General features: G+C 40.4%; 3 protein-coding genes across 3 annotated transcripts; all 3 read left to right on the top strand.

The window, feature by feature from the left end:
• Nucleotides 1–15,476: 15,476 nt before the first annotated feature.
• LOC126755893 (uncharacterized) lies at nt 15,477–19,491 on the top strand. Its single transcript, XM_050468616.1, has 11 exons — nt 15,477–15,709; nt 16,280–16,393; nt 16,450–16,634; nt 16,818–16,976; nt 17,172–17,281; nt 17,357–17,501; nt 17,576–17,694; nt 17,752–17,828; nt 17,892–18,011; nt 18,091–18,766; nt 18,823–19,491. Exons 1-11 carry the CDS (start codon nt 15,477–15,479, stop codon nt 19,480–19,482), a joined length of 2,598 nt encoding a protein of 865 aa, XP_050324573.1. The 3' UTR covers nt 19,483–19,491.
• Nucleotides 19,492–20,313: 822 nt separating this feature from the next.
• Nucleotides 20,314–24,123, top strand: LOC126755410 (uncharacterized). The gene is made up of 12 exons (XM_050467960.1): nt 20,314–20,583; nt 20,645–20,885; nt 20,948–21,126; nt 21,188–21,352; nt 21,407–21,525; nt 21,685–21,835; nt 21,896–22,035; nt 22,136–22,224; nt 22,437–22,535; nt 22,598–23,333; nt 23,391–23,515; nt 23,576–24,123. The coding sequence occupies exons 1-12, from the start codon at nt 20,442–20,444 to the stop codon at nt 23,931–23,933; spliced, it is 2,544 nt and encodes an 847-aa protein (XP_050323917.1). The 5' UTR covers nt 20,314–20,441; the 3' UTR covers nt 23,934–24,123.
• Nucleotides 24,124–24,370: 247 nt separating this feature from the next.
• LOC126755372 (uncharacterized) lies at nt 24,371–29,044 on the top strand. Its single transcript, XM_050467900.1, has 12 exons — nt 24,371–24,635; nt 24,719–24,839; nt 24,899–25,018; nt 25,094–25,284; nt 25,353–25,517; nt 26,536–26,654; nt 27,113–27,263; nt 27,324–27,546; nt 27,657–27,755; nt 27,816–28,530; nt 28,584–28,714; nt 28,775–29,044. The coding sequence occupies exons 1-12, from the start codon at nt 24,524–24,526 to the stop codon at nt 28,923–28,925; spliced, it is 2,298 nt and encodes a 765-aa protein (XP_050323857.1). The 5' UTR covers nt 24,371–24,523; the 3' UTR covers nt 28,926–29,044.
• The last annotated feature ends 43,045 nt before the right edge of the window (nt 29,045–72,089 follow it).

Raw genomic sequence — 72,089 nt, forward strand, 5'->3', positions numbered from 1 at the left:
TAAACACTTGCAACTCAGTTAACCAACGGAGCACAGCAAATAAATAGACAACTTTTTGTGCCTAACACACTTTGGCAGTAATGCATTCGAAAGTCGGCGCTCGAGCTCCGTTTAAGACTCATTTCCATGGCGACTGCATGCAAGTACCGACGAGCCATTGAAGTGCAGCGCACTGCCGCACTCGACGCAATTATAATTAAATATGCAGCATTTATGTATGTGTGTGTGTATTGCTGGTTGACTTCTTTGCCGATTTTATGCACACTCACACACGCACACAAACATATATGAGTGTAAAGGAACCCATTTCTTATGCTCATTCCACATTTATTTCGCTCATATCGCCGCTGATTTGCTTGTTCTACGCTTTGCTCCAATTTTTTCTAACGAAATGTCAAACACTAATTGGTGTAAGTACGGCACAGGTGAGCCAGCAGCGCAGCCCATTAGATGTAAGCAACGGCTGTGGCTGCATATGCATGTGGAACCCCCCGACCACAACTCCATCAGCCGCTGCACGCTCGCTTGGGAATGGCAAGCGGCACGTCAGTGAAGATATCTCGGCGCATAGTTGCACTTTCTGCCACGCACACATACACACATGCACATGCACTTTGTAGGTATGTGCCTCACCTTGTTGTGCTGCCACTTTTGGGGCAGCTAGCTTCTTTGGCTTGACTGCACTTGTTCATGGTTACTTAGCTGCTGTTGCTGTTGCCGTTGCCGCTGCCACTTGTCTAACTGCTTGCAATTTCAGCAATTGTTTTTGTTGCCAGTAACGTTGCAATTATTGTCGTTGTCGTTCGTCTTCTTGCTGTTGCTGTTGTTGTTGTATTTAAGCTTGTTAACACGGTGTAGTGATTTCTTGTAAGTGACAGCGTTAAAAAGTCTTCGGAACGTCTGTATATGCGAGTATCTATATTTGCGCTCTCGTTCGCTTAACCCTCCACATGGCGCACTGCCTTAACCGCGCCCCTTTAACTCTTCATTGCAGCAGTTTTTTTCCACTTTTATCATTTTTTGTTCGCAAATTCCCTTGCAACGCTGCTAAGCAACTCACTGTGATTATATGCATGCATATGTATGTGGCGCTATCTGCATATATCTTGTGGTGCCACTTTTTGCTGCCGCACTGTGGCACTCTCGTTGTGCGCTTGAGCTTGACCTGGTTCATATTTGTATGAATTTATGGTATCTCTGGGCATGTAATTGCACATATTTATGCAGATTTGTACACGATTCAAGTGAGTTGTGTGAATGAGTCGGAGCACTGAGAGAAATTCTGGAAAGAGTTGATATACGAGTCGTAAAAGTCATACAAGTCATTTCTCGGCACTATTCGTAAATTTTCTGGACCTCATAGTCAAATAGACTCGAGTTTCAATAATTTTACTGACGAGAGTTTGCTTAGTATCTTTTGAGGTCTTGCGGTCTTGCCTTCACAGTTTCCAAAGACTTTGCCTAATGGAATATGGATGTAAAGCCGGTTTCCGGCAGCAAATTTTAAGACGAAGACGAACTTTAGTCTTGAGCTGTTTATTCGAAGAGACCAAAACCCTTATCGTCGTCTTCCTCTGACTGTGAGTCCGACTCCTCCTTTTGGCTTCTTCCTTTTTTCGGCAGTCAGTTTTTGAGATGTCTGAATGAAATTTAATATGTAGTTGTATTTTGATATTCCAGTGATAATTTGTCGGATTCGGTCAGATCGGACAACTATATCACATATCCCTCATACAAATACATACATACACATACATACTTATTAATATTTTTTTTTAATTTCGACATAAAATCTGCTGGATCGAAACCGGTTTTAGACCCATAGTCTCTTAGGCACAGTTATTCAGAAATATCCATAGAACGGATCCCCAATACGCTGTTTTATAGAAACAAAATCGACCCGCTCTGTTCAAAAGTGGTATATTTTGAGAGAAAGGTTCGTCAGTCGCCCCTGCAGCTTTTGTTTGAAAAATAGTGAGGGGATAGGAACCCCATAGCCGTTTCCCCGACATTCAGGTCTACGTAACCGAAATGGACCCGGAGTTTTATCTGACCAAGGACTATCAACTCCGCAGTATTCTGCCGTTACAGCAACAACGACAACAGGAACCTCATAAAGAAGAATAAGCGTTCCGCTCTGGGTTCGGGTACCCAACCACCTTTTCTAACCATGCACTAATACTTAGAATAAGATCTTTATAAATTCAAGAGATTGATTGTGAGAGTATAGAGACTTATGTCGCAGTGGAAAATCAGGAAGAGCTGTTTGCTTTCGCTTAAGGACCTGCGGGGAGAATCCTCAGTTTCCAATACGTCCCTTGAGCAATAACTGTACAAATCTTCTTCATCGGAATAGACAGCACTTAAGCTGTTATAGCCGAGCTCACAACATCGTTCCAGCCGTTCTTCTTTTTCGCTGGTTGGCGCCTATTAGAATTCCAATTACAGCCAGATCCTTCTCTACCTGGTCTTTCCAACGGAGTGGAGGTCTTCCTCTTTTCTGCTTCCCTCGGCGAGTACTGTACCAAATATTTTCAGAGCTGGAGCGTTTTCATCAATTTGGACGACGTCGCGACGTGACCTAACTCGTACAGCTCATCATTCCATTGAATGCGATACTCGACGTTTCCAACTCATCAGATTTTGTTGTCGCCCATACCTCTGCACCATATAGCAGGTAAATCAAAAAAATACACAGAAAATACATACATTGAATAACCGAGTTAACAATAATAATCGCGTAAGCTGTGTCTATGCCAGTAAAGGGAGAGAATATAAATTGTATAACTTTGCCTCTTTTTGTAGTACTCATGGCATTTTGATGAAGAAATGCTTGATTTAGATCTGATGAAGGAAGGATCGTGAAGAGTTTCAACAAGGAGTCGTATTTGTATTCATGAAACATAACTCTCTATTGAAGAGCAAAAAATAAATTACTTTCCCGCCACATAGATTTTAGTTACTCCACTCAAACAAAATAACTCTCAACAACCACTCAATTAATATTTTAGCTTTCTATGAACAAAATAATCAAATACAAATTTTCACATATCAAAACCATTGTTTATGTAACAATTTGATTATTTATTATGACTGAAACATTACACCATATCGCTGCAGTGGTTTTCTACACTAACAACAATGAAATCTATATTGCAGAATGAAGCAAATACGTGAGAGAAAAATAGGGAAAACGGAAGTTATTACTTATGACATATGAGTACTCATGAAAACCCTAGCGCAGCGAAGGAAACCCCAAAAACGATTGACATGTGCGAAATTGCAAGGGTGACGCCTCACTTTCCCCAGCGCAGCGCGTACAAATCAATCAAAACTAAATTCGATATGCAATGTTATGCCCACAATTTGGATAAAATGCCGTCGAAGGCGTGTGCGCCGATATCAAATACCCTTCAGGGCATATGCATTGTTCCTTAATGGCAAATGTTTGCTTTTAGAAATTTGTTTGGCTGCTTGATTGCTTGCAATAAAAACTGTCCAAACACTTCAAAATAATTTGACACACTAGAATAAGTTTCCCACATCTTACGGTGGTCGCAGGAGCAATCAAAACGGACCTACATACCATGCACATGCACATATACACACGCACCAACAGGACAATGACAGCTCCGGTAGCAAAACTGAATCCAGGAAGGAACGTTTAAGGCGATAAGCGCTGAAGAGGGTGGATACATATACATTTTGTCAACTGCAAAAATTTATAATTGTTGGTTTTTGCTACTGCCTCTTCTTCTTCCACATTTATGCAGCTACTCCACGAATACAAAGGGCCCAGCAGCAGGTAGCAGAACCGTGGCAGTGAAGCAGTGCAATCGCATTACCTCAAGGATATGCTCTGCTGCACACAGAAAGTATTAAATTACTGATTCAGAACAAAAAAATTATAAAAAATAGTCTATACATATGTATGTGTGTAATATGAAAATATTTAGAATGGGATACAATGCCGTAGGTTGACAAACTACTTGAATTACCTAAAAATAATAAATAATGCATAAATATGCGTAAATGAAAGGCAAGCGTTGAAAAAAAAAACCAACGCCGTGGAATAGCTGAGATTTTGCCCAAGCGTTGCACGACTTCTAGTTTCTCAAGCGTAGAAGTATTTGCTTGAGTTTTAAAACAATTTATTGAACTCATCTTTAATGGGTTGTTTAAAAGGTCTGATGAGAATAATTGGTGAAAGGTTAGGTTAGGTTATATTGACCGAATGTCGCGCCATACATAGACCTACTGGTCCTTAGTAGTGCTAAATGGAGGTTCTGTTCAATTTGAGCCGAAGTATTTGTCATACAGAACGTCAACGCTTAAAGAGCGGCTTGATAGTATCTAATTTTAATACTTCGTCTAGTCCTTTGAACTGCGAAGCTGCTAGATGCTTAGGACAAGTTTCAGATAGGACAGAGGCATAGAAGGAGTTCTAGAGTCTCTTTCATGCCTACTTCTCTGAAGTTTCTACGTGTAATGTCGTTACTTATACCCATCCGGCTCGTATATGAAAAGAGGCCAACAACCGTCTGGCAGTACTTTCGGGATCGTGTCAGTAAAAAACATGTGAGTTTTCTAGTTTTCCTACAGTGCTCTTGCCCATTATCTTGGCGCTCCTTAATGCATTCCATTTCGCCCCGTTCCGACTATCAGCCTATTCGTAAATTTCATTGTACCTATATGATTTTTAGTGACTCCCGCATTTCCTGTACTTGTTCGATAGCCAGGCGCTTCTGGCAATCTTAGTACCTATTTTGTTCTCGGAACTTCTTTGTAGCCTGGAACTGTTTTGTGGCTTGGAACCCAGCATAGATGCAGCCAGTACATGTGCTGCCTCCTTGCTTCTAAGTACATTCTATGACGTAATGCGATGTGAGGTTATTGCCTTGATTTCCATCTGCCTATCGATTTACATATTTATCACTTTTATGTTGTTAGCTATTTCCTACGCTTTTCTGACTGCAAAGATTCCGCTTGGAAGATACGGCAGTATTCCGAATGTGTAAGCTGAAAGGATCGGTTGAGATTCAGCTCTGATTAATAGATTCCGGCTCCCTCTCCATTAGACATTTTTGAACCGTTTGTCTATTGTATTCCGGAAGCTCGAAGGGTCACCTGAGATCCAGCTCCGAGTAATTGATTCCAGCTCCCTCTTCATTAGCCATTTTTGAACCATCTGTATAGATGTATTAAGTTCCGCTAGTGAGTCGCATGCTACTGTGCCATCCACCCCCTTTAAGTGTGATCTGGAACCTGCTCTCTCAAACAAAGCGCGTTTGTATGTAGTCCAGTTTATCCTCCTGCCACCCTACTTCTTCAGCTATGTCCGAAGGTCCTTGTAAAGAAAATACATAGTGCTCCTAATCTTGCGGTTGATTTTGCTACACAGCTTTCCAATGTAATACCAATGCAGCAGATGGAGTGGTTCTTAGCGCTCCCGTTATGCAGGAATAGCAAGTCGCTGTATCCGAGATTACAAAAGTTCGACCTTTCACCCCTAGAACCCCCTCTGATTTAGTATTTCACCTTCGTTTATACTTGGCCTTTTCCTATTCTTCGAGCCCTAACTTATCTTCCGCAACAATATTTTCAAATGTTTTCCTAAATCAATCCAAATGGCATTTACTTTGATCCGTTACAACCCTCTTGAAGCACCCGATATTAAAACTTTTGTATACTCGCTTATTTGCGTTCCTTTCGGCATCGCCGTTGCGCACCTGCTGCCATAACCACACACATTTGCATATAGTGCGTACACATACAGACACATTCCGCCACTTAATTTCGCTCATGGAAAAAGTGTTCCTTCCACTTGAAATTTTAGTAGCCCAGAGCTACCGTTTGTAATTACTTTACACCCTGAGAATATTAAAGTGTTGCCAGACTGACCAGACCGCACACCAGCAGCTGTTGTTGTTGTTACTTATCAGCAGGCTAACGGAATGGTTGACAGTTTCGGCTAGTTGCGTAGTCCGTTCGGAACTGTTGCACAGGGAACCAACTACTGGAAGCTGCTTCACCGTCATAAGGAGCGACTCCTGCCGCACTACACCCGGAGAGCTCGCCCTCAGTTGGCGTCACTTGATAGCTTAATTTACTAGCAGCCACATCCATATGAAAAGCACACACACGCACACGTGTGCATGTGCGGCGGATCTTTTTCTCATGCGAGTATATTAACCGACAGACAGACACTTGAGCAGCACAAAGCAAGGACACTTCAGCGAAAGTTGAATATATAAAATTCAGAAAATTCGCAAAAACAAGCTCGAGCAGCTGGCTGTAGGAAGCGTACATAAATGACAGCAGCAGCGGTTCACTGCTCAGCTTGCCGCTACTCTACAGATTCCCACCTAGCTACCTACCGACATATTTCGCACTCTCCGCCTCACTTTGTCACCGCGCTGATGAAAGGGAGCGGGCTGTGGCATGCAGATGCGTCGTGCTTAATTTTATGTCCTTATGTTGCAACAAAGGCGTTATTGAAGATATATGAGTGCAATGCATGCGTGTGTATACGTGTGTGTGCGTGGGTGTGTGTCGTGCAATAAAGGCTAGAAGTAGTGGCAAAGTACCAAGTAATATGCGACTATAGCTTCTTAAATTGAGTGGAAAAATTAAACGATGCAATTTAAAGCAGTTCAGAAGCGTAAGGCAAAGGTACCAGCATTCTGCGAAGAGGAATTTGCATAAAACGCACACAAACACGTTCACATGTGTGCACTGGTGTTAGTGAAATGCATATATGTGTGCTGCCATGGAAGTACCATTTAGTTACAAAGCCAGTTAATTTGCATGGACACTTTTAGAAGAGTGCAGAAGCATAAAGCGATCGGTTCTCGCACTCACTCTTTTTATGAAATTTAAGAAAATGATAGTGAAAAGTTAAAGCATTGACAGCAAATTACAGGATGCGACTTGTTAAGGGAGTAACGCTTAACAACCTACCGCAAAATTTTTTTTATAGTCTTTTAGAAAGCTCGTGAAACGGTTTCGCTCGTTTCGTACGTATATCTAAAGTTCTCAACAGATTTAATACTTAAATTTCAAAGCCATTCAAACCTTATTCTCTTAAAGGGACTTTCAATATATTTTCTCTTGACTTACTAGTCCTTAATAACAAATCATAAGAGGCCTAGGGTATTCCTCGTTCTCAGCAAGGTTCATCTCTCAATGGTTGCAGCAATTCTAACTGGACTCTCTTCGATCGGGATTCATGCAGTAATATTGAATATCTTATCGGATGTCAGCCGCATCAGCTGTTCGAATGAAGTAGAGATATATACTCAACATTTCTTCCTTGAATGTCTTGCTTTCACCAAATCAAAGCAAAACACATCGGGTCTCATAATTCTAGACATCCAGTTGAAATATCGGAAATAGAAATAAAACACTTAAATATACATATTTCAGATAGGTTCAGGACTGTACTGACAGTCTAACTGTGATCCCCCTCAATGCTGAGGGATCAGCCATTCAACCTAACCTAACACCTTTAATATGTATATCTTCTTCATAGCAATATAAAGATTCCCAATGATAGATTAGGAAGCTAAATACCTGAATTGGTTTTTATACCCCGATGCTTAAAATACTCAAAAGGAAATGTTAGAGGTCCTAAAAGTCTATATAAAGGGTTCTTCAATAAGAACGCCATAAAAAATAAAATTATTTATTCCTGTGAAATAAATACAAATATAAAGTACATTCGATGCCATTATACTTGTATATGGAACTCGATTTTTTTTGCGTGGTCACCATGGGCACGCTTGCAGAAGTCCAGGCGGTGAACCCCATTTTCGACGGGCTTCAAGCATAAATCAGCCGATGCAATTTTAAGTTCGATATTTGTACGAAGCTCAATATTCGTCGCTGGCTGGTTGAAATAAACCATAGACTTGATGTAGCTCCACAGAAAATAATCTAACGACGTCAAATCGCACGATCGAGACGGCCATTGACTACGATATTTCGATGAGATAACACGTTCTCCAAACTTGGTTTTCAATATCAATTCAATTTCAATTCGCTGTGCGGCTTGTGGCGCCGTGCTGTTGTCCAAATACATATCATCCAATTCGGGCCAAAAAAATTCTGTTATCATTGGGCGGTAGCGATTTCAGCTCACAGTTTATTGGCGAAGCCATTCTCCCAGAAATGAACCTTATCGCTTAAAATGGTTTTTCGATGAAAATCTGGATAATTTTCAAGTTGTTGCTCAGCAATCGTGATAACCGTGACGAGCTGAGTCGATTTAGCCATGACCATCTGTATATATGCAATCTGGTCTTCTTTTGTATACGTCTTTTTCTCATCAAGACGCTGCTCACCTGTCGGAACCGCCAATATCGGATAGCTATACCATATAGCTGTCAAACAAAATGAAGGATCGGAAACATGTCCTTGTATGGGAAAGTTTTTTATTTGGCACGCTATCTTCACAAAATTGGGTAAAGATAATAATTCCAGACATTGCTACTATCTCCGAAGAATATGTTGAAATTGGGCAACTATAGCATATAGCTGCCATAAAATCTGATCGTTGAAACTCAAGTCCTCGTATGAAAAATTTCTTTATTTGACAAGATATCTTCACAAAATTTGGTTTAGACTTTTATCCAAAACATCGCTATAATATCAGCAGAAATTTTTTTGATCAGAAAACTATGGCATATAACTGGTATATAAACTCATCGGTCAAACTCAAGTTCTTGTATGGAAAACGGTCTAGAGAATAAAGTCAGAGTCACGGAATGACAATAAAAATATTCTAAAAAGTAGCCAAGATTAGGAAGTACCGCACAAAATGTGAGCAACTAAAATTGATTGGGCTTTGTGTAAAAGAGGCTAATAAGAAATACCATATGTTCCCGCATGCAATGAGTTTCCACAGTTTTTATTATTGGACTATAGATTTATGAATTTTAATACGACTTCTATGAAACCAAGCTGGGCGTGGACTGGATATTCTACCGGCAATGGGTTCATCAATATATTTTCAAAGGGTTATGTTGCTCGATTGAAAAGAAGCTTCCAAGAAAAGTATATAAGTTCGATTAGGTTAATCTGGCAAGCCAATAAGCCATGCGTAGACCAGTTTTGGTCCTTTGCGATACCAGATGGAGTTCAGTTACTAGGTCCATGAGGAGTAGTCATCGATTTCTGATATAAAAAGGAACTATTTTTGCGCCGTGCGCCTGAACAAGAAAAGAGAGAGAAAAACGAGCAATTTTTCAAAGAGATTATTTCAAAAGAGGTGGTTAAGACCCGCTGACAGAGCTACAAGTAAAAGCGAAACGTTTTCGACATCTGAATCCCATCTCCAGCGTGTTTGATGCTAGGTGTTTTCATATTACAGAGGATGGTAAGTTGTTCGAAGCAGTTTAGAGCGATTTACAGCGCTCTTACTTGCTCATGAGACTAGTAGAATTGATTACTTTTGAGCAGTTATAACTTAAGAGAATATTAGTTCAATCATTTCTGAACCAAAAAAACCTTTAAACTCCACTACTAGTGCTTTAATGGTTCTAAGTCTACTTTTGCACTGAAATCACTGCTGAACATCCGTTTTCCATACAAACTACTAGAACCACAAATGCCTGCAGCGCGTCCACATGAATTTCACCTACTAAGAATTATAAATACTTAACTTTTCCACTTTGCAAATTGGCTTATCTGCTTTCCAGGTCACTGGGACCAAACTACAACAAAAACAAGGACATTCAAATTGCTCCACTTCGGTAAACGAAAAGTCAAAAATCAATTTCTCTTTCAATATAAATGAAAATTAGCAAAAAATTTCCAGTACAAGTACAACAACAACAACAGCAACAACACCAACTGCAACGAGAGCCTGGTAGACAGCAAACAATAAGCGGAAAATGAGCAACTAACTCATTTTCATAAATTTCCAATTTGCGATGCATCGAACGAGCGGAAAAAAAACAGCAATAACCAATAACAACGGCAATGCGCTGTAGGAGCAATGTGCAACGAGAAATTGCTGAATTATTAACGGGAATAAACTATTTTTTATGCGACTGCATATTTCGGTGGTGACTGCCTGGTGATGTTTTAGTTGCTTTGCTTTTTATTGGCAACACTGCCACTTAACGACGACAACACAATGCCGCCTGACACTGACAGCCAAGCGTCAACCAGTTGGGCTGGGTGGGCAACAGGCAGCAGAGTGGGTTGCAAGCACAACACTCTATGTGTGTGTGAGTGTGTTTGGCTGCTAGAGCAGCAGACAGACAGGCTATATGGCCTGCGGCAGAGGAAGTGGGTAACTAACTGTTGCTGACGGTTGTTTGCTGGCATTTTTTTCTCGCCTCATAACGCGTTGAAGGTGGAACAAGTCACTCACTCACTCACCCGCTGCTTGGTGATGGCAAAGCCACAGCGCTAGCGTAGCGCGATAGCAACAACAATGATTTGGCGGTGGCATGCAACAACAACTGCTGCAGCGACACGAATGCAAAAAGTTGAATAAATGTGTGTGTGTGTGTGGGTCTATAAGAGCGACGACCCACTTTTCGCTGCACTGCAATTACAGTTATTGTTGTAGTTGTTGCTTTTTTTGCTCTATTCTCTATTTACTGTTGGCTGTGCGCGCTCGCTGACTGGTTTGGTCGTCCCGCTGACTGCCTTTTGCAAATTGACAATTTAGCCTTTCACCTGTCTAAACGAATCTAAATCACATCAAAAATAAATATGAAAACTACGCCACCACTCATGGGCGACGAAAATCCACTTAACAATGCGACAACAGCAACAACCGGCTATAACGACAGTGATTACGAGCGCTAGGCATGGCATTGTCTATATGTTTGTATGTATGCGTGTGTGTGTGTTGTAGTATGGATGACGGTCAGTCAACCAGTTGTTAACAACATTTGCGCTGTTTGTTGACTGGCAGTGGGTAGGCGAAGACGATATTAAGTTTGGAGTTGCCAGACTTTTGGATATGAGTACAAAAATTTTCTTTCATTTTTGTAGGGAATGCTTTCGTGCTCATATTGCAAGCACTTAGTGGAGTACTCGCTTATGTACGAGTGTTGTCTTCAACCAAAAACTGAAACTGAGGCTGTCGAGGGTCCTAAAAATAGTTTCAATAGCCATGACGCATATACGAGGCTTACGAAACCACACATCTTAACTGGAAAAGACATTTCACAACAGTTAGCAGACGCTTTATTTCGCTAGCCAGCGTCTTTAGGGTTATTTGTGTGATACCGAACCCGAAAACATCAGCTTTCTTAAGGCTCGAGCTCTGGAAAGACATTTTACAAGGGTTAACAGACACTTTAGCCAGAACCTTAGAGTGATTTGAATGATATCAAACCCGAAAACATAAGCTTCCTTAAGGCTTCAGACACTTTACCTCGCTAGCCAAAGCCTTTTGGGGTTACTTGTACGCTGATGGGGCTAGAATCATGCATTGCAGTGGGGTCCCACACCATAAAAAAGCTGCTGCGAATGACGGAGAGAGTGGAGAGTGCACAGCATTGGCAGAAGGCAGCAGGAATGCGCCATGCTAAGCTACTCATGGGCAGGTACAACCTGGCAAAGTTTAAAGGAATGATCAAGCTCCAACGGACAAATTCCGGCTGCTTGCGAGCTCTATACAGGACACTGCAGGCTCAGGAAACACTTGTCCAACATGGGCAAAGTCTCTTACACAAACTGCCGGTTCCGCCACATGGAACAGGAAACTCCAGAATTCCCTGATTTGGGATTGCCCAGCAACTTGCAGTAGAAGACTCAAGTAGATTTCATCTACATGGACAGGGATCACATCACCTCGCACCCAGTAGGCTCCCAGAATTGTTCAGGATGCTGGACCTTTGTGACCATATGTGATATAGGGGAGGGCACCATAGACCATAGATCGCATTGCATCAATTTTACTACTTACATATCTATCTTGTACGAAACCGAACCTAAAAACATCAACTCCTTTAAGGCTCAAGCACTCTGAAAGTAATTTTCTAAGCATTACCTATTAAGCTTTTTCATGTATGTGGAGTTTTGCTTATCGAAATATCGTAATAACAGCAGATGTTTGATCATGAAAACTTCGCACAACGTCGCACCAAGATTTGCTATTTTCCTCCCCCTTAAAATGGATTCTGGCAGGAAGCTTCTGTCATCAAGGAATTCATCAAGAATCCCAGAAAGTTTGTTTCTGCAGCCTCTGCTTCAGTTACTGGTGCTGGTGCCTCTGCGGAAAAGAACAAAAAGTCCAAAAAAGAGGAGTCGTAATCGGCTGAAGACGACGGTAAGCGGTTTGGGCTCTTCCAGTAAATATCTCAATAAAGGTTTCTGCCGTCATTACCTCAAAAAACTGATTAAACCTTCGCTAAATTCACAAAGTGAAAACCTACTTAACGAGAGCCATCCCCACTACTGTATCCCTAGAATCAGACATATGGACAGTTTGACAGTCAGTTCTACGTAACGCGAACGATCCCACAGTAGTATCCAGCCAAGGACTGTCTACTGAGTAGCATTAATCAAAATTGCGTTGAAATCTTTTCTGTTTATATTACAACAACAATGCTTTCACTGAATTCACCGCTATTCGTGGTTCCGAAGTCAGCAGAATAGGTGTAAAATTAGTTTCGACTGAGTCATCTGACTCTACGTTGATTCCATAAGGACTTCATCGCATTAGGACAAAAAAATATTATTTACGTGATCCGGCAACATCGTTATGGTGGTCACCGCAAATCATTCACAAACAGCAATCAGCGCGACTGACCGCTAGACCCACAGCGTATCTATGTTTATTGACATTTCGTCGAAAGGTGGTTTGGGAAAGTCAGTGAACAAGTCTAATCAACTCAACACAACTGCAAACAACAGCAACAACCAATGCAACAACAATAGCACTAACAAGAGCAAAAACAATAACATATCCGCACAAGTCTAACAGAAGCAAAAACTGACAACGACACAACAACAACATCAATAGCGGGGGTACGGATAGTCGTATAGCCAACACAATGGCTTGTCTGTGCTGACGATTGTTTGACGAGTGAAGCGCGCATGCGCACAAACAAACCAGATCGAGAGGATGAAGATCGCATTGCTGCACAAGGTGGTTCTGCTGGCAATGACGAGCACCGCTGAGGCCAGTTGGTCTGCATGCGTTGCTGTCAATTCCCCGCATAAACAATGCTGCACCAGCTGAAAATCAGACTCGCCACGGCAGCAGCAACATGCGGTCCAATGCGAATATGCAAACATGGAAGCGAATGTTTCATGTGGCATATGGCAAGTGTGCGTGTGTGCGGCTCTGTGGGTGTGTTAGCCATTGAACTGTAATGGATTTTCGGAGTCGCCTGCAATCTATCGCACTTCCAGTTGACCACATCCACCCAATACTTTATTGCAATTGCTTGCAACGTGCGAATTCTGCGATTTTTTCCTCCATTCTACAACACGCTGGTACTTGTACAACTCGGCGGCTAGAAAAAAATCAATGCGTCGTTTGAAAATTGACACAACCATCAGAAGCAGCCAGTCTGCCGCCCCATTGACCAGTCAATTGTTCGTTAACCTCAACGCAGAAGCAATGAACCGGCGAATGTCATTGTTGCTGCCACACTGCGCGCTCAACTGCGCGGCGTCGGGCGTGCGAAGTGGGCGCGCTCGCTTAAGCGGCGCTGTGTTGGCTCACGCCAAGCGTGCAGTTGCCGACTGCCACAGCTGTGGTACAAAGCGGTAATCGATTTGCAGGCAGCAACAATAAAAATGCAAGAAAGCAAATAACAATAACAAAAAGCATTATGTCTTTCTACTGTATAATTTTCAATTTTCGCATAAAATCCATCGCTTCGCCGGAAATTATAAGTAGCAAGTCGGATAATTATAGTGCGCTGTTTCGATATTTTAAGCTCTTGCGGTGTGTCTTTGGAAAGTGAGCGCTCAGGTAAGTTGGACTTCTGGCAAAACGAAGCATATTCATATAGACGCCAAGCCGTAATTATAGAAACTAGAGCGATTGTGTGATACATAGTGCCCTTTTAGTGGATATGTGTTAGTAGGTGGAGTCGATCTCCAGCTGATTTGATGCATTCTGTTTTTTACTTCTTACAAGTTTTATTTGATTTAGAAAGATGTCAAATCTTCAGAAATTTAAAGAGTTCCCTTCACTTCTGAGATGTATTAATAATACTTTTTACCAGAAATCAGCTGAAGCACAATCACAGAAGAGGTTGATTGTGGACTTCATAGTCTGCAAAGAAGTTTTAAACCAACCCTAGTAAAGTTCTGCAGCAACTTGAAGTTCAAAACGCAGTCATCAGGCTGATTCCCATCTTCTTAATATCAAAACATAGTCATAAGACTGATCCACAGTCGAAAATAAGTAGCAAATACTCTTGAAGACAATAAGTTGTTGTCTAAGCAAGAACTTCAAGGAAGCTCTTGGTTAGCTAACTTCCTCCCTATTCCAGTTGGTAAGGTGTGCTGCTTCAACCTTAGTCTTGAAAAAGCCGAAGATAGGAGGTGGCAAAATAAGTTTTCTACCTTTTCTTCCAATGAGCGTTAGACCATAGCCGGCTTGAGCCCCTAAAACTAATAACTAAGAGGCGAATCCTTTTGAAGCCAAGCAGCACTGAATCTCTTGTGAGTTACCGCAGATCTTGTGACCAAAAATATACCGACGACTGATCTGCGCCACTCAAGGTCACAAGAGTCCCAGCCATTCAGTATTAAACCGCTTAAAGGCAGTAAACATTTGATTGGTTTCTAGTATGAAGTTGGAGAACCTCTTCTTGCCATAGACCATAGCCGATTTGAGCCTTTAAAACTAAGAATAGGCGAACCCTTTTAAGCCAAGAAGCATTGGACCACTTGTGAGTTACTGCAGAAGACAGTGAGTATCTGATCAGTTTCCAGTCTTAAATTGAATAATCTTTTCTTGCTAACTAATCAGCAAAAAAACCCTTATATTCTAAGAGACCTCCATACAAGCCGTACCAGGTAGAACCTCAATCCAATTGTTAATGAGGCCAGGTTCAGCGATTCAGATCACTAGGTAAGTTTCGGATTAAAAAAACTTAAAAAACGCAGCAATGGTTGGGAAATAATGGAGAAATCGAGCTTGTAATGAGTACAAAACGATTTATCGAAGAAGAATGTAAGCTTAGCTCAATTGCAACGATTAAAGATCGTTTTTTGACCTCGTTGTCTTAAGTTTATTTTATTTACGATCAAATAGATTCACAAATTTTTCGACTACTGAAATATTCTTTACGCCACCTAATTTATTTTTTTTTTGTCACGTGGCAACGATTTCCCTTTTTACATTATACAATCAAATTGTAATTCGTAACAAGACTTTTGAGTTTGAAATTTGTTTACAAATCTTTCTCATATTATTTCCAAATTTGTGTTCGTTTTCTGAAAAAAAAACTTTGGAAGTGTGTCTCGGAATAATAAGCGCGCAAAAAAATATGATTTCATACCCCGAATATCATTACGACGGCGATTGTGGTGTAGCGAAGTTTTTTATGCGCCTCTCCGGTTGGGCTTTCAATGCATTTGAGCTCGCAGAGATACCACAGGGTTACGTTGAGAATGGTGACTTTGGACCGCGTGTCGTAAAATATGATTGGTTTGAGTTGCTGGCTAAGTTTCCACTGCTAATCATATTATTGGTCATTGCGGCGTTAACGACGCTTTTTTGGTGAGAAAATTTGCAATTCTTTTAGAAAAATATTAAATTAAGAAAAAGTTTATGTTAAGCTTCAATAAAGTGGCTACTCCGAATTACTCCGAAAATTTAAAATGCTTATTACTAGTTTAAAGAATAGTTCTACAAAAAAATAATAGCACCTAGTAGTAGTATTAAGCAATAATTATCAATTTATAGTAATCCGAAAATATCCGAATATACATACATACATACATATGTTCATATGTACATATGCTTATGTTTCATTTTAGAGTATTATTATTTATTAGAGAAATTTATCATTTTCATACAAAAATACGTATTTGTAAAAAAAATTGATATAAAACTTCAAAATATAGGCAAATAACTGACTCCGAATTACTCCAAAAGTTTCTAACTCATTTTAGAATAGTTTTGCAAAAAAAACTAAACTAACTAACTAAAAAAAAAAGCAATAACAATAGTTTTATAGTATTCCGAAGATGTCCGAAAATAACCGAAAACATAAATTTACTTTTTTTTTAAGTAACACTATGACTCGCACACTATCGCTATTATTATTATTTATCAATTATTTCTTAGGCTCTTTTGGCTATGCTGTACTGTCAGGGGTCTACAAAAATCTACAAAGAAGCGGCATCGTTGTTGTCTTTACTTCACCTCTTTCATGTTGTTGCTTTTATTGTTGCCACTTGCGTACGTATTTAATACAAACTTTTGTATTATGTCTTAATAAAATATTTATCTTACAGCATTGGCTTGTATTTGACTTTTCGTACGAATTTTTTACTACGCAGAACCAAAAATGATTCTAAAATTTTTAGGGATACCGCCAGATCAGCATTAGACGATGAGCATGCAAATTATATGAATCAGGCGGAATATGAAGTTAATCCCACACAGTTTTCTATAGGAGTCAACAAAGTGATAACTGACGGTAAGTTAATATGGATTAAGAGTTCAGGAGTCAAACAATCTCCGTTGCCGAAACGCTCTGAGAAAGCGTTCTAGAAAAGCTTTTTCAGAGAACACTTTCTGGTTATGATCTATATCGTCACCAAATCCTTTCATAAGTGTACTTCATTTGAGGTCTGTTCTAAAATTTTTATTTTCTATCCAGGACTCGCTGATTGGCAGCAGACAATAGCCAGGACGGAACAGAAAAATTTTGAAAAACTGAAATATTTAAACAATAATGGAGACTTTTATTCAACTGCTCTGCAATCATTGAGAGATTATGCCTACGAGTTGGTAATACTCGGCATAGAAATGGATGATTGTAAGTATACGTATGATATAAGTTGGGATTCGCCTACTTAAGTTAGGGAAAGAGCGCTGACTTGTGTAATTTTTGTTAGTATACTTTTAGGAGCTATCATTTTTTCACTAACAATACCATAAATGCCTGTAGTTCTCACACAGTTTATGATATATTTCAAGTGTGCTATTTATTTTTTCTTGCTGAATTTTGCAGTGCTTCGCACAGTTGTGCGAGAAGCCTTCATATTTTTACAAGCAAACGTCAAAAATACGTCCTTAAAAGAAAGCAAAATGCTGCAAAGAGAGCGCATTAATGTGTGGCACGTAAGTGAATAGGTTTTTAGTGAAAAAGAATTAAAGTTTTAGTTAAAATTATGTCAAATTTTTCATGAAAAATAGTTAAATTCAGTCTATACGCAATACTTATACTCGTATGAGTACTTAGAGTACCTATTGGAGGCATATGAGAATATCTCACTGCTGCAAAAATCTATAGCGGAGAGTACACTGAGCGCAGATATGAGTGAAAACGGTTTATTTTTGAGTAAGTTTAAAGAATGTACTTAAGCATATCAATTTATACTACACTCTCATACAAATTTGTTATTGCTTTACTAGCGCCAACTTTGCGACAGCTTCCAAAGCCATACATCGACGACAGATCATCTACGGAACACCCACAAATCCTGAATCCCATACTGTATCTAGCGATGGCTATGTTTTTTGAAACAGCTGCCGTGAGTATATGGAAGTCAAATATTCTAAAATTACTTCAAAGTTTTTACTCAACACAGCTTGCTTACATTTTATTAATGGCACTCGGATTCGGTATTTGCCGTTACTATGCGCGCGCGAATTGTATGCTCAAAATGTGTGTAAACTATATGAATACTGTCTGTAATGATTACTTAACCATTGTGTTTTTGTCTTCCAGCTTTCTTTTTCTCAACATATTGACCATACCTGTACTAGCCTTGCTAACAGTCTTACATTTCCTGCCCGCCATGGTGTTGCATACGGGAATTTGCCACGAGGATGATCTTCGGGATCTTCGGTATGGTTGATATTACTTTAAAATAGTTATTTCGATATAAATTCATGCTTTACCTTTCTTTCTTTTCATCAACTCACAGGGGAAGCTCTTATCGCATTCCTGAACCTTGGCGCTGTGATCCAGTTAATAATATCAATGCCGACAAAGCTTACGACTATGAAAATGCGGAACTGTCGACCACTCAGCAAATGCGGGAGAATATTTTACCCAAAATCGAGCGCATGCTACCAAAGATCAAGAAAAATCGCGACAATTCCACGAATAACCACCAAGTTGTGGTGGAATTCCCGCAAGAGAAGTGGTACGAAAGCGACATACAAAGTCTCATAACTAATGAAGACTATACGAGCTATGCAGGTTACATAAAAGAGTACAACAAAGAGAATACAACTGGCGTGGACATATTTTCATGCAAACTAAATTCCATACCAAAGGCCGTCAGGACAGATTTGTACGATAAAACATTTGTACCTGTCGCTACCGAACTGAACGAAGTGCTAACCAAGCTCAAGCAACATGCACAGCCTAAGAGTGACGAGAATTTTACAAAACTTTTAGAGAGTGCGCAAAGTGAGTTGGTTGTCTTCGAAAAATTTTATGCGCTGTCGAAAGTTAATCTCTTGGCTACATTGAGCGAAAAGCTGGATAAAAATTTGAGAATGTACACTAAAACTTTACAGTCAGTACCCTGCTACCGTGGTCAACGTAGTGCAATGAATGAGTCTTCAAAATGCGGTTGTCTTGAAGACTTACTGGTAAGATTACAATACAGTTATGAGTTAGCTGTAATATTGGTTTCAATTCTTTTCAGATGCTCTACGCTATCGGCAGTGCCCTGCTAGTCTTCACATTATTTTTTATTATGTTACTTATACTGTTGCTGTACAAACTCTACAAACGCGGACCACCGATATTTGCTTGTACCCAACCACCAAAACCAGATGGTTGCTTGCGTGCGCCATTAGCAGTAAGCGGGTGTCCATGTGAGCAAACTGCAGGCACTGCTGCGCAATCTACGATAGATGGCAGAGAATGTGCTGTTCCCCAAACGAGCATGAACTGTGGTGGAGCGCATGCCGGTACACCACTCATTAATACGGTAAACTTTATACCGCCAGTGATGGGTGCCTTTGGCTGTCAGCAGAATCCACCAATGATATATCCAACAAACTGTCAACAGAGTTCCCCACAGATGTGTGCAGGAACTAGTCAAGGAAATCCACCACAGATGTGTGCAACAAGTTGTCAACGGAGCACAACACAGATGTGCAGTAGCAGTCGAAGAGATAGCGTTATTTTGCCCTTGCCATGTCGCAGCAGAACACAAACGAACTGCGTCGGTGCGGAAGCGCAATTAGTAGGTGGTGGCACAACAAAAGACAAAACAGTAACCGTAATGGTTTTTCAAGGACCCAAGGATCGCCAACCGTTGGTTACATATCCACCGCCGCAGACATTGGAAAAAAAATAATTATGAAATTTTGTGTAGAAATATATTTTTTTCATATTTAAAATACAGACTTTTCAAAAGCTTTGAAGCAAACTTCACAAAATGACTTTCAATGGAAAGAAAGTTAGGTTAGATGTTTCTGTTAGGTCAGATTCTATATCATTCAAACCGTTACCACCTTTTTCGGAGCATAAATCGACACTCCTGCTGAACTAGATTAGGTTTAGTTAAACTGGTATACGAATAAGCCACGCATGATAAGTCCAAGAGAAGTAGTCATCCTTTAGGATGCCTGTGCTTGGCGAGAATTTTAACAGATTCTGCGGCCTCACTATCGATACCTCCTCCAGTGTATCATACCACCATACTAACAACGTAGTCTGGCCAATGCGGGTCTAGTGCACAAGAAATTCTCCATCTTTTCTATGGAGCCCTGCCCAGTCTTCTCGATCTGTCAGTCCTATTCTGCGAGCGTGTGTCGCCACCAGACAGCATTTTATCAAATTGGTGATACGATCTCCCGTTCTTCAAATTTAAATATCTATTAAAATCTCATTAAGGTTTGACAGCTCCAAAGACAACATAATAGTATATTTTTTAAAAGTAACACATAAAATCCCAAACTTAACTTTTTTCGGAGCTGCATTGTTCCGTATTGCTATTCGATCGCAAAACTTTAAGTCTTAAACAGGGTTGGAGGAAGATCGAAATTCAGTGTTCCAATATTTACGATAACCACAGTATTTCTTATTGCCGCACATGTCATTTATGTATTCCTTTCATATCGAACCGTCAAATACTTCAAATGTTTTCTACTATGAACTTTCATTTCCCTAAAAAATTTGCTTGTGTTTTGAAAATTGTATGGTTTTTTGAAAGAAACGTTACGTAAATCCAGACTCTTTTTTGAATAATCTTATTCCACAAACCATTTTATTACCGAAGTGTCCAAATTGTGTGTAAATATCCAGTCGTCAATAATGAAATTATCCGAATTCAAAACATTGCCAGTTGTGCCTTACACCAGCGTGGACATCTGTGGACTGCCCTTCTCGATACAGGCCATCATACAGGCTTTTGCGACCAAAGAAGCATTAAGCCTGCCAAGAAGTCTCACACAAGGCATGTATTCAAGAAGTGACTGAATTCAAAGCTTTGTTGTCTGAATCGTATCCATTTACAGAATACATTAACTGCACAGGCTTGGGCTACAAACTGCTTGACAATGATTGGCGTGATTATGTGGCAGAGTTTCCTTGGTTGATTGGTATACTCATTTATACAGCGCTACTGCCAGTTTTGTGTCTAATCTGGTGCATCTTTCAATTTCGGCCAAAGAGAAAACGACGCTTTGAAAGAGCGCCTGTGCCTTCATGGCGCTACATACTGTCGACTCTACTATTTTTACTGAAAATACTTTACAGGTGCGTGTTCTTTGTGCTTTAGCATACTGAATTTGTTTCATAATCTCTCATTTTGAGGTTAGCTTCTTTATATGGTTTACTTATACCTCCTATCAAAACCATCCGACAAGAAGTTATCGCGAACCAGATAGCAATGTTAATATGGTAAAAATGCTGTACGATCAGACTTTAGATGTCATCGATCATATATCTACGGAAAATATCGAAGTCGTGCAAGAGTTCATGAAGAAGTTGGCTGACGGTAAGTAGCTCCAAAGCAATACAAACGCAGTCTCAAGCTTTATTCTAAACATCAATTTCAGAAATGATATCCAACCTTAACTCCTCAGCGCCGGAAATAGTAAAGAACCCCGCTGGTAGTATGCTTATGGACATCTACTCGAAAAGCTTAGCTATTCACCCTGTCTTAAAGGACATGCGCAAGGATATGCAGACCCTTCTAGCAGATATTATGCAGTTAACAGACCGTAAGTTCGAGGAATAAAGCTGAAATATTCTTGTACTATTATAAATGCTTGCAGTCACGAAATTTTTCCATCGGAATACTACAACATTTTTGCTTTTGAACAATATCTCGGACCCAACTTATATGAATCTTGTTCGCAATGAGCTCAACGGGGATGAACACAAAGTTGTTACGGTAAATATATACTTAACTGCTTCCTTAAACAGTCTCAAATTTCAGGAGAGTACAAGCCTCTATAAATCTTTATCTTTCAACGCAATGGTTACTTTCTCTCTCTCTCTCTTCTCTCTATTCTCTTTTCTTGATACGGTCTTCTGTTTTCTCGCCTCTCAGCTACTCAATATCGAACGTGTATTATCCAACATAGAAGACATCGTTGAAATGTCAATGGAGTTGCCAAGTTTGTCGCAAGCTTTCGCGCAAAGCCTAAAGGACTTACACAGTTATTACAGATCAGTTTTCACGAATATGTGGGCGGAAAAAGGTGAATTAATGTTTTCGTTAAAACACGAATCAGTTTTCATATTTTGTGCACGTATTTCAGTAAATGAAATGAATGCCAATTATTTGGAAATTATCAAAGCAGTGAAGAAACTTCGTTCGGAAGTACCACGAGATGTTATGATCCACTTACCAAATGATATATATTCATACCAATTGTTTTTTCTAATCATCGCTATAATGGTGAGTATAACAAAAGTGGGGATAGCTGTGGTGAAAGCTTACCAATTCTAATTTCTTCAGTATCTATACATATAGCAATTTTATTATAATAATTTTACAGATATCTGTCCTGTGCTGGATGCAACTCTGTTATGCTATGTATCATGCGGTCTTCATGCGTTTCAAGAAGCGAAAATATATTCTAGTGAGGTGAGTAAGATTGTTCGGTGTTAGTACTGAGAAATACTAAGCTAACAAACCTTCGAGAAATTATTATTCTTAAAAAAAACGAAGACTTCAAAATCGGTCTCATACATTCCTAATACCACCACGGGTTAACAAAATTAATCCTCTTACTAATTTCATGTAGAGGGCACAAGGTCGCGGTGCAATTCTCACTTAATCTACTAATTTCATTGCAGTATCGTCATTTTCATCTGTATTACGTCCATTATACTCTGTCTGATAGCGAGCCTGAGCTTCTTTCTGGGCGCATCGTTTTTCAATTTCAGGCAAGATACGTAAGCAACTCGCTGATAAAGCAAAAGAAGAAAGTACTAACCTATTTAATTTCTCTTAAAAGCACCACACTCGACAACACTTGCGGTTTGAGCTCCAAATCGTATTGTGACTCTCAAAATAAAATACTCAGTCTACTCGCTGAGAGCGCTTTTGGCCCCGATGCAGAGACATACAAAGCTATGCAACTACAAAATCAGCGTGTTTTCGAGGCACTACGTGCGGCCTTACCCAGCGTCGCGGGCATTTCGAATATACTGCAAATGCTGCAGTATGCAGATTTCAGCGGAACTGTCTTCAATTCGGGCGACATGTTTAATGTTGTGAAACAAGAGATGAATATGGAAAATTGGTATGCGGCTTGTGAGCAGCTAAGCACGCACATACCCACCGTGGCCGAGGCAACCCTGGACAATGAAACAGCGTATAATGAGAAAATGCTGGCCTGCAACTTGCATCTAATGAGAACGCACGTCTTCGAAACGTTGATTGCGAAGCATATAGTTGGAAATGTGGATGCACTATCCAAGCATGCGGAACGCCTTGTCGCACAAATGCCGGCGGTAAATTTGAGCACTCTCTTGCGGAAGAGTCTCAGCGAAATGCGTATATTACATGATTACTTCGAGTTGGAGTTTAAGGAATTGCTCGATATTGAAATGAGGCAACTTCTAATGGATTTCGATTTGGAAATGATGTTATATACGAGTCATGTCGCCTTTATGCCGACTTGCAGAGACTTCAAGCTATCAAGTGTCGGTATACCGCGACAGCTGTACGAATGCATCGAGAGTTGTTTGGTAAAATGTGGACTTAACTCAGTTTAGTTGAAGTAATACACTTAACCGTTATTACAGCACGGTTTCTGGATTGGCGCTTTCAGCATACTCATACTACTCTTTCCGATACTGATCATTTGCATGCTACTCGCATACCTCTACGACAAATACCCCTATTCGACGCAAAGCGGTGCCGGCAGTAGGTAAGTTTGGACTTAAAATTTTCAACAAATATTAATGGTATTTTAAACCATACTCAACAGATCTGCACCTTCCGATGACGCTGCAACGCCTACCAGCAGCACAACGGCGGTCAGTGAGGCTGCGCCGGACAATGAACCCGTAAACGAACCTGTAAACGAGCCGAGTCCGCCGAAAAGTAATTGGAGAGATAAATTTGGCGCCCGGCTCAGAAACGCACATGTCACCTTTAAGTCCCCATCAACGTCTAGCGATGCGAATAAAGCGTCAAGTGCTCAGCGTTCCAGCACGGCGAAGATCAGAGATTTAATTTATTCGATTTTAAGTTCGGCGCCAAGTGTAACACCAGCAGCAGAGGCCAAAGTAAGCGGTGATACGGCTACAACATCCGAGGAGTCCAGCGAGGCTGAGCTTGCTTAAACAAAAAAATGGATTCAGCATAAAATTGGTAGTTTTTTGTTTTGAACCCAGATGATATTACGACGTCCGAGGAGTCCAGCGAGGCTGAGCTTGCTAAACCACAATAAAAGGATCGGTTAGCAAATTTGAAGTTTTCTTGTTTTAAACCTGGACATGTACTTACTCGTATGTGGTATATATTCTAAAATAAATGCCGTGAAATTGCTTATGTGTTTCAAGTATACTGAAAATCACAAAATCTTTTCGAAAACTTTAGTTATTCCAAAGACTCAAACCGAAAACTTTTCACGCTCTCATTAAGTTTTCATGAAGTTTGTGAAGTCTCTGTAGAGTAAAAAGACAACACTTTTGAAATTTATTTTCAAACTCTCCTATTCTCCATATCAAATCGAACCTTCATTTGTCAAAACAATTTTTCAAATATGAAAAAAAATTTGTTTGCTTCGTAAAAAAAATCAATTTTACTAAATTTCGCGTTGAAAGTTATTTATTATAGAAAAGCTTAAAAAACATCGTGTTAAATTTAAGAAAATAGTAAAATATAGAATCAGTTTTGGAAAGTGCCGCGCACTTAGCGCCTTAAATAAACAATGAATTTAACCAGCGAAGCCTTTCAATGCCCACTGCCCGAAATCGTGGGTCAAATTGTCAATGCCTCAACGTCTTTTTACTCCATGCGCATACCGCGAGAGCTAATGGAAGGTTTGTTAAAAAAGTTACTGGATATGTATGTGTGCATATCAAACAATGAATAACGCTTCTCACACACTCTCAATATGCCGCAGGATATTTTGACTGTCATAGCTTCGCGCGTCTGCTCCTCCATGCGGATTGGCAAAATCAACTGCGTGAGTTTCCCGCTTTAATAGGGTTTCTGTGCACCTCCATAATCATGACTGTACTAGGGTGTGTATAGCGAATTTAGTTTTCTTAATATTGTGTCTAAATAAAACTCTTTTTCCCAGCCTGACTTGGTTTATTTACGAGTGCGTGCATCAGAAGACTTATCGCGCCGAAAATCTCTTCGAGCGTTACTTGCGTTTAGCGCTTTCTATAACAATCTTCTTTTTGGTTTTGCCATATATGTACGTGCCATTTTTCGCTGCTTTTCAATTTCAGTTCAAATGACAGCTTCTATTTTTATTATTTTTATTGCGTAGCTTCTTTCTGTGGCTTGCATTTGAGTCTTATAGCTCAACAGAAACTATACATAACGGCACCACTGATGCTAATGCTGAAAACTTGCGTCTTAGCGGTTTCTTCGAAAAGTATATACCACCGCTCCAAGTCGAGCCATTGTCCGCGCAACATCTAGATCACATACGAAACGAAGTGAAGAACTTTTCGAAGCGTAAGTATAATTATGCGAATGCTAAATATAAAGTTACTTTAATTATTTTTTATTTCCTCCATCACCAGATTTAGCTGCACAAGCGGAGATCGTTGCTCCGAAAGTCATACAAAAGGGGGAACGCAGTATTTTGGGAAAACTATCCGTTAAAAGCATAGATCTGATGCCGCTCATACAGAAAATGCAGACGGAGCTTCATAATCTTATAGCGGACGTCATGCAGCTAAGTGATCGTGAGTGAAGGTTTTTAGAAACTGGAGATTTAGAAACTAGTTTGTTCTTACTTTAAACCACCAACTGTTTGTCATTACTATCTTGTTTTGTGAAGTCGACAAACCATTGAGGTATCTTCTTCTTCTTTACTGCCTTACGTGGTTATAGCCGAGATTACAATAACACGCCAGTCGTTGCTCCTTTTCTCTGTTTGACGCCAATTTGAGATTCCAAGTATTGTCAAGTCTTTTTCAACATGGTCTTTCCTACGTAGTGGAGGTTTTCCTCGTCCTCTGCTTCCCCCGGCGGGTACAAATACTTTCAGAGCTGGAGATTTTTCATCCATTCGGACAACATGATCTAGCCAGTGTAGCCGCTGTCTCTTAATTCGCTGAACTATGTCAATGCCCCCGTATATCTCGTAGAGCTCATCATTCCATCAAATGCGATACTCGCCGTTGCCATTACGGAAAGCACTATAAATCTTTCGCAAAACCTTTCTCTCGAAAATTCATAACGTCGACTCATCAGATGTTGTCATCGTCCATGCTTCTGCACCATATTGCAGGACGGGAATAATGAGTGACTTATAAAGACTTTGGTTTTTCTTCGTCGCAAGAGAACTTTACTTCACAATTGCCCACACAGTTCGAAGTCGCATCAAAGCAGGGTCTCTCATCCGAGGCTGTTTAGATCCTTTCATTGGCGGTGTAGCGGGCTCCAAACCCAGCGCACAACCCTATTGAGGAATAATTCGCCTTCTCTCTTTAGCTCGCCTTCTAATGTTTTTTGGCTAGCCATAGGATACTTGATCAAAATCGGAACATTCCTCACTTGCCTAAACTTATATAATACTTAAAAGAGAGCCTGCAGTAGGTTAGCATTGGAACGTATCTACTACTTAGCACAGCTTCTTCTGCTAGCTGCGAATTCAGATGTGTTACTTTAGCGTAAGATTTCTTCGACTGTCTTCAAAGAACCGACTTCTTTTATTCTAAGTATTATAATTTTACAACTGCTCTCCTTTCTTTTCTCTAGATACCCGTTTCTTCTATCGTAACACCACAGCATTATTGGATTTGCAGTACGTAAATTTCAATGATTATTCTACGCTGCTATTCAACGAATTTGAGGCAAATGAACAACAGATTGTGATGGTAATGAAAAAATTTTGCTCTCGAAGTCTATTATTATATTTCAGACCCTCGCAAAATCAGAATTTTGAGTAGAAGAATTTTCATGTCGAAAAACACTCGATGATCTCACATTGCCAACCAAAGAGCGATCATTTTTCGAATAGATATTTTCCAAATTTTTCCCTTGGTTTGTTCCCCACTTTACCACATTTAGTTCAATTTAAGATAACATAACTTTAACTTCATCAAAAATGTCTGGAACCATTGGACCACATTGAAATCTAAAATAAACCCTTTTCAAGATATTTGAAATGATTACAGCAATTCCTAACTTCCCTTATTCAACTTGGTCGAACTTAATCGAATCTTATCATATAAGAAACCTCTAGACTTAAATCAAATTACAATAAACTATTCAGTTTTCCTTAAACTCGATTATTTGTGTACCAGTATTACCAATTATTTCATTTCTCTTCCAGCTCCTGAACATCAATAACACTTTGGTGAAACTCATGGAATTAGTCCTCTTCGCTTCAACTCTGAACGATATGCGTGAAAACCTAACAACTAATATGTACACTGAGTTTGACATACTCGGAAAAGACCTGAATGCAACCGTGACCAGGAAGAGTGAGTACCATAGATATCAATTATTTCCGCCCCAAACTTAAATTTCCGTTTTAAACTTAGCGCTTGAGTACACCGCACTCGATGAGAAAAAGTTCGCACAACTTGCACGTCTCCATCGTGGCACGAACACAAACGCAGACTTCTTTTTGTCACCCAACTTAAGTCACCTGGAAGCCGTCTATAGCATAGTAGCTACTCTAATACTTGCTTTACTCTGCGTATACCTTGGAGACTTTGTAATTGGTTCAAGGAATCGCACCGTTACCAGGTATTTGTTGATGAGGTAGGTGAATCTGGCAAGCTGAAGAAAAGGCTGCCCGAAGTTCGATTGATTGGTTCCACATTTAGTGCTTAGTTCCTTATTGAAGCATCTGCTTTTCGTATATTTTTCAGCATCATTATCACTATTTCTGTTAGCTTGATATTGCTCTGCTTGTTTGCTATCTGGCACTTTCTGCATGGCGTTGTCTATTACAATTACCACAGAGAGATGTGAGTGTTCGAAATATATTCTTTACCTATAGTCCAAATAAAAATCTTTCTTATTTTCAGCAATGAAAATGAAGATTTCTGCAATCTAACCGAATTCCATTACTGTAGCTTGCATAATCAAGTGCGTTCTATTGGACACGCCCAAGATAAACTAAGACTCTCACTCACTAGCTATGCGATAAACGATTTTTGTAGCCGTATAGACGACCACAACAACAAGCCAGAAACACAACTATGGACTCAAGAGCTCAACCAGCAATTGCCTTTCTTCGAACAGATCTACCGATCTGGCGCCATGTTTGAAGTTGCACGGCAGGAGCTGAACTTGGAAAACTGGTATGAATTATACAATACGTTGTACAACTACAACATCGCTGAGTCACGCCCGGAGCACATTAATACGCAGCAGAAAATGCTCGCTTGCAACTTGCACACGATTAGAGATTGCATTTTTGAACAACTCTTCAAACGCAACATTGCCGCAAGCATATTGAAGCTGACGCAGCAGTCTGGGAATCTGCGCACCCATTTACCGGGCAACAATCTAACACGACTCATTAAGCGCGTGTTGCGTGAGGCGCAGGAGTTGTCCGATTTCTGTCATACACTCGAAAATTTGATGCAGGAAAAGATCGAAAATATTAGCGAGTTGCTAGCACGAGAGCTAATGAGCCAAGTTGCACCGCTGTTTGAGCAGTTTCCACGCTGTGAAGATCTGCGTTTCGCCAGTTTGGGCATTTCACGTGAAATGTACGAGTGCATCGAGTGCTCTCTGGTAAAATTCTAGTATGTTACATTCAATATTTTATTAGTTAAACTTGCTTACAGCATGGTTTTCACATTGGCGCCTTTGGCATACTCATTATTCTCTTCATCGTACTACTCTTCTGCATTTGCTTGGTCATGCTCTATGAGAAGCAAGCAGCAATCGGTGTCATTCGTAGCTCGAGTTTACTTGGGTGGGTCTATAAAAGAATAATATAAAAATGTATGTGTTCCAACTAAATTATGGATTCTAGAATGCGTTCACGCGAATATGCCGCGTCTGACAACTCTCCCGGCTCATGGGCAAATCAAGCAGACTCTGGTGGCAGAAGGATCTTTATAAAACGCCCTACACGCGTTAGGTTCATAGAACCACCTAAAATAAAGCGTCGACGTCGGCGGTGATATTTTGCGATGACGGAGGTAAGTAGCAAGTTGGCCTCAAAACGAGCTCCACAAGTCAAGAAGGCAGTTCAAAGAGTAAAGATGGTTACTTCAGAGTAAATGGTTTTAACAGCTATGATTGGGACTATGAAAAAATATGAAAAAAATATTGCAATTAATAACAAATCAACTTTATTAAATGTATTTTGTGAAACTGTTTTGTAACTCGATTTTGGATAAAATGTATTGTATTTAAATAAACCAGAGAATGTAATTCAACTGGCGTAACGCTCCATATTTATCTCATAAACTGGTTAAAAAAGTGTTCGATTACGCCTAGATCTTCAACTTTCCTAACAAATTTTGAGTCAGTGTATTCTGGCATAGACCGATTCGAACCATTAACAGATGGGGAGTTCTTCAAATATATTCTATATTCTCTTCGAAACCCGTCGACACAGGGTTATTTTCGCTTCACAAACACTAAATATCCTAAGGCCTTCATGCCCTCTTTTTTAGACTCCTACGGTTTTTTGACAATTGGCTGGACACTGACATAACTTGGACTATTAGATGGATCGGTTTGAACTTTGAACTGGAGGTCATGATATTCTGTCACCTGAGGGTTCAGAGGTCAAAAAATGGCTGATGGGTTTATGCCCCCGGCCTCGGAGTATGTTCCGCTCCCGTCATCATTAAGCTGGTGTGGATGGTGTAAGTTTAGATAACTCCTTCTTTACGACTTTGTACGGCATCGGTTGCTTTATATTGTTGTTGAGGAGCTATAGGAAAAAGGTGGGTACTCTCACTAAAGATAGTCTTCTGGTTCTACCAAACCGTAATCAAGCCTTTCATGTTCTATGATGTGTTTGTCCGGTGGAGGACGCTCGAGAAAGCTATACTTGATAAAAAGCGTGAGTGTGTCCAAATAGCGCCTCTCATTTGATTATCCGGTGCACTACGGACTACACCTACACTTAATGCCATTTTAAACATAGCACCCATGGACATTGCCGGTAGTTGTATTGCTGTGCAATGTGCTCCAAGGCTCAGAAAAGCTGAGAAATTAAGTGGCCCGAACAAGAACAAGCAAATATTCTCTCCTCCTTCAATTGCAAGATATGGATAGGGAGAAGTCACCGAAGAACTTTCCGTCATCTTTAACTTGGGGCTACCGGATCACTGTGGCGATTTTAGGCCGAAATGGCTGCTATCAAGTTGGCGATAGACGTACTACTACGAAGTGCAGTCTCTTTCAGGGAAGTGAGCATTCATTCCGACAGCAGGGCGACAATACTAGGGCTGAGAACGCCAACTGTGCACTGAAAGCTAGTCAGGGTGTCTGTTCTCACTGGAAATAACATCAAGCTACTTCATCATCAGGCTTGTTTGAATGCCTGATCACAGCGGAATCGCTGCAAAGTCGATGAGCTAGCCAGAGGGGGCCCTCTTGATCCACTCTCATCGGAATGAGACTGAGTTGGATCTCCATTGGCTTATCAGGAGATGGCCAACGATCAAATCCTGTGCGACTGCGCGGTCCTTCTGGTTTTGATTAGAACGCATGTGATCAACTGAATTACTTTTCCTGAGTAAAGTAATATGGAAGATAGACCTATTAACCTATACTAACCTAACGTTACCAAATCAGCTCTCACCAACCCTTTGTTCTGCTTTAGTGACGATAATAAGTTGGAGTTAAAAGAATATAGAAGACTTATCTCGCTAACAGTATACTTCCATGGTCATCAAATTATGGCGATTTGAGATAGGAAGGCAAAATATGAAACCATTTAACTTTAACGCAAGTTTTTACCAGTTTATACCAGTTTTAAAGCTCGTCAACCTTAATGCTAACGAGTAAGCTAAAAGAGTATTATATTACATTCTAATATCTGTGGCACGTTATAAAATAGCTCAAAAGGACTAAATATGAACTTTTTAATAACTCAAATGTTTAGTAGTAAAATTAGTATGCAAAAACTATTACAAATTATTATAACAAATTGTGTGGCACGAACTTAAGGTCAGCAATATGCATCTGCAACATTACGATAAACTTACAGCAATGATGGCTATGTAAATCCCTGCACAATAATTTATAATCATTACTAAACAAACGTGGTCGAAAAATATTTGCTGATAGAGAAAATAAAATTAATTTCAACACCTCGGCTAACTTATGGTATACTCGTATTCTCACATGCAACCTGCATGCCGCAGAGGGAGCGTTAGTCAATCGAAGTTAGCTAAAATCTGTCAGATAAGTGCATATTTTATGAAAATTTATCATTTTCCCAGGCAGCAAGACCCTAAAGATTTAAGCAACAGTGAGTTAAAGTTGCATGCAACAGTTGCATCTAAAAAGTGCAAGGCGAATTTAATTGAATTCTCATTATTTGCGAAAATTTGCTGGCAAGATGCACACTTTGTGGGTAAAGAAGAATGTAGAGAGAGGAGGGCCGAGGTACAGAGGTAATATCTATTGGGAATGTGGTGAATTGTGATGTGTTAACAAATATTAAGCATCGGTATGTGTGGCATTATACAAATACAATATACAAAAGCGGTACCTTAACTCAGTAAGGCAAATGGAATCACACTTTAAAAGCTTTGCGCTTTGCGTCGAAGAGCACAGTGCCCGTAAAGGAGAAAAGGAAGTAGTTGCTGGTGCACAAGAAAAGCCGCTTTAATGAAATCCCATTTCAGTATTCAATTATACAACAAACGAGGCAACACAGTAATCAACGTAGTGGCACACACTGCCTGCACATGCCACACTTGCTTGCAACTCTAGCATCCTATTGAAAATGGCTACAAATTGCTGTCTTCTGTCATGCAAATCTGAGTGGGCGCTTCAACTTGTGCCACGCATTAAACTTCGCTGGTGCTACTTGCCACATGCAACACGCCGCCCAACTGCACATAACTTGCAACACATGCTCATAATGCACATAACTTCAGCACTTGAGCACTTCAACTCAAAACAGCTACTCATCACCGCTATGCACAACTTGTCGGCGGCTCCGCGCAGCACGTCACACCTCGCGACGCAATCAGTGGGCCTGTCTGCCGCGGCGCAGAGGCCACAGGTTATTTGTGGTGCAGTTTGTCATGGCCGTTTTGTGTGTGTGCACAACTTCTAATAAATCATTTCATCGACTCATCAACGCGGTTTTGTTGCACGTAATAAGTTTCTTTAGATTGAAATGCCAGCGTAGAATTGTTGGTAGCAGCCAGCGCTTAAGAAAGCTTGCATAAATTGAAATGCTAACAGAAGTAGGTGTTTACACAGCAACTGAATGTTGGGGAATTTAAATAATAAAGGTGCACATTGTTAGTTGAAGATCAGCTGAGTTGAGGGCTAGTCTATATTTGATCGGGCCAAATATAGACACGTAGATACCAGGCATGCTATAGGAGATACAAAATCAGAAAAAATTTCTTTTAAGAGTAACACATCTCTTATAAGGACTAACATTTGAACTTCTACAAGCTATTTTTATGAATTCATCAAAGAATTCTATACGCCTTCACTAACTAATAACGAAATGTTTGATGGTTCGTCTATGATCCATATATCCGCCCGAATGCTCAAGTTGAAAATTTCGAAATCAAACCCATTAAGCATAGTAGGTGTCTGGAATATCTATTCTCTGGATTTATCTGCATTTTCGGACGGCTTTGCTTTAGTTCCGATAAGGTTACACCATCCTAGACTTTTTTTCCTTTTCTTTGGTAGTGGATTCTACGTGACGAGTCCCAAAGCCAGAGCAAAACCTCGCTAGGCGAGTAGTATATAGCTTTATACACATTTATATAGCTTGCTGCTTGTTTCAAAGCCGACGCCCGCTCGCAGCCGAACAGACGCTGCAATTAGACTTCAATAAACCCTCTAACCGAATATGTCAAAGTGGTTCCACCGAAGCTTTCTCTTTTTTAGCCGTGAGCCCTGGCCTCGCACGGGTTGACTACCGCATCCTTCACAAGGGTTACTCACGTTTCCAGAATGCGTGGAGAGGACGCAAAAGTAGGAATTGGGTATAGTCCTACAACTGTAACTGCTTACCCAGAAACATAACTTTACCTCATTGGCTGTCAAAAAGTTGGTAACCAGATCGATCATGTTGTTAGCACGCCCATCAACAAACACAGGGAAGGTGCGGCGTCGAAAAGTTACTATCGCAAACGACAACGAAACGGGTTTCCATTCGACTTATACTACTGCTCTCTGAAATCACACATCAGGAACTCGGTATAAGGGAACTGTAGGACGGCAATTCAACTTCCTTACGCACAGCTACAAGCGAAACCATTGGTTTTCAAAAAAGGCCGAAATACGTCAGTATGAAAAGCTTGAGAAGCTGGCCGATAGGGGTAATACTCGAAAATTCTGCGAAAAGATACGGTGACTAATGGAAGGTTACAACACCGGAGCATATTCTTGTACAACCTAAAGTGGTGATCTACTGGCTTGTGATCAGAGCATACTGAAGTTATGTAGGGAGCACTTCTCCAGCCGTTCAGAACGCAGTGAAAGTATGAATTCTGGAGATAGCGAACGCGATTCTTCAATCGATGACGACGGAATGGATGGATGGATTACCGACGAGCTATTCAAGTACGGTGACGAAGAACTGACAAGGTGCATGCATTGTCTTCTTTGCGAGACTTGGTCGGATGAAAGCATGCCTGACTATTGGAAGCTAAGTGTGCTCTATCCAATCAACAAAAATGGGCATTTACTGTGGGGTAAGCCTGTCTCTACGCCGCTATATCTGAACTTGGTATACCCGCAAAGCCAAAACGGTGAGCTGACGTTCAGCAACATCAAAAGCTCAATTAGGATCGGTAAGGACCTCTCCGAGCCGTTCAATATCAAGGGAGGTTTCAGACACTGTTGACAGTCATAACTTCGAAGTCGCAGATAATTTCGTCTATTTCGGAACCAGCATTAACACCAACAACAACTTCAGCCTCAAAATCCAATGCAGAATTACACTTGCCAATAGGTGCCTCTTCGGACTGAGTAGGCAATTAAAACTCTACAAATCCTTCAATGGACAATGATATCACCTGATGAGTTGGCCTTGGGAGTATTCGAAAGAAAAGTTTTGCCGAAGATTTATAGTCCTATTGGTCCTACAAAGGGTACCGGAATCAATGGAACGATGAGCTGTAAGACATATAAGGCGACATTGATATAGTTCAACTAATTAAGAGATTAGGTCATGCCATCCAAATGGATGAACCCACTTCTGCTCAGGTGGTGAAGAACCTGGCTACACCTGGCACCAAATAGCGAAGAAAACAGACCACTGGTACATTTCCAAAGGGTTATAACCATAAAACATATTATTCTATAGCCGAAACAGAGAATGTTACTAAAACCTTCACAATTATGCTAAATTCCTAAATTTATGTAGACCCAAAGCTATGCTCTGCTACAGTTTCTACGAAATGAAGTATTATACTTGTGTGTACCATACTTATGTCTTATATGTGAAGTCATAAGCATATTCGAGGATAATAATAGTAATAATAATGGCGGCCAGTGAAGCGCAAATGCAAGTAGCAAATTTGTAGCATAGAAAATCGAACGTAAGCACTTGCCAGCAAAGTAAATAAGGGTAATGGGCGTAAAGCGAGAAAATAAGGTGAATAGCTGCAGAGTGAAAGTTTAGCAAGTTCTGGGCTGTCTGCATGGAAATGCACTTATTATGCAATAACAACGGCGCTGGCATAAAGGAAGCTGCGCAGAAAGGCAAATGAAGAGCTGGGGCGGCGAAGAACGAGTTGATTGAATAAGATGCTGAGCATTCATAAATGCAGACCATTTAGAATGTGTGTATGTAGGTATGTAAATCATAGGAAATTCATGCTCCAAGTCATATATATATACATTTATTGGTATAAAGTAAATAACAATGCTCCACTTCGAAAGCGCTCATACTTGCCTAAGCGGCTAAGGATAATAGCTGAACACATAGCCTTTCTACGCACAAATTCATATACGCATGCATGCATGTATGTGTATTTATTATGCACAACAATGCGCTTGCAACTGCAAGTGGCAGCAACAATTTACGCCTGACACTATGCAAGTTTACGACTAATAAAGTGAATTTACAGCGCCCACGTCGAGTTGTTTGCTGCACCTGAAATTCGAAATTTGCTCCTCACACACTTGGCAAATAGTCATGCGACAAAATGGCCGAAATGTGCACACAGCACACACGCATGCATAAATGTATGTCGGTAAACATAATGCATGCAATTGAATAAAATTCGAAATAACGGCAGTTGCTGCAGACGCATCTCAGGCGGTGGTTACGTATACGCCATGGCCGAAATGCAGGAAAGCCGACAAAAATTTGCAAGCAACAAATTTAAAGGTGACTTGGCACATCACCAGTCAGCTGTTGATAGTTGAGAAAAATGTGGCCACACACATGCACACACACGCATGCATGCATGCCACCGGTGCTATTTGACATATTTATGTCATTTTCAGTTGCTCACTGCTGTTGTTGCTGCTGCAAATTGACCCACTTCTCGGCTGCAATTGTCGGTGTCAGTCTTTTGTTTCTTCGCTTGTGTGTGTTGTCGTTTGTTTGTGGCACGTGCTGCTCAAACCAGACTACGTTGTTGCTGCTAATATTTTGGTAATAAAGTTCGTGTTGTTGTTGTGACATTTTCAAATGTTAACATTTTGACAATGCCAAACGTAGACAAGGCATAAACGAGCTTAGGGCCCCGAGCGTACACCTGATGGTCAAGTGAAAAATACGAAAAAATACAAATTTACAGCAAGGTCTGGGTGCGTGTGTGTGTATTGTTAAGGGCGTACATGTGTTGGTTTTGTCTGGGTCACTGCTTCAATAAACTGTCGGAACTGCAATTTGATCACATGAATAAGTGAGTGCGGTTTATTTTTCTCAAGTGCTTGCTGTAAGGCCAGCAGCCATTTTGAGTCACAGTTGCTGTAAAGCTGCAATTGGGTGGGATAGCAACAGAAAATTTGGAAAAAGTGGTCGTGTCGAGGAAAGCAGCGCAAAATGAAGTAGGAAAGTAGACAGAGGGATAAGTTAGGGATCAGCCAAACCGGTTATGATGATGTTTGGCTAACATGTCTCCAGCAAAAGCAGTAGAGACCCATAAACTCAAATAGTGAAAAGAAATCTTAACGAAAACCATAGCATTGTTTTCTCTTATGAAAACTCGCAGATAAGTCCTCAATCTTTCCATTTGGCCTGCACTTTTGATTATACTAAACATAAATCTTCAAATTTTACTTTGTATCGTTTCTATGAGGTTTCAGCTAATGGGATTAGGACTCTTCACGTTTGGCCGACAATATTCACTTACTTATTTCACTGCTGATTCCTATGTCTCTCTTACTGTCGGTTCTAGTGAGAACACGGACTTCTGGAACTGTAAAAAATGTTGACAATAGGGCCAGTGGCCACACTTGTGAAGAAAGGTTGTTGACTTAGCTAAATGTAAATAAAAGGGTCATTGACCCCAAAAATGTAAACCAAACAATCCTTGACCTCGGCAAAATGTAAACAAAAAAGTCAATGACCTCATAATGTAAAGAAAAGGGTTACTGACCTCAAACAATTAAAATAAAAGGATCAGTGACTCCAAATGAAAACAAAGGTTATCGACTCTACTAAATGTAGACAAAAGTTTTATTGACCCAATAAAATTTAAACAAAGGCGTCATTGACTTCGGGACTGTAAAAACAATAAGGACAATGGCCTCGTAAGGTAAGCAAGAAAGTCAGAGTCCCCAAATATAAACAACGGTTGTTAACTCGGCTAAATGTAAACAATGGTTCTGGACTTGGCTAAATGTAAACAAAAGTGTAGGCCTCGCGAAATGTAAATAAAGGTTTTTGACTTGAGCCCGCAGTTTAAAAGCTTTTATCGGAAAGTGTGAGCAGTAAGTGGTTGAGATGAAAGGTGATATTAAAACTTGTATAAGCTCTAAGATGTACGAAATACAAATGTCTTTCTGAACCAAGCGTTTATTAAGTAGCTTAATCCCAATAGCTTTTTCCATTTCAAAATAGATCTGAAAGATTTTCTTGTGCTAGCTACAATTTTCTTTAAGGCTTTTTGTCTCAAAGCTCTAGTGAAAATTTCTTTGCCCATATACCGACGAGGGAGTTGTGGGTAGGAAGAAGCCGCTAGAGGAGAGAACAGTGTGCTTCTTTACGGATGGGTCAGAGCTTGGGAGAAGTTAAGTGAAGGGGTTTACTGTCGGGAGCTCTCTACCAACTCCAACTGCAGACTTCCTGACTATTGCAGTGTCTTCCAAGTTGTGGTTACAGCCATCAAGGGAGTAGTAGATTTACTGCTCCAGATTGCGGCCTCCTTTAAAGAAGTGACCATTCACTCAGACAGCTGAGTGGCGATACTAGCCTTGAACTCTTTTACAGTGCGTTCAGGGTTGGTCCAGATGCCTAACGTCGCTATCAATAACATCGATCGTCTTTGTGATAAAACTCGTATGGATGCCGGGCCATAGCGGAATCGCAGGTAATTGTAAAGCTGATGAGCTAGCAAAAAAAGGCACCCTAGATCTACTAACGGTAGAAAAGGAGAGGGTTGGTGCTCCTGTATCCTCTTGTGTTCTACTACTGGATAGCAGGGCTTCGCGGAGGCTTGACCAGAGCTGGGCCACCATCGGTATTTGAGCAGTCGCAAAATCCTTTTGGCCAAGGGTTGATCGGTGGAGATCTAGTGATCTTGTGGCCCTCGGTAAGACTAGCCTTTCTCTAGTTGTAGGTATATACTGTAAGGTTGGGAATCTTACCAGACACCGTTTGCAGAACACAAATCAACACTTCCTTCTAAACTGTCCCGGGTTTGGAATGTCAAGACTTAAACACTTGGGAACGCATACCTTCAGATATTCCACCGAACTAGCGGAAGTTGAAATTCAGCGCCTTTGCAAATTTGTATTGGCTACTATGCATTTTGCCAATCTGTAAACCCGAACACAAGAGTTCTTCTTTTCTATGGCTTCACATGGCACTACATGTACCAGTACATGTGCGATCTTTGATCAGCCATCTAACCTAATCTAATCTAACTTGAGCTTAAAAAGCTTTCATGTGAAAGCGTGATCCATATCTACGAAATTTTAGTGAAATTCATAAAGAACCTCTCTTCAATAACCGTGTATAAAATGTTCGGTTACACCCGAAGCCCTTCCTAACATATATTCCGCATACTTTCTTCAAGGATAAGATATTTAAAAAATTTTATTAACAAACTTCCACCTCAAAGAACTTTTTCCTAACTAGTCACTAACACATGGTAAGGTGTTCACCAGCCAACTTTGCACCTTTGATTTTCGGCAGGTCCTCCTTTTCATGACATTTATTTCAATGTATGCTTGATTTTATGTGGTTTTAGTTTCGCACAAAGTGCGTTGCAATATTTACACATGTGTACCTACACACACATGTGTACCAACTGCATGTATGCTTACACGCTTATCTACATGAATATATTGTAAATCGTCTTGCGTTGTCAGCATTGTAAGCAATTTTCGAAAAATGCTTGCATTCACCTTGTCTTCTCCTCACTTTATTTACACATTTTATGCGAAAATTTTCAATTTTCTCATGCGACTAGGACACAGAACAACAAGGACAATTCTATGTAAATAGTTAGTATACGAGCTTTGATTCGTTAGTTGCCTAAAAGTAGGTGAGAAAAATAAATTTGCTTAGCTAATAGGGTTCTCGAAGTGGTCATGTGAAAATGCGTAAGCAATTCGAGCGAAAGACGGCAAAGAATTCTATTCAAATTCAATTGCTAAGTGGCAGAATATACAAGTATGTATGCGTGTGTTGATGTGCTAGAGTCTACATGCAAAAGCGAATTGCAGAAATGCAGTCAAAAAGCTTAGCAGCGTCTATGCGCTCGGCTTTAATTTGAAGTTAACTAAAATTTGTGTACAGGCACATAGACACTTTACGACCGAGCATGCTAACCAGCTGCACATTTTTCGCCGCAACCCGCTACCCCGCCCGCATACTGCTTATTTGTCTTTCGCTTTTTGACTCGCTTTTAATCTACGCCCGCTTTCGCTGCACTCGCCGCACACCGCTGCGCTCTGGCGCTCTGTCAGCATGTACCAACCTAGAATTTGGCTAAGGCCTACGATAAGCGAACGCCACAGTACATAAATATGCTTGCATATGACATTTGCCTACACATACACACACACACATGATCAGCATACGTGTGTGTTTTCGCCGCTTTAGTCCATTTCATTTTCTTGGCCACTTTTCCTAACCAGGTTTTAGCAGCCCATGGCTTCAAAGCCGGTAAGAGCGTACTAAATTGAAAGTTTTACTTCCAGCCACTAGTTTCGAGAAATGTACAAGTCTCTGTGTGTGTCTGCGTGTGTTTGCAAGTTTGCACACGTACACAAACAATAGCTGAATTTCATATAAAATTGAGTGCCACTGAAATATCTCTGCCCACATGGCAGTGTGGACGCTTGCCGGAGACAAATCTGCAGAGTGTCAGCAAATATTTGGATTTACGAGAAGGAAAGTTTTGTCTTTCTCCATGCTCTAGTGTATGAGTGTATGCGTTTAAGTGGTTGTAGAATGATTTAAAATCTTCTTAATTACATTTTAGGTTAGAAAGCTTCCAAGCAAATATTAAAGTAGTTAGTAAGAAGAGACTTTCCCAAGTGAAATATTGTGAAGAAAGTCAAAGAAATGCTGGTTGGAAATAATACAGAAAATTTTAAAGTAATTACACATAAATAAAATGAAATTGTACTTGTTCGTAATCAAGAAATTTCGAGCTGAATAATGGCACGCTTTTAAAGCAAATTTTGTGTGCTGTTATTTAGGGTTTTGATAAGCGATAAATTTAACATGCAAATCAGCTCAAGAGAATTGAGAGCTGAATAAAATGCTGAGTAACAAATATTGTCTAAAAATATTTTAACTATGCTTTTTGATATTCAACACTTATGCAGCTTTGAGGACTGATAGCTGAATAAAGTGCTGAATGGCAAAATGTTGGCTAAAAGTGTTCGAATAGTTTAAAATGCATATTCAAACAATATTTTGTAAGCATTTTGTTAATCAACATTTATTCAGCTTAGAGCATTGATAGCTGAATAAAGCGCTGAATTTCAAAATGTTGTCCAAAAATATTCAAATAATCTAAAATGCATATTCACACTATATTTTTCAAGTATCTTGGTACTCAGCAGCTATTCAGCTTCGTCTGATAGCTGAATAAAGTGCTGAATGCCAAATAATTGCCTAAAAATGCTCCAGTAGTATAAAATGCAAGTCCACATTGTGCATCTTGATATTCTGCATTTATTCAGCATAAAAGATTGAAAGCTGAATAAAGTGTTGAATACCAAAATGTTGCCTAATAATATTCTAATAGTATGAAATGCAACTTCAAACTATATTTTCAAGAATATCAGTACTCAGTATTTATTTAGCCTAGACTATTGATAGCTGAATAAAGTGTCAGAATGTCAAATATTGTCAACAAATGTTGTAACAGCATTAAATGCAACTCTTAATTATGTTTTTCAAGCATCTTCATATTCAGAATTTATTCAGCTTAAAGGATTAATAGCTGAATAAAGAGCTGAATACAAATTCAGCCTATTCTAATAATTTAAAATGAAACTTTATATCGAATTTGCTGGGTGCTTTGGTATTCAGCTTGAAAAGAGGTGAAGTGTTCAGGAATTTTATGGACTTAGAAGCTTCATCATAAAATATGTTAGTTCAAACCCAAGATTCTCTTATGGTTTGTTCGAAGCGGCAGCTCTGGGTATAAACTCTTACTCAAGAGAATCTGGATGTCAGCTAAAACCACATATATAGCTGAGTCTATGTTTCTTCTTCCTTGTATTTTTTGAGCTCCCGTAACTGATAGTGAAAGTTATACTCAAAAAATTAAACAAGCTCGAATAAAAGTAGAATAGATCATATATAGACAACATATTTTCACACTCTGAAAGCATGCCTGTAGACTTTCAGACTAACTGATCTTAACTGATCTACGTTCGATGGACGCAAGCTAGCTCTTTAGACTTTCAGACCAACTGAACTTCACTGATCAACGATCGATGGACGCATGCTGGCGTTAGTCTGTTTCAATTTTCCCACACTTCGTTCAAGAAAATCTCATTGGGAAAGCATGGAACCAGCAGCTAATTAGACACTTTGCGAAGCTCTTAAGCAACTAAAATCAACTGGCGGCTGATCAATAAACAGCGATCGTCGACTAATTGAAATGTTCTCAAATAAACGCGCGCCGCATGAGCACTCGAAAAATGTCAATTGTAATGCAATTACGACATAACAAAATCGACTTACACACCATCGACGCATAACAATTTCCAGCCTAACACTGCGCGCACACACACACACATTCGCTCAAGTTAGACAGAGTTTGCGCAAAGTCTACTGGAACCAATTAGGACGAACGAAGCTCAGAACAAGTTGATGAACAAGCGGGCAGAAGTCAAGAAGTCAGCGCAAAGTAAAGAACTGTTACTGATAAGCAGAACAAATACTCAAAGACAGAATAGTAAATGGTGTACAACAATAATTAATAATGCAAGCGAGCAGACGAGACAATTGGGAGTCGTAGGTGTAGCGGGGCGCGCGTTTTGGAGTGGAGTGTACGGCTGTGTAAAACTAAGAATTCTACAGCTAAGTAACCAGCGCCCTCCATTATGTGCACTTACACACTGTTACAATGCAAATAACAACAATTAACGGCGGCGCAACGATCGAGACGACCACTGCTTGCCTGACTTATCAATGCGACGGCGCAGCAATCGTTAATTACAACATGAGCTGTCGTTGAAAATGAAATGATTTACTCATTCAGTGGCAGTTTGATTTCTTCTAATTCATTTTTACATGCGCCGTCCAAAAACAATAACACAAACAACTTTGTAAGCGCTGTGACAGCCGCAAGAGGCGCATCGCTGACAGATGGTGGAATCATGAAAGGCAGCCAACATGCATTTATGCATACAGCACACACACACATACCTACATATGTGCCACAGTCTCCGGCAATGAACGAATGCGCGTCTCGTTTGTACCGCTGTTGCCATCAACTGTCCAATGACAAGTCATCAGCGCTTCAATTTGAGCAGCTCGGGAGCAACTCATTGATTTGTGGCGGCTGAAAACCAACAAAACGCAGGCGCACGGCAGCAAAATGAATTTAAAAAAAAAATGAACAAAAATTTATATGAAATATGTTATTTTATTTTTCCGGCAAATCGAGATCAAATGGAAGATTTCGTAAATTTTTCTACAAGCACCAATTAGGTGGAAAAATAGAGAAATATGCAACATGCAGCAAGCAGCAAAAACTTCAATAGTAAAATATATGCACAAAGCGCATGAGCGCAATGCATGTGGCATGCAACATCCTCAACAGTTGGCATGTCGGCATGTCATTCCAATGCAACACAGCAGCCAAGGCAAATGTCGCCGCTGTTAAACGAATGCATTTAGTCTGATTTGCTCCGTGCGGCATGCGCTGTCGCGCTACCTAAACGCTCCATCATGTCGCTTAAAGAGAAACCGAAACAAAGCGCGATCTTAGATAAGCGCGCCAAACTGAATTGTTTAAATGCAATGTTTTGTTAATTTTCAGTTTTCTCTGTGCCACAACAAAAACCACGAGCTGGGCTGGACCACCCTGTGTGCGCCAGTTTATGCTTTGAATTATATTCCCAATTAAAAGTTATGTGAAAACAACAATTTACAAACATTTCTAGCATTTTTTATTAATTTCCTTAATTTGAAGCATTTTTTCTTTCACTTTACATGCTTTGGGGGCTGACACGCGCTCCATCATTGCGCAGCAGCAAAGTTAGAAATATTTTTCATTCAGTGTTAGACTAGTTTAAATGCTATCTGTCGCGAGTGACACCGTATCAGCGGCAATTAATTAAGTTCGATCATGCTTGAGCATTGCTTTGACGTTATCGCTTGAAGTACGTTAGTTTATAACGGGGTATCCAATAGGGTTGATAAGATTTCTAAGTGGCGTTTCGACCATTTTTCACTCTTATTGGAAAATCATGTATTTGTGGTACTCCAAAAATGCATATGTTTGTACAATAATGTGACCATATATCGGTGCTCTCGAGAGTTCAACTTATGATGCTTTTCACAACCGGTAATCGATAGATTTTCTTGTAGTTGGAAAAAGTATCGAACGGCCGAGTGAGGAATTTTAATCTACTAAGCCTAACCTACTAACCCATTCAAATCTCTCTCTCGAGATTATTACCGAAGTAGGGGCCACTAGTTTTCTCTCCCCACTCTGCCTCTCCTCTCAGAACTCTTAAGAGTTCATATTACGATGCTTTCAGCAACCGGCTCTTGTCTAAGATGAATTGATGGTTTTTTTCTTATAATAGAAGGAAACATCGAAAGGCGCAGTATGGAACTTTAATCCATTAAAAACTAACTTACTCTTAACCCTCGGGACTACTACCGAAATTAGGTCCACTAGTTTACCACTCTCCCCCTTTCTCTCTCCTCTTTTTTTGATCTGGTTGATCTCGTGAGTTTATATTATGATGCTTTCAGCAACCGGCTCTTTTCTAAAGATGAGTCGGTTGCTTTTTTATAGTAGGTGGAAGCATCGGAAGCCGGAATGGGGAACTTTAAACCACTAAACCTAACTATTCTCATCGCATATCTATTCTCACTGGACTAAGATTATTTCATGAGAGAGTTGACTCATGTCTAATCTACTGTAAACCTCTCAGTCTTGTCATAATTAGAGCTGACGCTTCGCTGACAGTTATCCATTTAACAGAGGACTCCCACTGCTTTAAAATTTTCCACCGTTAAACTAAATTCAAAACTTTAGCTTTCCGCTTATACATAAAAAATGAGAGAGTAATACGGACAGCAACGACCAAAGTCGTGATGAAGTTTTGTAAAGGTAGCTTTTAAAGCAGCCATGGCTTCTAAGTAGAAGCAGAAAACATTACTGAAGTAGTTTCCAGGAATCATGTCGTTTTGGCCGTCCTTGGTCGGATAAAAATCTGGGTCGGTTCCGGTTATTTGGACCCGACTGTCTTCGGAGCGCAGATATGGTTCAGAAAGCACTTACCACTTGTATTACAGGAAGTTTATGTACTGCGTTAATTGGTCTAGCATATAATTTTATATTCAGCGCCTGGATCGATACTGGCGCCGCATACTAATCTCGTTACCTTGGCAGAAATACATTGAGATCACCGTTCTTGAAGGAGCTCTCATCTACACTTTTCAATTCTAATTTTAACGCTGTAGTTTCGGTGAGGACCGCGATAACACAAATCTTATAGGAAGAGACTGTCAAAGTTTCTAAGAATAATATATTTAGTCTTAGAGTGCAAACGTGCCACTTGACAGGAAGTTCGGATGTGCATTGGCATTTATCTGTACTGTGCAACTTCATATTCTTCTTCCTCTTCTCCTTTATTGGCGTAGACAACGCTTGCTGGGTTCCGAGTTTACAACAATTGTACTTCCTTTTTGCTGTTTGTTGTCAATTGGAGATTCCAAGTGTAGCCGGCTCCTTCTCCGCCCGGTCGTTCCAACGGAGTTGAGGTCTTCCTCTTCCTTTTAGTCCACCGCCAGGTACTGATATATTCTCAGAGCTGGAGCGTTTCTATCCATTTGAACGATATGACCTAGCCGTCGTCGTACAGCTCACCGTCTCATCAAAAGAGGAGTCTCTCATCCGAGACTGTTGTGTCCTCTTCCTTGGAGGTGTTTTTTTTACGTGACAGGTCCCAAACCCAGCGCACAACCCTGGAGAGGTATACATGGTCTAAGACCGGAGTTCTTGAGCTGCTTGACATTAATAACTTTTAACTCACACTTAAATATTCGAAAACTTCTATCAGAAAGCTTTCCAAGTCGTAACAACTGCCGAAGCTTTAACATTGTCTTATGTATAGCCACGAAATCTGAACCAACGTCTCCGAGAGTAGTTTCTCTAACATTATCCACTACAGAACCTTCGTGTGTATTTCTGCATCAAACGAACCGACATGCCGCCATGAACTTTATAAGTCAGCCAAGCAGACAAAGCGGAGCGCTGTCAAGCACTTATCAACGATTTAGGCGCCACATAAGCCTTTATATAATATTTGTCCCTACCTACGACTGCAAACATATTTGGCTAGATTAATTACAAAGCTGGCAACGAGAAACTCTCAACGCCGATTGTTGCTCCCTTCAGCAGTCAACTGCTGAAAATAATTAATTTCAAACCCATGGCAATGACAGAATAAATCAATCGACTGACTGCACGTTCTATTGCCGACACAAGTCGGAAAGTCAGAGGAAATGAAGAAACCAACTTGCAATTGCATTTAAATGCAATTTATTGCAACTTAAATAGTGACAACAATTGCCGGAGTTGCACGTACTTTCGGATTTGAATTGTCAACACAACAAGCTGACAACAAAGGCCACGTAACCGCGCGCGACGCGAGTATACGCAAACCACGAGTCAACCGCCAGAGCTTGCAACATTTGGCTGACAATTGGCGGCAAGAGTGAGCAATCAACACAGCAACAATAGCGAGTGATCCGCTTGTGACTGCTCGCAAGCGCAGTGGCAGTTGCAAGACGCGGCTTAAGCTGTTGCCAACCGCTACGGCTTGCAGTTGAAGAAGTGCAGCCAACGAGTTTGCGAGATTTGATTAATTTGCATACGACAACAAATTCGTGATCTAAATTATTTGCTCGCATTCTAAGCGGCTGCAACTGCCGTCGTTGACGCCGCCGCCACCGCCGATGGTGATGATTTTTTGCTTTTAATAGCGAAATAGCAGCGTTCTGACTGAAAGGGCTGTGGAGTATCGCGTCGCTAATATGGCGCACGGCGCTGGAGGGCACTTCTGGTGCCACTAATCAAGTCGAACGCTCTGAAGATCAGTCTGCGCCTAAAAATTGCGAACTATAAGCGGAGTCGGTTGGGAGCGGCTGGGCGCAGGCGAAAGGGCCTTTGAGTGCACTCATTTAAGTCATGTTTACGAGTAAATTAAGTCGATTTGGCTCTAAATAAAATGCGGCTAAAGCGGAAAAATGGCGGCCCTTAAAAAATGTTATTGAAAAAAAGCGAGTAAAAACTTGCAACAAATTGCCGCATTTACTTAATCAACGAGCAAATAAATGCATTTTTGCGCAGGCAAACTCATTGTGTGGCCGGTCGCCGCTTCAAAGCCAAGGCGCGCTTCCTGCTGCTAACTGCTTGTCGCTTTTCTCACAGAGATTAGTACAGTTTGATGTTCGAAGCAGAGGTCGCTTTCACGTTCAGCGTCGTGTTGGCCCACAATAATAATAATTTGTCGGCAATAACATTTGCAACAGTCGCAAAAATAACACATACAGCAGAGCGCATAGCACAGCATAGCCTAGCGCGGCACATATTGCCGCAATTATTGTAAAAATTTTGTGTCGCCACGTGTTGCACGTTTTTTTTTTGTTTTGGTTAAAAATCTACACAAAATTTCACCAGGAAATGTTCCGCATGCCAGCAACTAATAATAGTTTAAAGAAATTTTTTGATCGCTTGCAAAAGCGAAAACATATTTGCGGATCATGAACTTTAGCCGCCATTGTTACACCGCGCCGCACAAATCGCATGCTACTTTTGCATCTCGCGACATTTTTTTTTATATTTAATTTGTTACATTTCTTCCTGTATTGATTTGACTTTCTGGTAGCTACAAAAAATCAATATTAATGCTTTTAAATGGTTTTAATATGGCTTATGTTTGGCCCTGGTGCGCGGCGCAGTATGAGTACCCATTGCGCTGGAGAGATGAAAAGGCGCAGATTTGCGGTCAAATTTTCTGCAATATTTGCATGGAAAGTTTAACAAGGCACTGAAAGAATGGACTATTGATTTCTGAGAAAAGTTTGAAAAATCATTTGAATGAAAATGAACAGCTCAATTGAAAAGTCCACGGCCTAAGAAAAAGATGGCGCTATTAGAATTAAGTCTATTCAAGTCTTGATTAGTTCTAGCTTTCAAAAGGCGCATGTTTAAATTTGACAGCTGTCGGATAATTAGTTTGTAAATTATATCATTTTGAATGAGAGAATTTTGTTGTTGTGAAAAATTTGAAAAAGGAACTTCCCGGACAAAAAATTGGGAAAAAATATAGTTTAAGCAAAAACGTAACTTGATGACGAGTTTTCGGACACCTCCCCAGGAAAAATCAGCCATCAAGAATTGGTTTGCTAAGTTTAGACGTGTAGGAATGAGCACCGAGGCCGATGAAGGTATTGGACACCCAAAACAGGTTGTTACCGATGAAAACACAAAATAATTTTGGATGACCGTAAAATGAAGTGTTCCGGATAGTAGAACACTAAAGATATCAACTCAACATGAACATCATATCGTATACGAGCATTTGGGTATGAGAAAGCTAAAGCAGGTAACGCGCGAGCTCATTTTTGACCAAAACAACGACGAGTTGATCATTCGGAACTGTGTTTGGAGATGTTCAGGCGTAATAAACTCAAGTTCTTTAATCAATTTGTGATCCTGGTTGCAACATGGCTCAGTCATTTCCGAAATTCAATCGACAGTCATCTAAGTGGACTGCACACGATGAACCCACACCAAAGCGTGGACAAACGCAACAGGCGGTTGCAAGATTATGACGTCAGTCTTTTGGGATACGCATCGAATAATTTTTATTGATTACCTTGAGAAAGGAAGGATCAACGGCGACTATTACGCAGCATCATTAGATCATTTGCAGAACAAAATTTGAAGAAAAAGAAGGTACTGTTTCACCAAGACAATCCAGCATGTCACAATTTAGAGAAAACAGTGACTAAAATCCATAAATTATGCTTCGAATTTATTCCGCACCCTTGACATTCTTCACATCTGGCCTTTAGCAACTATTTTCTGTTCTCAGGTCTCAAAAGTATGCTCGCTGCGAAGGAATGAAAAGTTGATCGTCGAAACCGAGGCCTATTTTGAAACAAGAGACAAATTGTACTTCAAAAATGATACGGAAAAATTAAAGTTGACAAGTTTTGCTTTCCCGCTTCATAAATCACCTCAACAGAGCTATGAACAATTTCAAATTTTCTTAGAAAATAATGAGACTCTAACACTGCCTTTCAAACATAACGGACTGAGGTTTGGAAACCCATTCAGGCAGAGCTCGTCCTTGATAAAACTTCGACATGGTTTTGGTTTTGAAAATTGGCCTACAACTCTCCACAAAGTTGTTCAATTTTTCGCTTTCCAATTTACGGATCTCATTACAAAGAGATTGACACTAACGCCTTTAAATTAGTATCTAATATTAAAATAAAAACTGTTGGAACTCAGCCTGAAAACCCTTTTCCATTATTCATATATAGTATCTCATAGAGGCTTCTTGGTTTATGTCGGCTTCTGTAATCTGATTAATTTTATATGCTTAAGGGATTGACCTTCTGTATCCGAGCTTGGATCCGAGGCTGCGGTCTGCCTCCTGTGGGCAAGGTGCTGAAACTGTTTCCGCGCTGATGATATGTTTATACCGCCTTTGCTTGGTCGCCAGAGCATCGCTCCTATTAAGGGGGTGCCACGTGAAGGAGGGGTTGACCTTTGAAGGCCATATATTCGCATCACTAACATAATTTTCCCATTTTAGGTGTTTACTGGCCCTGTGTTTCAACCCTGTGAACGACATTATCTGGAAGACCTTTAGGTTACATATTATCTAGAAGCCCTGTGTTAGGTTACAGGCACAGATCTTCGAGATAATATGAAGGCATGTAGCTTAACACAGGTCTTCTAGATAATATAAATCATTCACGCCCATAACATGTCAATTTATTATATGGAGTCTCTACAAAATAATATATGGAGCATCAGTCTCGAAAGTAAACAGCTTTCTTTGCAGTGTAATGCCGTCTTTTACCTCTTAAAGTTTTTACAACCGTGTCACCCTCCAACATATGCATAGCCCGAGATTTGTATGTAAGTCATGTATGTTTGTGCATAACTATAACCCGCCAACCTACCGACTATAGACCCTTAAATACAACGAATATACTCTCGCTCGTTGCCTAATTTAATGTCATTTAGTTTTTGTATGATAACTGAGTAGCATTTGAAAAGCCATTTAAAGCGCATTTAAGCACATTTAAACTATTTACAATTTGCCATCATCACGACATTCAACGGCGGCCGAATGACTAAACTACCACGAGTAACAACTACCGAAAGCGGACCAAGTCGCGCAGGTAGGTACGAATTTACAAGCAAATAAGTCTGATTTCCACCAAGTACGGGCAAGTACTACAACCAACTCGGTAACCCGGACAACGGATGCACGAGAACACGAATTGCGGGCATAAAAGAAAAGCAACAACAGCAATTGCCACAATAACAGCAACAGCAACAGCAACAGCGACAGCGACAAGACCAACAGTAAATGCACAAAACAAGAGCGATTCAGAAATGCAGCAACCTTTTGGGAACATTACGACAAATTCGCCTAAATAAGCAAATGAAGCGTGAAGGAGTTGAAGAGTTTTATGTGGCAAATGCTGGAAATCAGTGCAGCGCGCGCAAAACTTTTGCTGGGCTCAAACACAAAGCGCGCTTGGGCGCTCAACCGAACGACCGCTGCCTACACGCGAGCTGTTGCCTTTAATGCGGCTGCTGCCTGCGCGGGGTCATAGTTCAAGTAAAAAAGATTTGATTTGACTCGCATACGCTGCAGCGCATTTCCAAACACACCGCTAATTTGCTACGTGAAAAGGTAGGTTTCCGACAATTTTCGTCTGCTGCTTCGTCTTCGGCGCTGTGCAGTTAGTTCTCGCCGGCAGGGCAGGCAAGTGCCCAAGCAAACGCTATTTGAATACAGCAATGTGGCACTAAATAAATTGCTAATGCCGCATGCGACGCTAAGCGGTTAATTACCACTTTGTGGGATTTTCCAATTTTTTCTCGTCATTAGTCATTAGTCATTGGTCATGGGATTACATTTGCTAGACAGTTTTGCTTAAATTAATTTCTATACACACATGAGTACCGAAATGTGCTAAAGAGCGAAGCGAAAAATGTAAAAATCGCGCTAGACAGCAACAATTAAGCAAGGCGCTGGGGAACTGCGGCTGCGCTAAGCGCCTAACGCTACAGCCACTCGTCGGCGCGTCTGTCCAATTGCTGTCTTATTTAAGCCACCGCTTCAATTCAATTCAATTGCGCGACTGTCGTGCTGATGATCGACTCCATCGCAGTCAACATCAATGGTCTCAGCTGTCTCGAGCTGAGCTCGCGCGGTTCACTTACTTTTGTCAACCAATTTACCGGCGAATGTCTTGCTGGTTGCTCCCCGATTTTTTTGCCTCTCATTGCTCAGTGTTCACATTTTGTCAAGCACACGTTACTTGTTCTCTATTTTCGCCACCGCCAATATACACACATACATATGTGCAACCCATGCAGGCGGTAGTTAAATGTGGCGCGATCACGTAATGTGTACATCACATTTGCATACCAACAAATATTTAAATGCTTCCTATTTTTTGGCAATAAGCAAGCGGTACAGCAACGTTACCTTCCACTCACTTCTTACTCTTCACAGTCGCATGCGGTTAACTGTGGCATATGGGTGGGTGGCTTGGCTCCTGTTGTGTGCGGCGTACGTGCGCGACTCATAAAACTCGCTGGCTCAACTGACTTTATCCGTGGTCTCAGGCAAATGCTTGAGATTTGTGTTTTGCTCGCTAGTCGCTGCTCCAGTTGCTCTAGTCTAGTTTTCTACTCTTTTTATTTGTTTTTCAACTAGGTTAGACAATCCCTTTGGCTTTATGCGCCGGCGTGTTGTTTTCGCAGTTATGATGCACACTTATTACCGTGACACCTACTGACCTTAGTGTCGCCAGAATTGCCGCCGTCGTTGGGCATGTGACGCCAAGCATGTAGAATGGAAACATGCTAACGTCTGTACCGGAAGATTCGTTCAAGAAACTTTACAGCATTTTTAACATAGAAAGCCCAAAAGAAACGTTTCCATAGCACGTTGAAATATGTATGTCGTAGTATGATTTGTTGTCAAAAGTGGACCTGTTTAGTTTAATATAGAAATATTAATATTATGAGTGCGATGTTTATAAACTAACCCAAATAGTACTTTCTTGGTGTATGTAACATACCCTCTTTACTATTCTGATTCAGTCCCTTTACAGCATTCTCAACTTAATGGAGAAAGCAGAACTAACGGCGTAGTTGTTAAGGCCAACGATAACAATATCATCGGCGTCCGCCAGCAGCTGTACACTTTTATAAAAGATTGTACCTTCTCTATTTAGATCTGCAGCTCGAATTATTTCCTCCAGAAGTAGACTCTTCTTGTCTGAAACCTCGCTTGGTATCGAACGGCTCGGAGAGGTCCTTCCCAATCCTGATAGAGCTTTTAGTTTTGCTCAGTGTCAGTTAACACAGCCGTATTAGTTTTAAGGGGATACCAAAGTCAGACATATCAGCATCAAGGCAGCTCCTTTTCATAGCGCTGATTGTGGGCTCTCCCTTTTTGTGGATTGGGCAGAACACACTTAAATTCCAAACGTCGTACATGATTTCGTCTGACCATATTCCACAAAGAAGCTGATGCATGCTCCTTATCAGTTCTTCGCCGCCGAATTTGAATAGCTAGGGCGGCAATCTATAAGCCCCCACCGCTTTGTTGTTCTTCAGACGGATAATTGCTATTTGAACTTTCCCACCTTATTCAGCAGTAATTACTTAAGTTAAGTTTTTAATGAACTGGTTGAGAAGTTCATCACCATCTGAGCGAAAAAAGTAGGAATAACTATTTATGTACTCAAATTAATTTATAGTTCTAAAGTAATCTAAAATTAAGTAATTTGTACTACTAGAGTTCAACACTTTGACTATAGTCTTTTAGATCACTTAACGGAGGATGGTGTCATGTGTAGAATTTCACGCCCGTGAGGAAAGTTCTCTGATAGCCATTCACTTGGGGGTGGCCAGAAACGTTCATTTTACATATGGCCCAAGCAGCTCACGACTTCCGGTCTTTGGCGAAGTATCCTCTGGGTAGCCTAAGAATATCCGTTGGAAGCTGGTTGATGTCCTCGTGAAAATAAGGCTGACATCACCGCCGTCCAAGAAAAGCGATGGACGGGACAAGGACAGAGACGAGTAGGTCCTTGTGGCATTTACTACAGTGGCCACAATCCGCACCAAATCGAAGTTTTTCAACAAATCGCTGATTTGCGCTACCCCCGCCACGATGTCAAAAGCGTGCTTGGCGACTTTAACGCTTGAGTGGGCAAATAAAGTATCTTCGGCACAACAGTCGGCAAATTTAGCCTCAACGAGGAAACATCCCCAAATGGGTTAAGGCTGATCGACTTCGCCGGGGACCGAAATATTATCTGTAATACTAGATTCCAGCATACAAAAATTCACCAAGCTACCTGGCAGTCTCTGGATCGAAAAGCCACCAACCAGATCGATCATGTTGTGATAGACGAAAGACACGTCTCCAGTGTTTTAGACGTGCGTACGCTCCGAGGTCATAACATCGACTCGGACCACTATCTTGTTGCAGCCAAGATACGCACCCGTCTCTGTGCAGCAAAAAAAAACGCACGTCAACAAACACAAGGAAGGTTCGACGTCGAGAGTTGCAACAGACAGCCAAACGGTTTTCCACTCGACTTCCACTCCTGCTCTCTGAGAGCACTCATCAGCAACTCAGTATAAGGGAACTGTGAAACGGCATTTCAACCTCCAATAAAGAAGAAGGAGAATTCCTTAAGTTAAGGTTTTTTTATAAACTGGTTGAGAATTTCATCGCCGTCTGAGCGAAAAAAAGTTAAAAATAACTACTTTCGTACTCAAACTATAAAATAGGGACTCTTATGAAATGTACAAGCCAAGCAACTAGAGTTCAAGGATTCATAAACCAGATCGATAGTTCGGGAGCACAAAGTTTGTTGCTTTTAACTGACTTTGATTACTAGTTGATCCTAAAGATGCTCGATGAAAAGCTTGGAACATAGCTGCTTTGCCTGGTATACCAACACATACCTTGAGACGAGGTTGGAAGTAGGATGCTGAATGTTAAAGCAGCTGAAAGCTACCAAACTTTTCGATTTACGTAAGAGGAAGCTGTACCAAAAACGTTGTTTTAATAAGGAGCTTCGGTATTTGACGGAGATCCGCCAAGGCTGAACCCACAGAAAAATTTTCGATATGCCACTGCCTCGCCTCATCAAAAATGATGCCGCTATTTTTACAAAGCTCTTTTAGCTTACCAAAATTAATTAATGAATTATTATTTTTTTTTATCTAACAGCAAAGAGTTGCATAATCATATTTGCAGACACAAATCGTGCCACAAAATATACGTTCGGTCACCATTAGCGGTATTTAGTATTAAAATATTTCCTATTAAAAGAGATAATCGTCATTTAAGACACTGGTAAATGCCACGTTAATTTGCCAAACGTAATCGATTTAGCGGACATGCTGATCGCACTCGCTCAACTATTTTGCGCAGCACTCTAGCAGACGAGCGCAGCTAGTGCGAGCGTGCAACGACTGAAATAAGTGGACAAGGCGACCGGTATGCTGCTTTGTTTGTGGTTGTTTGTGGCACAAACAGCAGCGCGGCATGTAAAATACCAAATTGAAGTCGACAAATCATCATCTTGATTTAGTGTGCATAGCGGGCAGAAGCAATGGATCTCGTTGCGGCCGTGGAATTGCTTAAACGTTAAGGAATTTATCAAAAAGCAGTGATCGCAATTTTATTTTGCCTTTTTTTTTGCATTTCAGTGCAAATCGAACGAAACTGTATATTTCAATTTTTAAGCGATCTTGCATTGCATTGGCAATTGGTTGCACTGCAAAAACGAAAAAAGACAATTCACAAAGTTGTGACCAAAGGAAGATTTAAATTTTTTAATTTATTTCTTGGCCGCCGCAATGCTTGTTTAATTTTGATTGAATTTTGATGCATGCAAAACATTTAAAATTCAGTTACTGCCTTATTTTTTCTCCTTAGCAGAGACTCAGACTCATTTTGCGGTAGGAGCGTCCCCATGGACCAGCCGTATTGGTAGGCAAATGAAGCCAGCGAGACAAATGAAATGAAGCAGCGAGTCCGGCATGCAAATATGCGCCCTCCTGTGCGACAAAATAAACCAGTAACCGAAGTGAGCGCTGCGCAAGCGCAATAAAAAGTGCCAGCGACAAGCAGAACGGCTTTTAACAATCGCCAAACTGCTTCAAATCAACTCTAAAACAAAATTTCAGTGGAACCTCGATCACCGCTCGTTGACTGCTGTAACAAAGCAACTGTGGCTGCTAGGCTTGCAACTTGCAACTTGCAGCCCAACTGCCAACTACACCAATTGGTGCACGCTTTCTACACCGACTAAGCTGATGTCGCTGTTGATTGAAAGATCGATCGCGCTGATCGTAAATGAATCTCTTGTGGCTGCACTCAAATAAAAATCACAATAAAATTTTCCAAACCAAAAAACGAAAACCAGTCAGCTTTTGTATTCAAATGCGCCTCAAAGCAAAAAATACGCGCTTGCATAAAAAAAATACCAACAAAAAGGTAGCGAAAAAATCCGGCATTCGTCGCTCTTCAATTTCAACCGTAGCAACGCCGTGCGCGCGTTTGCCTGGCAGACGCCTTTTTGCTTCCTGGCTATGCAAATCGACGAGTCGCACTGCTCCAGTCCGGCAGTGATCGCTGCGGCGATGAAATGCGATGCCTGCCTGCCTGGTTGGCGATAGCCATCGCCGATTGCAGTCGCCTGCATTGCTGGCTGCTTGGCCAGGCAACAGCCGTGAATTTGCCAAAACTTGGCAATTCTGCTCGGCTTGCAATAACAATGCTGTTTCGCCTCGTTTGCTTTTATAATTTTTTTCTTAGTTGGCATGACTTTTCCCTTTGGCCAAAATCGCATGCAAATTATGATGGGAAAATCTAAATTACCCACAACGCTAATGAATCGTTGACATTATCGATATGCGCGCCAGTTAGCGACCAGCATTTGACTGCGGACTGTGCGGCGTAGATATTCGTGAAGGGATTAAATTCCTCATGGCAGTATATTTTATTTGTTTTTTTTTTTTGTTTGTACTAACCGCCCTCAAAGCTTTGGCTTTGAATATGCATTTTGACAACAGATCAATTGCTGCTGATAATGAAGCTTCGCTGATCATAAAGCTTGTTTATACTTATGCATGGCGTTTTGATGTGCGAAAATTTGTTACAGTATGTGCCTCCTTGATAGGTTAGATTGGGGTAGGTTAGGATTACTGGACGGATGTCACGCTATAAAGGTACTGGCCCTTAATAATGATATAGTATCAGTTTAGTGAAAACTAAAATATTCGTCGTACGAACATCTTCTGTTAAAGAGCGTCTCGATATCTAATTTTGAATTTATCCAGTCGCTTGAACTACAAAGCTCTTAGATATCTAAGCTCCAGATACGGCTATGCAGAAGCATAGCAAGTGTTCCAACGTCTCTCTCATACCTACTTCCACGCGCTTTTTGCATATATCGTAGTTCCTTATGTCCATCCGGCTCTCATATGATGCCAAAAAATTCTGACTTGTCGTTAGGCCAAAACCGTTCTGCAGCCATTTGGAGACGGATGTGTAAAAAGCATGCATGATGTTCTTGGGGCCCTCGCACATGATCTCGGCGATTCGGCATGTTCTTAAAGATCGTCAACTCGGGCTGAAGTATGAAACGACTTGGCGAATTTTACGTCGAGATATTAAATTTAAAGCGTACAAAATACAACTTGTGCAAGAACTGGAGCCTTTCGACCTTCCCCAGCGATATTGCTTCGCTCTATATCCTCTTGATAAATTCCAAGAAGATCCGACGTTTTCAAGCCAAATTTTGTTCAGCGATGAGACCCATTTCTGGCTCAATGGGTATGAAAACAAGTAAAATTGCCGCATTTTGGACGAAGATCAACATGAAGAGATTCAAGAGCTGCCATTTCATGGTGGAATCATCGGTCCATATTTCTTCAAAAATGATGCGGATGGGAACGTAACCGTCAATGGCGATCGTTATCGCGCTATGATAATCGACTACTTGATGCCTGAAATTGAAGCTCGTCATATCGGCGGCATTTGGTTTCAACAAGACGGCACCACTTGCCGAATATCGCTTCAATCGATGGATTTATTGTGAGAACATTTCGGTGAGCAGATAATTTCATGTTTTGGGCCGGTCGATTGGCCACCAATATCGTGTGATATCACAAAGTTAGACTTTTTCTTTTAGGGATATGTAAAGTTTAAAGTCTATGCGGAGAATCCCGCTTCGATACAGGCATTGGAGAGTCGAAATGCTCGAGCGAGTCATCGAAAATTAAGTTAACATATTGACCATCATAGCCGCGCCAACATTTGCAAAAGATAATCTTCAAAAAATAAATGCCAAAGAATGTTCTTTCAAATGATAATAAAGTAAGAAACCTCAAAATGGATCCCCTTTATTACCATTATTTCGAGATCTTCAAGATAGGCTGTTGTTTCCTTCTTAACCTCATAGTTTGAGTGAAATCTGTTCTCGGCGAGACACTTTTTGTGTTGGAGTAAGAAAAATAATCACTTGAGGGCAAATCTGATGCGTAAGATGGATGGGTAACTAGTTTTTAACGTATTTTCTCCGATGTCTCAGTGGTATCAACGGCTATGTGAGATATGCGGTGGCTTTGGGAGAGCAAGCGCAGTACACATCCAGCGATCCAATAAGCCACGCGTAGACCAGTTTTGGTCCTTTGCAATACCAGATGGAGTTCAGTTGCTAGGTTCAAGAGAAGTAATCATCCTTCAGAATGCCTTCGCTTGACGCGAACTTTAATAGACTCACTTCTCAGGTGTATCATACCGTGAAACCACAGATGCTTACAGCGTTGTCTTGCCAATGCCGGACAAGTGCACTAGAGACTCTCCATTGTTTTCCTTGTGCCTTGCCAAGGTACATTTATGAAGTCAACTTGTTCCAAAACATTATCTTCCTGGCACAGTAGGTTAACTTAAGGTTAGGATCTAGGATGATCATAAGGTTTTAGCTTAAGTTCTCTTTAAAACATAATTGAGTTATCGACTTTAAAGCCCAAGCAGCCATCACAATGGCAATAATGTCCCAACAACATAGTTTTGTTAAACTTTAGGCTTAAAAGTTTGTCGCTTTCAGCTTTTAGGTATTATCTTCATATCAAATATATTTTGCGAACGAATAATTTCTATACTTTTGTAAATCATATGCAAATCTAATTAGTCAACTTTTTCAAGCGTGAAATTGAAAACACGAATTTATTTTGTTTTTAATGTGTTCTGTGGCCGCAAATGGAAACAAACGCAGTGAATTAAAACAAAAAACGAAATAAAATATTTACAGCCAAACACACACACAAACATAGATGCAGCATAATGTTGCAATTGTGGCAGCAACAGCTAACATAGACGCGCAACAATGCTGCAAAAGTTTCTTCTATCAAAACGGCCCTTTCGGAGTATTGTTGGCGATTGCACTGAACTTGCTTTAATATGGCCAAAAATATAAACTGAAATTTGCTGTTTTGTTTGGCGCCAAAAATATATTTAATTGCAACTTTTTGGCAGCGCATGCAACAATTGTGGCTTGTTGAAGGTAAAATATATACATACAGATATAAAATATATAAAAAAAATTTTAATCCTGATTTTCATCAATCAATTTGAATGGCAGCTATATGCTATAGTAATTCGAGATGAACAATTTGTTCGTAGCTTGTAGAGTTGCCTCGACGAACCTGGCTAAAACAACTCAGCTCCTGTTCAATGTATAAGAACTACTTTTCATGGCAATTTTTCTTGCAGGGATTCATTGCTCGTCATATCCACCGCACTTAATGCATACCACGGGTGTTAAATTTTACGGAAATCCAATTCAAAATAAAGCGGTTTAATTCACCAGCCATTGAAAAATGAAATCCATAATTGTTTTCCATGACCTGACTTTTAATGATATATCCTATTTAGCATAATTAACATCATTGAAATACAACAAAAAAATGCTGTAAATAAATCTGACGCATTTGCCTTTGATAAAGCGCACATTAAGATGGGCAAAAGCATTTCAAGCGACCAAACCGCACCATTCATTTATTTTCAATGGCAGCCAACGGTAATTGCCGCCACGCCGCCATTTGTGGTTAGCAATGAAATTGTGCTATGGTCAAACACCAACGTCCACATATGTACATATATAGTATGTCTATGTCCAATATGTACAGTTATAAACCCTGCAGTGAAATATACTGGTTATCTGTTAATATCACTAAAAGAATTTATGCTCTCTGGAATAGCTTTTTCGAATAATTTGGGTTATGTTTTTATACTAGCTCTACAGGTTGTTTCTTTAAATCAAAAGGAATAACGACAAACCTTAAAAAAGTCGTATCAGTCTGATCCTTTTCGGAGTAGTTCACTTCTGGACAGAATTATCTAGTTTGAAACAACTATTTTTGGGACTAAATCTTTTTCGGAGTAGCTCACTTTTAGACAGAATTTTCTATCCTTCGGAGTAGTTCATTTTGAGTCAAAATGCTCTAGTTTGAAATAGCTATTTTTGGAACTAAATATTTTTCGGAGTGTCTTACTCTATTTTTTATTCACACAGCTATTTTTTTTACTAAGTCTTTTTCGGAGTAGGTAACTTTTAGATAAAATGTTCTGCCTTTCGAAGAAGTTCACTTTTAGTCAGAATTATCTAGTTTAAAACAGCTATTTTTGGAACTAAATATTTTTCGGAGTAGCTTACTTTTAGACAGAATTTTCTACCTTTCGGAGTAGTTCACTTTTAGTCAGAATGCTCTAGTTTGAAACAATTATTTTTGGAACGAAATCTTTTTCTTTCACTTTTAGACAGAATCTTCTACCTTTCGGAGTAGTTCACTTTTAGTCAAAATGCTCTAGTTTGAAGCAGCTATTTTTGGACTAAATTTTTTTCGGAGTAGCTCACTCTATCTTTTATTCACACAGCTATTTTTGGACTAAATTTTTTTCGGAGTAGCTCACTTTTAGTTAGAAAGTTCTTCCTTTCGGAGTAGTTCACTTTTAGTCAGAATGCTCTGGTTTCAAACTGTCACTTTTAGTTCTAGTTCAAATAGTCACCGCAGAACATACATACATACATATGCATATACATAATATCTCGTATATTCTTAAGCACACATATTCACCAGATTTGCCTACACACACATACATATGTATTTTCTATACACTTTTACAAGCTTTAACACACATGTGGCACATTATCGCATTTGTTGCAATTTTATTGTTTTCCACTTTTTAATGTGAATTTTTAATTTATGCTATTTACTCTATGAATATGTATGTATATGTGTACGTACTTTGTTTGCCGCCGTTATCGTGCACAAAAATGCCGCAAATACGTTGAAGCTGCCACTGCCAAGTATTATACACATATAATTCGCTCGCGGGCAATATATGCAGCTCCCTGCTTTAATACCTGCATTGTTGTTATTGTTGTTGCATATGCATTTTTGTATTAACTTGTTGTAGTATTTAATTGTTTGCGTTATACATAATGAAAATATAAATAAATATAAACATACATACAAACACATACAATATACACACATTAATGTGTAGGATCACGCATACATACATACATACTATATGCACATCAATGCTATGCAAAGCTACGCATACACGCTATTTGCATTTTTCATTTGCCCCGCAGCTTTAATTGCAAATATATTTAATATATGCTGCTTAAAAAAAATTAAATTTTGTTTATTGCCTTTAATTGTTGGCGATAATTTGTTGCTGCCGCCACGCGCAGCTTTATTTTTATCGCGTTGCATATTTTACATGCCTGTTTATTTACCGTTTCGTATTCATTTCAGTTTAAATTTGTTATCGTTATTGACATTTGTTGTTATTGTGCTTTCAACATGCCTCACTACCGCTATTATGAAGCAATTAATTTTGCACGGAATTGTGATGTCCGGCAGCCGCTTAAATCAATTTTATTTGATGAATAATGAAGCAGAATATGTTGCTGATTACAAAAGTGGATCAAGTGTAACGGGCAAAAGAGTTAAAAAGATCACTAAAAAATGTGTTTCAGAAGCAATTTGATAAGAAAAAATGGCATTAAAAAATTACAAAAAAATTATGTCTATAAGCCTTATCCAGACTTCAGATATAAATGCCGTTATCTGTTTATTTTTTTTTGTTATAAAAAAAAAATCTGAAATTTCTAATATAACAGTTAGTAATCAGGTATGATAATATTAGACATAAAGTATACGTTTTTATGTATGTAAATAGAGGGAGAAAGTAATAAAAGAAATCAGTAGTAATCTTCATATAATCGATCCGGTTACGCTTAATAGCCTTTTTGCAGAGCCAATTTAATTTAGTACATTAAGGTTATTATTGAGAAACCAGTTTTTGCCTTTCGCACAGCCGGCTACTCGATTAACGATCAGCTGATCAGCTTGCGTTTTTCACTTGTGTTTTTCAGTCTTCATTTTATATTTTACCTATTGAAATACATCAGCTGATTCTTCATTTGTATTTTTTTCTAATGATTAAAATTCAACAGCTGATTGCTATTTTATCATTGCACACAACCGAATTTACAGCCTAGACAACAACCAGCAAAGTTAAACAAAGCCAAATTGACAGTGTGAACAACCACCCGTAGACTAGCTTTCTCATCTCAACTCGATTTCAAATCGTTTAAGAATTCATTTAGTAAATGAAGATTTTTATTTTGTATGGTAAATCGATCTAAATTAGCGCTTTAATTAAGCATAGGTCGGTTAAGTGATCAATTAACTCCTGTTCAAAAACGCTTTAAGGCGTTAGAAAGATACAATTTCGTACTACAAATATTTCATCGACAGTTATGTAACTGCTAGACTCAGCATTGATTGAGCACGCGTCAAAAATGGACAGCAGAAAAGAGAAAACACTTTATATTTTACTGGTTTTTATCAATAAAAGCGAAGACTCAAACCAAGTAGCGGAAGATTTGATTAATTTGTATAGATACTGATACTTTGCTAGCCAATCACGCGCAACTTTGGTTTCGTCGAAGCGGTTCCGACAATCCTGTAGTGAAATAAATATCTTTTGATGCAAAAGATGCAACACGCTCTGGAAAGGTAATTGTCGAAATTATCAGTAAAATAATGGCAAATGTCCAGTCGGACCATCCATAAGCATTATTTCAATGTACCATAAACGAAAAATTATAATCGTTTGAAACCATTTAAAAAAGACTGGTTCGATGTAAGGTACATGAGTTAACACAAAAAAAATCATGGACCGAATTATCGAACAAAATCGACACATTTCTGAAACGGATGATTCTTCTTCTTATTTATTGGCGCAGACACCGCTTACGCGGTTATAGCCGAGTTTACAATAGCGCGCCAGTCATTCTTCCCTTTCGCTGTTTGGCGCCAATTAGAGATTCCAAGAGTAGCCAGGTTCTTCTCCACCAGGTCTTTCAAGCGGAGTGGAGGTCTTCCTCTGCTTCCCCCGACGGGTATTTGCCATGGTCATCATCGAAAAGGGGGTCTCTCGTCCGTGGCTGTTGTTTTCTTCGCAATGGGCTATTTTTTACGTGGTGGATCCCAAACCCAGTGCACAGCTTTCGGAGGGATGGTTCGCCTTCTCACTTTAGTTCACCTCTAAACGGATGTTCTTTGGCTACTCAGAGAATACTTGGTCTGAGCCCTGAAGTCGGTTGCTGCTTGAGCCATATGTAAAATAATCGTTTCTGGCCACTCCAAGTGAATGGCACTCAAAGAACTTTCCTCATTTGAGTGACCTTCTACACATCCTACATATGATCCTCCTGTTAAATATTACTTATATACTCAAAATCTGATACTAGAAAATATTAATATTTAAATTTAATAAAATACCTTTTTATCTTGAAACCACTCCAAAACGAGCTCAGTATTCATGCGGCTTCAACTTGCCAAGTTTGACCCAAACCTCTGAAAGTCAGTGGGTCGACTCGGACTAGACAAGACATGCGGAGCAATCACTTAGTTTGTATCGCCAATCAAAATGCAATTATTTAACGCATAACAATTGCATAAATGCAACAGATTACCAACAACAACAACACATGACAGTGATACAAGCAACAGTGGACGTGAACAACGAACAGGACAACCTTTTTGCAACCTCCATACATATGCGTATATGAAAGCGTAGCATGCCAGTGGTGTGTTGACAGCAATTCCAGTGGAAGAGTTGCGCCACTAAAATATAACAGTAACAATATAGATAGGCAGCGGCGTGTAGAATTTTTCGAAATTGTGGCGATTGTGAATTTATGAATTACAATTGCAAATCAGAGCCGCTTGCGGGAAACTAGAAAACAATGTTGAACAAAGAGAGCTTCCATTCGCCAAACACAAATAGGCAACGGCGCGCAGTTGCAAGTGAAGACAGCTACAAGCAACCGCAGTGTGGGCAGCTAAGCGAACGCTGGGCTTGCTGTGATGCTTAGAGATCAACGTATGAGCGGTGAAACTGATGTTGCTGTTATGCAAACACAGCGCAAGCAGCGCACAGAAAATGCGTGCAACATGCAGTAGCGACAACAAGTAGCTGCAGCGACAACGGGAAAATAAAGCAAAATTTTCAGGTAGCAAATTGGTGCATTTCGCCTTTTGATTTCATTTCGAATGTAGCAACAACAACAGCGCAACAACAATGTACGCCTCGCAGCAGCATTTCATTTGTGTTGTTTGCGTGGGCAGCAACAGAAACACAGATCTTGCTAAAAACAACAGTTGTGGCAGCGCTAAAATATGCACGCAGTACGCCAACAACAACAGCAAGCGCGGCATAATTGTTGCAGCCGTGAAGGTGCAAAAATAAAATGTTGCAACAACACAAACAAACATTCAACTGCGACAAGCAATTGTCTCAGCCGCCCAAAAATTTTGCAATCACCACAGCATTTCTAGCAGCGCTAGCATGCAGCGCTCCTGCGTCCCCTGACGACATGTTGGCTGCAAAGCGGCAGCACTGTGCAGGCAACTAACGAAATTTGCGGAGGAGCTGACAACATAAACAAATCCCGAATTCGCAATCTTTGCAGCGAAAGCAACAGCTGTGGCAGCAGCATGCCCCGGCTTCCGCCTTTTCCGCGCGCCACCTCCTTTCACCACTTTTGTGTGTGTGTATGTGTCAATTTCACCGTCGCTTCGGTTGCCTGCGACGTGCCACATATGCTGCGCTGTCAACTATATGCAATATATATGAGTGAGTGTGTGTCTGTGCAAGTAAGGGCGTTACGGTGTAAGCCACTTTTAGAACGGCAGCAAACAGCAAAGGTGCATAGCAAAAGTATGCCTTACTCCAGCAACAACAACAACGCGCTGCAACAATGCAATTGCAATCAACGACACATCAGGCCACACAACATTGCCACCACGCATCGCCGCCTCTACGCTAGCTCTAGCGTGAGCCTGTTCTATTTTCACCTCGACAGCGCTGCAGTTGCTGACGATTTTGTTTTTGTGTATTTCGCTGTTGCAGTGCTTTCAACGATGCGTGCATTATGAGAAACACAAATGCCTGGCGGCACATTTCACAGTTGTCGCACGGTGTAACGCGCTCACAATGGTGTTGGCGAGGTTAGGGTGAACAGACTTTTCACGGCGTTTTTCGAAGTCCGTTAGGGTTGGTGATGATATAGCTAATTTTTACAATGTTTTGAATGATGAAGGCTTACAATTCTGGAATATAAGGAACCTATATGTTATCTTTAGAAGGTTTCAAGACCGGATCATACTTTTGTAGAACCCCAGTGGTGTTCTAGTGACTGATGCGCAGGACACACAAAATTTATCGAGGGAACACTTCTCCAGCATGCTGAATGGCAGTTAATGGATAACACCAGGAGATGGTGAACCCGACTCTCCAATCGATGACAATGAACCGGACGTTCCATTGATCGACCATGAGGAAGTTTGAACAGGAGTAACCCGTCTACCAACACTTCGTCGATTTTAAAGCTACCTTTGACGGCACGAAAAGGAGCTACCTTAATACCGCTATATCTGAATTTGGTATAGCCAGAAAACTAACAGCTCCATCAGGAGCGCGAAGACCACTCCGAGCTGTTCGATACCAAAGGGAGTTTCAGACGAGGCGAGTCCCTATCGGGCGACTTCTGTAATCTAATCCTGGAGAAAACAATGCGAGCTGCAGAGTTAAATAGAGGAGGTGCAATCTTCTGTAAGAGTATACAGCTTCTGACGTATCATCGACGTTGATATCATTGACCTCAACAACCGCGTCGTTAGTTCTGCTTACTTCCGACTGGATAAGGAAGCGAAGCAAATGGATCTGGTCATCGCACTCGTGACTTTGCTCCCTCGTCATTGTTGACAGTCATAACTTCGAAGTCAATTTAAAAGTAAAGTCCTCTCTCGACGAACAAGAACCAAACTCTGCAAGTCCTTCACTAATCCCGTGCGGAGGCATGGACAATGACATCATCTGATGAGTCGGCCTTAGGAGTGTTCAAGCGAAAATTTTTGCAGAAGATTTATGGTCCTTTGCGCATTGACAAGGACGATAATATTTTAGTTTGGAAGGTTTTCGATTCAGTACCCGGCGTTAGAAGTAAAGCAATAAAAAGACCTCCACTCCATCAGAGAGAGCATGTGGAGAAGGACTTGGCTAAACACGGAATATCCAATTGGCGCCAAATTGCAAAAAAAAAGAAGCTTCAGAGGGTCATAACTGGTGACGAGTTAAGGGTTTAGTAGTACAACGTGGAAACCAAAGTTCAGTCAGTCCAAAAAAATTTGTTTTTGCACCGTGATAACGTTCACGCATTGTTGCTTGTGCGTGAATATTTGGCCAAAAACAACAAACTAACGGTGCCGCAGCTTCCGTATTCCCTAGACCTGGCCTGGTGTGACTTGATTTCGTCCCTAAAACTAAAGCGGTCGCTGAAAAGACGATTTATGTAATGAAAAATGCATCGAAGGAGGATAAAAATCACAAAACTAACCTTTTGAAATGAAGTGAAGTCTTTGAATGTTGAAAAAAATGCTGGCAGAAGTCCAATATATCTGGGGGATATTTAAATGTGACAAAGCATGAGTCATGAATATATAAACCCTTCTTAAGAAATACAAAATTCGCAATACTTTTTGAACAAACCTTTTTATCCTCTGTTGCCGAGATTACCTCTTGAGGTCTGAAAAGTGCAAAAAGGGTCCACATCTGCCTAATATAGCAGATGGGGAAACATTCGGGGACCGATTTATTACCATCTCTTTAATTGGCTTGTGGTACTGTAAATTATCTTGCTGCTCTACATTTTCTCTCCTCTCTTCTCTTTCTCTCTTTAACTGAGCGTTTATTCCTTAATTTGTGCTTCAAATAATTTTTCTTGGACTTCTTGATAAAGTATTCCAAACATTTCTACTCCACCTTCTTATGTTTTTGACTGTAAAAGCGTCATTTGGTTGTACCCTGCCCCCATGCGCTACAACGCTACATGAGCCAAGCATGGAACCCTGTAGCATCCACCCACTTTCGCACACAAGTTGTCACATCATTTGCAAGAAAATTTATGTCCCCGACAGCGCATGGGTGGTGCTTTACAACACATAAAACACAACAACAATTCAAGTAACAACAAAAAATACAGCAAGACGCAACAAACAGTAGCGACAACATTTAGCAACAAACAGCGAACAACAGTAGCAACAGTTAGTTGCCACCAAAAATGGTAATGCGCGACTTTCTAAGGCGAACAAATCAGCGTGCAACAAACATAAGCGCAAATATATGCACGCAATGCGAGCAACTGCCACTGCGAATGCAACGGCAACAACAACAGCTACGCACGTTGCGCAAGTGGCGAGCGCGAAATGATGTAGAAATGCTATTACAGAGTATGAGAACAACATTGCGCTTCTGTTGCAAGTAGTAAAAGTTGGTTGCAACACTTAGATAAAGCATTTGTTGTAGCGTATTCCTCGAATCGCCAAACAGTTAAAGACAAATTTTGCCATGATTGCTGTAGTACGCTTACTTGCTACGCCACAAGTGTGTTGCAGCAATACATTGCTGTTGCTATCGACACAAAACGCATGCAAATTACTGCAGCAAGATTGTGGCATGCCACACAAACACACATTAACAATTACGCGGAATTCACTTAAGTGCCGCATTTCGGAAAGAGGCCACCCAATCGTTGCCGAAAACGCCGCCGCTGCCGCCGCCGCCCATGTTGCAACAACGCTCAAGTGCAAATATTTTATAAATTTATTATTTATGTGTGTATTTGCTGCCTTTCAGATATTTACATGCATATTTTGTCGCGCTCATATTGGCGACTACTTAAAAATGCGCAAAAGTGCCAGCAATGCGGCAATCTCCTACAAAGCAGTGCGCGCGCCGCAGCGCCGGTTGCGGCAACAGTAAGACAACAAATTAAAATTCTTTCACTGTCAACCAACAGCAGCAGCAGCAAAAAGTTGCGTTGCACGCATGTGTGTGTGTGTGTTTTGTGGCGCGCCGCGGCGTGTTGATGGCAGGAAGGCAGCGCTATTAATATGCGCGGCAGACAAGCGTATCGATTACATTTTTAAGTGCGCGAACAGTCACTTACTGCCACATGTATTAATGCGTGGCAAGCCGGTGAGGCTGTGTGCCGTGTGCTCTGCAGTTGAGCTGGCGCGCTGCCCAAGTAAAGTGTTTATTAAATGGCAATAATCGCTTTTGCCACCAATGAAGCTGTTGAGGGGACATTTTTGAGATTTCTTTTGAGCGCACGAAGAAGCCACCCGAAAGATGGGAGTTGCTGCAATTAAGGCCTGCTTGTTCTGCTAAAGAAGAAAAGGAAAAGAAGACAAATCAATCAACGTAGAGAGATCAAAGGACGAATGCGGATTTGATACGATAGGGTAGCTTATATATTTACGGCGTAAGGTAAAGAGTTCAAGAGAAATTTCACTTTGAAGATAACTTTTGTGAGTTTTGAAGTTTCATGTTCAGAATTATATGCTTATAAGATTGATGTTGCGAAATATTCATACAAAAATGATTTTACTTAATCTACTTCTTGTTTCGACATCGCTAGTTTTTAAGCTATTTGTATCGAGATATTAACTCCAAGTTACGCCAAAGTGAGAGGATGATATGAGACCTTTAGATTCCTTTACTCATGATTCCCACTGACTAGTTTTTGATATTTTGTGAGCTCATGAAAAATGCAAATCCAGAAGTAAGTTTTGTGTTTGTGCTGCTTTAAAAGTATACGTGGGTTGCCTTTTATATTTCGGAATTTCCGAATTTGGTAGCCCTAGTGTTGCAATGTGTCCTTTTCATTGGCGTATTTAGTGGATCCCATACTCAGCGCACAACCCTGGTGAAGAATGATTCGCTTCTCACTTTTGCTAGCCTTCAAATGGATGTCTTTTGGCTACCCAGAGGATATTTGGTCTAAGACCGGAAGTCGTCAGCTGCTTGAGCCATATGTAAAAGAAAAATTACTGGCCATCCCTAAGTAAATGGAGCATAGAGTACTTGCCTCACTTGCGTGAACTTCTACACATGACCTCAACCACCAAATGGGTCTGCTAGTAAAAGGGGGCAAGACGAAATATCTCCTGTCATAAAACAAATAGTCGTTGCATTCGCGACTTGACTCCTCCGTCACTGTTGACAGTCGTAACTTCGAAGTCGTAGATAATTTCGTCCATCTTGGAACCAACATTAACACTAACAACAACATCAGTCTCAAAATCCAGAATAACTCTTGCCAACAGGTGCTACGTGAGACTGAATAGGCAATTGAGAAGTAAAGTCCTCTCTCGACGAACAAAGACCAACCCTTGAGTTATTCATCATTCCCATCCATCAATATGGTGCAGAGGCAAGGGCGATGACAACATCTGATGAGTCGGCGTTACGAGTTTTCGAGAGAAAGTTTCTGCGGAAGATTTAGAGTCCTTTGCGCTTTGGTAACGGTGAATACCGCAGTCGATAGAACGATGAGCTGTACGAGATATACGACGACATTGACATAGTTCAGCGAATCAAGAAATATCGGCTGCACTGACTAGGGCATATCGTCCGAATGGACGAAAACACTCCAGCTCTGAAAGTATTCGACGCAGTACTTGCCGGAAGAAGTAGAGGAAGAGAAAGTCCTCTACTCCATTGAAAAGACCAGGTGGAAAAGGACCGGGCTTCGCTTGGGATCTCCAACTGGCGCCAAACACTGAAAAGGGAGAACGACTGATGAGCTGTTGTAAACTTGTCTATAACCGCGTAAGCGTTGTCTAAAACTGAACTAAAGACGCAGTTGTTGAGGCATGTCCCAGCGATTGTAGAAGATTGTACCTTCTCTGTTCAGATCCGCAGCTCTATTTATTTTCTCCAGGAGTAGATTAAAGAAGTCGCATGTTAGGTAGTCGCACTGTCTGAAACCTCGTTTGGTAACGAACGGCTCGGAGAAAGCATTCCCGATCCTGACGCAGCTTTTGGTATTGCACAACCTTAGTTTACACAGCCGTATTACTGTTGCGAATGTAGCTGCCTTGGGACTACTACTACTTCGAGTGAATTCAAAATCTCGGCAATTCGAGTCACCGATAGAAAACATTCTATAATATCAATTTTCGTCTCGACCGAGATTTGAAACAATGCCTACAATGGAAATAGGCTAACTAAGTCTGTGTTCAAGGTCTTTACCTGCTCTCACTTGACTTCCACGAATATCTGCAGCGCCTACTCTTCAGAGTTGCACAACTCAAAGCTGTGATACTTTTATGACTTGATTCTTCTTAGAGACATGCTGCGTTACACTCTGCCTAAACCACAATGCATAAATTAATAAAAAATGATGCCTGAAAGCACTAGGAAACACATAGCTCTAGGTACAGCATGTGAAATTGTGAATATATCTTCCTATTATTATTTTTTTTTAATATTGAACCCAATCACGCGAACAGAAGACCCAGAAAGAACTTATGTGGTTCCACGAAAATATCCGCATATTTTAATTCAATACCGTTACCTCATTTATTTTAATAAAATTTATTTTCCCTTCTAAAAGAAATTTAACACTTTCCTGCTATAAAAATTCGCTGTAATTTCGCCAACACTCATGCACGTATCGAATGCTCGGAAGGAAAATTTAAAACTGAAGCCCTGCGTTTGCAGCGCCACCTACCCCGCTCACTTGTCAAGCGCGTCGTAGCGGTAATTTTCAGCATATCGTTCAACCTGATAGTGCTCGTCGAGGATCGAATGCACTTTGAGCACGAAATGCAAGTGTATATAGGCGTGTATTGAATTTATGTGTGCAAGAAATTGCAAATGTGTAAGCGGCAAATGTGTGTGTGTGTGCGAATAATAAATGTGAATACGTTTTATATTTTTGTTCGTTTTTTTGCAACTTCTGCCTATGTAGGCTATGTAGCTGCCAAGCCTGCGTGTTTTATCTGTTCCTGATATGCTAAAGGATATCTTAAATATCTCGCATACTCCAGCATATTTACACACACACACACACGCGCACACCGCTAAGCGCACTCGTAGCGCTAGCAAGCGCAGAGTGCCTTAATATCTTCGAGTACATGCCTAGATAGGCGCATGTTGTGGACATAAATTGTTGGCGATACGATAGCAAATAGATACTCGAACTATGCGTATGTAAAAATGCATCTACATGCTGGCTGCTTTGTGTGTGTGTGTGCGTGCGCGGGTGCTTGTGTGCGATTTTATAGTGGCGCTGCGCTGCGTGGCATTCTCTATTGGGTTCATAAATTTGCCGCGCTGTGGCATGCAACCAAACAATGCTGCTGCCTACTACTTAAGCGTATTGCATCGTGATGCCAAACAGCCATAGATAACCGACACATACCGACATAGCATATTTGCAATGAATTTTTTCCACTTGCAACTCAGGCGCGCTTGATGCCACTTGCACTTTGCGCCCATCGGCTGATATTAAATACCGCCAATATGGCATTAAAGCCATGTTTTATGCCATGCAAAATGGGAAAAATGCAATGAAATTGTATGCCCAACAATTCTAGGTGCGTCTCTATGTAAATATGTATACACATAGTATAAAAGTATTACTTACAATTACTTATAGTCTCATATTTGAGGCAAATGACATGCTGTTGTGTTCTAATTTTATTGCAATGTCTTATATAAAGGTTGTGACATCTAAAGTTTTCTGCTTAGAATGAATTTTTATATTCAAAGTGTGTCTAAGAACAAAAAAATAAAACAAATATTGGGTAGTCGAAAAAGTATTTTCGTATTTTGCCAATAGATATCGTTGCAATCGTATATTTGACGTGAATAAACTCGCTATATTTTCAAATTTTTGTATAAAGAAGGGGGGAATGCCACGCAAGCACCTATCATTGAAAAATTCGATGAAATTATGGGAAAGTTTGACCAGGTCCTTCACATAAGCAGCCATGACATCGCTAAGGATTCAATATCATTAACATTCAATATCAAATGGTTTTGAACCATTTAAAAAAGGCTGGCAACAAAACGAAGATCGATGTTTGGGTACCACATGATTTGTCTGTGAAAAATTTAATGGATCGAATTAACATCTGCAATTTTTTGCTGAAACGAAATGAAATCGAACCATTTCCGAAGCGAATGGTAACAAGAGACGAAAAGTGGATCAAATACGACATTAATGTGCGAAAAAGACTATAGTCCAAATGCTCAACAAATGGTCGCAAAGCTGGGACTGACGCCTCGAATGGTTATGCTGAGTGTTTGGTTTGATTGGAAAGGAATCGTCTACTATGAGCTACTCCAGTCTTGTCGAACGATTCGAAGAAACTTCCATTAGCTTTTCAGAATCTCTCTCCTAAAACTCCTTACAAAACATTGCTTGTCATTAATTTTTCTCTCTAGCTTTCGTTTGTGAAGTCTAAGTCACACAATTGAAGCATAATGCAAGGCGCAAAACATAAACCCATATTGTACTAACCCCAACACTTCTCCTCTACATACAACTCTAACTCCAAATCTTCTACCACGTATGGCATGGAGTCTTAGAAAGAAGACTTCAAAAGCATTTTTGACAAACTACGACAGCTTACCGCTCGACGTACAACTCCGTTTTGCTTACTCAAAGCCCATATTTGCCATAAACACAAATAACTGGGTCCAGCTGTGCGCCGGCGACAATGTGTCAAACCCAGCCATATTGCAGCACCTTTTAACTTCGTTAGAGCGCATTACATATCGGAAATGGGCACCATTGCCGCAACATTTTATGCAATTTCTGTCACATACAACTTCATAGCACACCACATGAGGCAAAAATGTATTGCCAGCAAGTGCGTTGCACTAACCAGATTCTGCTTGGAACTGTATGCATGCATGGGCACTTGCTGTTGTTGCAGCAGTTTTGGCCATTTGGGTGGTCAACTGCAATTAATAATGTCGAAAATGCCACAGACCGAATGAATTTAGTGTCGTTCGTAATTAAAGACCACTTGGGGGTATAAACTTCAGTGGCGGCGCAAACTCTTTGTGCAGAGTGTGAGTGCAGGAGTAAACTGTGGCAGGCATGTGCATGTCTGTACAAGAAGATTAGGTAACAACATTCTTCAGCTGTCGAATTCTAACAGTTTTGTGAAGTTTGGTTTTGGAGCAGGTGTGGTAGCCATACACTTTGTTTAACCGTATTGCATTTCTGAAGCTCGCTTTAATTTAAGAGTATACATACGTAGTCGCCGAACCCACCAAAGCGGTACCTAACAAAGGTTGCTCTGCTGCTGCTGGCGTTTCCGTTAAGCACCTCAGCTCTAGCCATGTATCCAGCCGACAGGCTTCTGCTAACTTAACACACTTTTAATCGTCGCAAGGTTTTTTCTATTAAGAGGCCAGGCCGAAGACATTCCAGCTCCCGGAAGTTAGCCGCCTTTAATGGTCCCAAGGTTATTTCTATTAAGAGGACAAGGTGAGGTTTGGACACAAAGTTATTGGATTCCCACTCACTCCCATTCCCGCTATCAAGCTCC

This window comes from Bactrocera neohumeralis, chromosome 4 (genome assembly GCF_024586455.1).
Source record: "Bactrocera neohumeralis isolate Rockhampton chromosome 4, APGP_CSIRO_Bneo_wtdbg2-racon-allhic-juicebox.fasta_v2, whole genome shotgun sequence".
Classification (NCBI taxonomy): domain Eukaryota; kingdom Metazoa; phylum Arthropoda; class Insecta; order Diptera; family Tephritidae; genus Bactrocera; species Bactrocera neohumeralis.

What these genes read in the sequence shown, in the direction of transcription:
- LOC126755893 (XM_050468616.1), top strand. Translation starts at nt 15,477, where the DNA reads ATGATTTCATACCCCGAATATCATTACGACGGCGATTGTGGTGTAGCG. An exon ending in CAACAAAGTGATAACTGACG is followed by an intron (nt 16,635 to 16,817) that starts GTAAGTTAATAT and finishes TTTTCTATCCAG; the next exon opens with GACTCGCTGATTGGCAGCAG. An exon ending in CGGCATAGAAATGGATGATT is followed by an intron (nt 16,977 to 17,171) that starts GTAAGTATACGT and finishes TGAATTTTGCAG; the next exon opens with TGCTTCGCACAGTTGTGCGA.
- LOC126755410 (XM_050467960.1), top strand. Translation starts at nt 20,442, where the DNA reads ATGAAATTATCCGAATTCAAAACATTGCCAGTTGTGCCTTACACCAGC. An exon ending in GCCAAGAAGTCTCACACAAG is followed by an intron (nt 20,584 to 20,644) that starts GCATGTATTCAA and finishes ATCCATTTACAG; the next exon opens with AATACATTAACTGCACAGGC. An exon ending in TTCTAATCATCGCTATAATG is followed by an intron (nt 22,036 to 22,135) that starts GTGAGTATAACA and finishes ATAATTTTACAG; the next exon opens with ATATCTGTCCTGTGCTGGAT.
- LOC126755372 (XM_050467900.1), top strand. Translation starts at nt 24,524, where the DNA reads ATGAATTTAACCAGCGAAGCCTTTCAATGCCCACTGCCCGAAATCGTG. An exon ending in CGTCATGCAGCTAAGTGATC is followed by an intron (nt 25,518 to 26,535) that starts GTGAGTGAAGGT and finishes TCTTTTCTCTAG; the next exon opens with ATACCCGTTTCTTCTATCGT. An exon ending in TGCAACCGTGACCAGGAAGA is followed by an intron (nt 27,264 to 27,323) that starts GTGAGTACCATA and finishes TTTTAAACTTAG; the next exon opens with CGCTTGAGTACACCGCACTC.